Below are 60,948 nucleotides of genomic sequence, written 5' to 3'. Positions count from 1 at the left end.
TATTTATAAAGGTAACCCCAGCTGAACTGACCTATCTCAACTACTGTCCAAAAGACAGCGTATGATGCCATCTAGTGATCATTGAACAAATAACACAGCCACTGAGGGGCGGAAAGCAGGATTACAGGAGTGGGAAACAGAGCACAAAGTGTTGGAGAAGTTGGAAGTTTTGAGGAAGAATTTATACCTGAAACATCAGCTCATGGCTCTTCAGTGGATACTGCCAGAATGTTCTGCTTCTGTCAATAAAAACCGGGAGCATTTGTTTTTACAATTAGAATTGATTTATTATTTGTCACATATTAATATATAGGGAAAAGTATTGTTTCTTGCATGCTATACAGAAAAGCATACACTTCATAGAGAAGAAAAAAGAGAGTGCAGAATGTAGTGTTACAGTCATAGGGTATAGAGAAAGATCAACTTAATGTAGGGTCAGTCCATTCAAAAGTCTGATGGCAGCAGGGAAGAAGATGTTCTTCAATCAGTTGGCATGTGACCTCAGATTTTTGAATCTTTTTCCTGATGGAAGAAGGCGAAAGAGAAAACGGCCGGGGTGCGTGGGGTACTTAATTATGCTGGCTGCTTTACTGAGGCAGTGGGAAGTGTGGACAAAGTCAATGGATGGGAGGTTGGTTTGCGTGGTGGATTGGGCTTCATTCATGACCTTTTGTAATGTCTTGCAGTCTTAGACAGAGCAGGAGACATATCAAGCTGTGATACAACCAGCTTGATTTCTATGATTCATCTGTAAAAGTTGGTGAAAGTTGTAGCTGACAAGCCAAATTTTCTTAGTCTTCTGAGAAAATAGAGGTGTTGGTGGGCTTTCTTAACCACAATACTCCTGAATCAAAGAATCAGCTACTCGCCAATAGAAGTCAACTACACTGAATCGAAATCAGGTCCCTGACAATGTGAGGCAGCAGTGCTAACTACTGCTCCACTATCAAACTTTCATCATGGCATCATGCACTTAATGGCTAGTCTCTTCAGGGATCTCACAAAAGCATTAGCAAGGGACACGTATAAACACTCATTCTCTCACAGAAACTTTCACATCACCATCATTCCATCTTCTGGCCCTTTTGGGGGCAGCTCACCACACACTGGGGACAAGTAGCTGACGCAACCTCTGCTCCATCACATTTCATCACATGCCTTCCTTTCAGCTTCATCTAGGCCAAGCTAGCATTCAACAGGCATGAAATATCACAGACTGTTGTGAGATGGCTGATATTATTGCCTTCACTAAGTTCGAGGAGGCTGCAACTGCACTTACTGGGGAGCAAAGGGGAAGGGGACTGGCCTCTCCCAGCCGCATAATCCAGATAACAGCTCTCCAAATCCTGACAATCACACTGAATGCCATGTAGTCTTACAGCTCATGCTCATCAACTGAAAATTGATTCTCTATTTTTTGGGCATGAGCAGATTGAGGCCTACAAGGCAGCCAACCAACAGTCTGAGCCCCCAGACCATGTCTGAAGCAAAACTCTAGAAAAACCTCACAGGGTTCGCCCACACCTTCTACCAGCACAGAGACACACACAACTTCACCATAGAATCCCTATAGTGCAGGAAATGGTTGTTCACGTCTGCAGTGACTTTCCAATAGAGCATCCTACCTTGGCCCACCCCCTGCCCTATCTCTGTAACCCCACTAATCCTACACATTTTTGGACACCAAAGATCAATTTAGCATGGCCAATCCAGCTAACCTGCACATCTTTGGACTGTGGGAGGAAACTGGGGCACCCGGAGGAAACCCACGCAGACATGGGGAGAATGTGCAAACTCCATACAGACAGTGACCTGAGACCGGAACTGAACCCAGGTCCCTGGCACTGTGAGACAGCAGTGTTAATCATTGTGCCACCTTGGTGGGACATAGCTCGAGATTAGACTCAGGGTCACTTTCTGGAGAGCACCTCACTGACCCGCCCCCACAGCAGTTGGAGGCAGTGACAGCCCAGGTTTCAGGCACTCGGTGGGCAGGTGGATGACAGCCATCCACTCAGTCCCAATCAGATGATGAACCTTTGCTAGCGTCTGCCAGCCGAAAGATGGTCTGAAGTGACAGACGGCAGAATATCAGGGATAGATTCAACAGTCACTCAGCAGCCTCGGGCGCTGACGGGGAAATCCATCCATGTTGACGTATCTCCAACATGATGGTAGCTCAAGGTCACAATGGAAAGGTTAGCAACCACCACAGAGACCTTGCTCCAACACATTTGGCCAGATTTATGATCGGCCCTGCGCCCCAAGGACACACATCCTGATGGTCACCATCAAAATATAGGCAGCGTAGGGTCGAAGCACCATGAGATCCTTCCAAGTGAACCGTCTCTGCAGGAGGTAGGGCAGTGCCCTTAGTCACGAGGAGGATGAGCATCAGCTGGACACACCGAGGAGCTCCTATCAGGACATTCCAAGGGTGTGCAGCCATTCACAGTCCCATCTGCTAGTAACCCCATGCACACCGATTGCTCAGGCTACTGAGGGTGCTTCTGTCCTTCACCATGAGACCCTTATTAGGGCATTACCTGCCAGAGGACCTCTGCCAAGGTCAACACAGGCTTCAGGACATAACAGTCTGTAAGCTGCCTTCTTCTCGCAATGGATGTTTGGGGCTGCAGCCAGGCGTAGCAGTAGGGTTAGGAAAGTTAAGAAATTTTGATGTCATTTTTGGGTCATGAGTGTGTTATCACTGCAAAGAAACCGTATTTTTGTGAATACATTTGCTGGCTATGTGAATGCTTAGGTCAATTGATGGTGTGGTGAATTTGTACATTGGAATCCCCTTATGTTGCGAATTAGCCACCCTCCTGCTCAGTAATAGTATCTCACTGTGAGATTAACATTCAGTGAAGTCAATTTCCAATGAACTCGTCTCCATTTCCTTTTTATAATGTCAGGGAAATGTATTTAAATCTTTATTTAAGTGTGAGATGTAAGCATTTCTAACCCTTCATCCTCAAGGAAACCTGTTGAGTTAGTGCAATTCATTAACACTGATATACTCATGGTATTTGTGAATCCTGAGTGGGAATGGCAGAACACAAGACACTCATGGGAGAATCAGATCCTTCAGCATTATCTGATCTCAGTCACAGCCGTGTTTGCATCTTTAGACGGTCACGAGAGCTTCAAATCTTCTCCTGCGTCACTCTCCTTCCTCAATGGATTCTCAATTCCCAGAATGAGAACTGGAGAAATTGAGTTCTGCCATCACCTTCAGTGCCACTGTCCGGGGGCGTGTGCCTCCAACCCCAAATGGTATCAGGTCTTCATGGAGAATGTGGTATTTATAATGTACTAGATCCTGGGACAAGCGCAGATGTGCCCAGTGCTGCCACTCACTCATTTGTAAATAGGAAACTTTTCTACATTCGTAGGGCACTGTGCACTGAAACAGAGATCATGGCCTGGCCATTCATGAGACAAGAGCACACAAGCACGAGGGCAGGACTTATTCTCATTGTGAATGAATGGGCATTCCCTGAGATGAAAGGGAATTGCATTGAGAGTTTGGAGAGATGTGACAATATGCCCTCATTTAATTTTACCATTCCTAGAGCAATCAGCAATTTAAGTATCACAGGGTTTTCAATGTCTCCCCTCCTCAATGGCATCATCGTGTTAATACTGACCTCAGCAACCTCCTGAGTTTCCTGGACCTCTGGATCTTCCTCTTCCATTGAGCTCTCATTCTCCTCCAATGCCTTCTAGCAAGGACTCACTTCTTTGCGCTGCCAGGTTGCAAAGGGCACAGCGCACACTGAAGTTGGAATCCTTGTCGGGACTGCGTTGCAGAAAGCCACCTGAGTGGTCCAAGCATCTAAAGCACGTTTTCAGAAGCCCGATGGTCTGCTTTATTAGGGAGTGTGCAGAACTGTGAGCAGCCTCGTTCTTCTCTAGGAATGACTCTGAGGGTGATGTACCATTGAAAGACAGGAATGATTAAAGCATCAAGAGAGTGAAACTTTAAATATAAAAGCTAAGGGTTCACAGATTTCCCTGCCCTACACGCATGGAGGCTGATGCAGCCTTGTCCCTGAGAGGCTAGCACACACATTGAGGTGACCAAAATGGTATCTGGAGCCATGTGTCAGACAATAATGAAGTACATGACCCGAACTAGTTCTGTTCTCCAAATCTCTGATGTACATCCTAATGACTGGTCAGTTGCTTGTGAACAATGAGTGGGTGCTCTTTGTCCTGACATGAATGCCAATTCTGGTAAACATGTGACTGGACCTCATTGATGGAATGTCACATATGTTGCAGTGGTGCCTCCTTCACTATCGCTTATACTCACAATGTCCCACTTATGTCACCCTATACCAGTGGGAAACCCACGGGCAGGAGTGCACTGCTGGCAGAACTGGAGAATCCCACAAACCTGAACGGCCAGGGAATTCTAGCCATTATTCTTGAAACACAGCAATTTTGATGTGAAGGCCAATGAGTTCTAAATATCTCCTTAACACACTAATGAAGGCATTGGCTTTCAGTAGCTTTCTTCCCAAGGTGGCCTCCCTTTTCATTCCTGCAGCACCAACCAGGCGCCCACAGAAAGAGGACCCTTAGTCCAGTAGTACGCTCCTCCCACACTGCCTTAGAACCCTCTTGATCAGATCTGCTGTTACTTTCGTTTTGAGCCTGCACCATTACTGTGGTCCAGCAAGACAGTTGTTCTTTTACCTCCAAACAGAATTCAATGCTCCCTCTCTCACTGTCCATGTGCCAGAGTTATGCCTTGAACTCACAATGCGAAGATAAACATTCCTTTTGCTGTTCTACAGCCTCCCCCAATAATACTGGATCCCACCATTATTATGGTGGACGTTCCTACCTTCCCATCGAGCCCATTACTTGCTCCATGTGGACCTCTACCCACCCCATCTAGGGGCTTGGTCACCTAGCAATGCTTCATATACACCATCTCCCATTGTTGTATGTTCCCAGGTTGCAGATCTCTCCAACTACCATCACCGTCCCATCTGCAACAAAGTCCAGGGACAATGAGTATGAGACAGACCTGCACACTAAGCTTTGTTCTTTCCTCTGGAGCACATGTCCCTCCCTGCACCTGGAGTACACCATATTCCCAATGATTCCTCCTGCTGCATGTCCTCTGAACCTCTGGTCTGTCTTGTATCTCTGACTTCTGACTATCAGGTCCATAAAGCCTCTAGACTGTGACCCCTTTCCACATTGCCACAGGGGTGTCTGTACTCTGTGACCCCTGACTGCAAACCCCAGAACAAGGCTTTGGACTTTCACAGAATTCCTCATTGCTGTAAAGATTAAGGATTAAAGTGTCTCCTCCCAAACTACCTCACCAATCCCTGAGTCTCTGTGCGACCCATCCAGCATGTAACACTAACCCCTCTCCCTCCTATTCTAGAGTCTGCATCCCTTTCTAGTCAACAATGTGTTATCACCCCCTTGCTCATATACCCATGTCAGGTTCCAGCTTCCCACCCCCAGTCTCCCCTTTGCCTTCCACCGTGCCCCCTTTCCCCCGTCACATCTCCTGCCAGCCTTCCTCCCTCCTTGTGCACCTTGCATTCGCTTTTCCCCAGCTCACTGCCCTTTCATAACCTTCCCTCCCTTTCCCTCCCCCAGCCCCTTGTGTTCAACCTTCCCCCTCTCACAGCTCTTGCAGAATCCTTCTTCCCCCCTCTCCACCCACTCCCTTGTGTTTGTCATCCCCACCTTCTGCTCTCGCCCCATCCTGGTCGCAATGCTTATTTCTGAATGTGGAGGCCAGCATGAGCCCCCCAGCACAGCGCTGTGCTTCTGGACAATAAGAGCACAAACAGACCAACCCTACAACCCGAGCGGTGTGGCATTCATCACAACAAGACTGGCGCAACCCTCTAGTTGGTATGCTATGTGTGTTATATACAACTCACAAGTGAACTGACTTGTGCACATCTCTCTCATTTTCAAACAGATTTGATGCTAACGTAATTTCCTGCTGGCATGATGAAGGAGTGGAAGTTGTGAGGAGATTCTGAGGAGCTACTATTTCAATGAGATATTAATGAATGCCGAGGGGCAGCAGGATAACCGATTGCCATTAACCCACCATCGGGAGAGTTGCTAACTGTTTTTATGCTGGCAGTTTTCCGACCTTTTACCAGCAATGAGATTCTCTCCTCCCACCCACCATGAATCCCACCACAGCAGGGGGATGGGAGATATCCACCCTTAGAGTTCAGTAAATTGAATAGCTATATGTCTGTTGAAGGTTGGTGACCTGGCTGACTACAGCCTGGACTAAGTCTTACTGCTGCTTTCACTGAGTGATCCTGTTGCTTTTGGCTTTGAGGTGCTTGAAAGATGCAGACAGATAATTTATCTGTTTTACTCAACACAGCAGCACTGGGCTTTGTACTTTTGAAAAACTCTCTGTCTGTGACACTTGGAAAGTCAAAATCAGCAGACAGGATTCAAGTTGAATGGGGGAGAGAGAAAGAGAGAGAGGTGGAAGCAATCCACTCAAAGTCCTGTACATTCAGAGTCTCAGTTGTTTGTTCATTCTGCAGTAAAAACAGAAGGGGTTGGTTTGTCACATGACCATCTCTCTCCAGTTGTCAAGTGACCTAAATGCGGTTATGGTTAGTGTACTCCAGTTACCTTGATTAGATCATGGCTGGGAATTCCCACCTCAGCCAGGGTAGCCATTGTCCAAGTCATAATTTCTAATGGTTGGCTCCATACGTTTGAGGACCCAGGTTCTTGTCTGAACATTTTGTTAATGAGACAGAAGATGGCCCCCCTTCATCTCTTTCAAGACATTGTCCCTGGTGCGGAAGGATATGGTGCATCAGCAGTGGGCAAGCTTCTATAATTAATTTTTCTGGATAGAATCAATAATCACTTGGAAAATATGGATTGATTAGGAAAAGCCACCACGAATTTCTAAAGGGAAAATTTTGTTCAAATAGCTTGAGGAGGTAAAAGAAAGGGTCAGTGAGGGTAATGCTACTGATGTGGTGTACATGGACCATCAAAAGGTACTCAATACAATGTCACTCAAGAGACTAGTAAGACAAGCTATATCTCATGGATTAAAAGGGACTGTCATACTATAGAAATAAAATTGGTAGAATAATCGGAAGCAGAGAGTAACAGCTGAAGGATATTTTTCAGGTTACTTTCCTTAATATATATTAATGATATAAATCTTGGCGTGCAGGGGACAGTTTCAAAGTTTGTGGATGTTACATAACAGTATTGCAAACTGTGAAGAGGGCAGTGCAGAACTTCAAAAAGATGTAGACAATTTGATGGAGTAGGTAGATGGGTGACAGATGAAGGTCAGTGCGGAGAAGTGTAAGATGATGCATTTTGGTAAGAAGAACATGGAGTGAGAATACAGAATAAGGGGTAAAATACTTAAGGAGGTGCAGGAGCAGAAGGATCTGGGTGTATTTGTGTACAGATTATTGAAGGTGGCAGGACAGCAAACATGGAGCTAGTTCTCAGATTGGACTATACCCTGCACATATGAATAAAGTTATGTGTGATCAATAAACAACTAATGTTCAACACATCAACCTTAAAACAATATTCCACAAAATGCAAACATTTCGTGACTAATACCCTGATGTCGAGTTTTAATAAATAATCTGCCGGATTCTACTATCAGCAATCCAGGAGAGAAATCAAAGAGACATCATTGTTTTTGAAGTCATGCTTTATTTAGTAAGAAAACATATTGAAATTAGATGAATCGGCTGTTTCTCTGTATGAGCTGGTCTGTTTGGAAGAGGGTTCTCAATGCATTTATGCTTTGTAAATAAAGTGGAAATTGTGGAAATGCTGAGGGGCTTTTGTTAAAAAAGAAACAAACAAATCCCATTTTCCATTTGGAAGCCGCCTGGGAGGCGGAACCTTTCTGCGGCGCCTCACTCAGCGGTCGACGAAGAGCGGGTGCACCTCCCATTCCGGAAGGCCCTAGACGTCACATCCGACGGGCTGTCCAATCGGAGAGCGGGTCCGTCTGTCTGGGAGAGTCTGGGTGTTGCGGCCGTCATGGAGACCATCCTGGAGCAGCAGCGCCGATACCATGAGGAGAAGGAGCGGCTGATGGACGTGATGGTGAAGGAGATGATGGTGAAGAAGTCCACGGTGAGGAGCGCGGGGCGCCGGCAGCAGCGGGAAGGCCGCGACCGACCGGCCCCAGGGGAGCGATACACCCCCAGTATGGGCACTCACTTCACCCCCGCCCCAGACACTCACTCCCTATCCAAACAGTAACCCCCCCCCCCCCCACCCTGGACGCTCACTTCACCCCCTTCCCTCTCCACAAATCCCTACAGCACTTGGGGAAATAAATAGTGATGTCTTGAGGAGTGTACATATTACAGAGAAGGAGGTACTGGAAATCTTAAAGCACATCAAGGTAGATAAATCCTGGGACCTGGTGAAGTGCATCCCAGGACGTTGTGGGAGGAAATTGCGGGTCCCCTAGCCGATATATCTGAACCATCGATAGTCACGGGTGAGGTGCCTGAAGATTGGAGGGCGGCAAACGTTGTGCCTTTGTTTAAAAAGGACCGCAGGGAAAAGCCTGGAAACTACAGGCCAGAGAGCCTCACATCTGTGGTGGGTAAATTGTTGGAAGGTATTTTGAGAGACAGAATCTGTAGCATTTAGAAATGCTAGGACTGATTAGGGACAGTTGGCATAGCTTTGTGAGTGGAAAACCATGTCTCACAAATTTAATTGAATTTTTTGAAAGGGTAACAAAGAAGGTTGATGAGGGCAGTGCAGTTGATGTTGTTTACATGTACTTTAGAAAGACGTTTGACAAGGTACCGCATGGTAAGTTGTTGAGTAAGGTTGAATCTCACGGGATCCAGGGTGAGGTAGCTAAATGGATACAAAATTGGCTTGATGACAGAAGCCAGAGAGTGGTTATAGAGGGTTTTTCAAACTGGAGGTTTGTGACCAGCAGTGTGCCTCAGGGATCAGTGCTGGGTCCATTGTTGTTTGTCATTTATATTAATGATTTGGATTCAATTTAGGAGGCATGGTTAGTAAGTTTGCAGATGACACCAAGATTGGTGGCATAGTGGACAGTGAAGAAGGTTATTTTGAATTGTAACAGGATCTGCCTTTTATCAGTGGGCTGATAAATAGCAGATGGAGTTTAATTTAGATAAATGTGAGGTGATGCAGTTTGGTAGATTGAACCAGTGCTGGGCTTACTCAGTTAATAGTAGGGTGTTGAGGAGAGTTACAGAACTAGGGGTAAAGGTTCATAACTGCTTGAAAGTGAAGTCACAGGTGGACAGTGGTGAAGAAGGCATTTAGCATGCTTGGTTTCATTGGTCAAAACATTCAGTATAGGAGTTGGGACATCTTGTTGAAGTTGTACGAGACAATGGTAAGGCCACACTTGGAATGCTGTGTACAATTCTCGTCACCCTATTATAGAAAGGATATTATTAAACTAGAAAGAGTGCAAAAAAGATTTACTAGGATGCTACCGGGACTTGATGATTTGAGTTATAAGGATAGACTGGGACTTTTTTCCCTGGAGCGTAGGAGACTTAGGGATGATCTTATAGAGTATAAAGTAATGAGGGGCATATATTGACTATATAGCTGATCTATTTTCCCAAAGGAAGGGGAGTCTAAAATTAGAGGGCATAGGTTTAAGCACAAAAGGAGGCCATTCAGCCAATCTAGCTTGTGCCAGCTCCTGCCCAGATTTATTCCGTGACCCCATGTATTTACCTTGTTAATCCCCCTAACCTAAACATCTTTGGACACTAAGGCATAGCCACCCTGAAATCAGGGTGTGTGAGGCTTGGAGAATGGCATTCCCTGTTGGTCTCTGGCATGATCATATGAGCCTCCGGCTGGCATGCTGGTAAAAGTAGAGCCAAAGGATCATAGATGTTTATATCATGGAAACAGGCCCTTTGACCCAACTTGCCCATGCCACCCAGTTTTGAGCATTAATGCCCGCATTTTGTCCATATCCCTCTATACCCATCTTACCCATGTAATGATCTTAATTTTTTTTAAAAGACAAAATTGTACCTGCCTCTACTATTACCTCTGGCAACTTGTTCCAGACCCTCACCACCCTCTGTGTGAAGAAATTGCCCCTCTGGACTCTTTTATATCTCCCCCTCTCACCTTAGATCTATGCCCTCTAGCATTAGACCCCTTTACCTTAGGAAAAACATATTGACGATCTCGCTGGTCTGTGTCCCTCATTATTTTATAGACGCCTATAAGATCACCCATAAATCTCCTTACGAGCAAGTGTTGCATCTTCTACCTTCCGTTTCAGGTGCTAAATACCCTTTCAGGTGAAGCAATGCTTCACATGCATTTCCTTCAATCTGATCTATTGCATTCATTGCTCCCAATGCAGTCTACTCTACATCGGAGAGACCAAATGCAGACTGTGTGACTGCTTTGCTGAACACCTCCGGTCCGTCCGCAAGCAGGGCCCATACCTTTCTAAAACTTGCCACTTCAACCCACCACCCGACTGTCCTGTCCACATGCCTGTCCTTGGCCTTTTTCAATGCCTAGCAAACCCCAATGCAATCTGGAGGAACAGCACTTCATCTTCCGATTGGGCACTTTACAGCCTTCTGGACTGAACATTGAGTTCAACCATTTCAGAGTATGAACTCTCCCCTTCGTCCATTTCCATTTATTTTATTTCATTGTATTTCATCCTATTCTTTCATTTTATCATCCTTCTTCCTCACGTCCATTTTTCCACTTTCCATTCCAGCTTTCCTCCTTGCTGCCACCCCCCCCCCCCCCCCCCACCCTTGCTCCCACCTAACTCACTTCACTGAGCATTGCAGTAGTTTTTAAGAAGATGTTTTCAAAGCTTTCCAGTAGAAATGATGCCTCTGAACTAGAGTTTTTAGCTTGCATAGCATAGATTGATTGTACTTTGTTCATCATTGAGGTCTTCAAATTAATTGGAGCCATCTACATTAGAGGTTGAATTAGCTTGGTTATGGAGTCGGAAATTGCTTCCACTTGCATTTTCAGAATGTAATTCAGTCTGGAGTCTGGTGAACTGTGATCATTTGATTAGTGGTAACAATAGCACTGTCTTATTACATTGCTGAAAGGAAATCAGTGCTTTGGAGTAAGATTTATGCCCACATCTATTGTAAGTATTTTACCTGGATGTCCCAACGTGAATTTTTAGTAATTGCTCTGCTTGATTTAGAAGCAATTAAAATGTAGACAGGGCTCCCGTTCATACATGGCTGTGAATTAGAACCATAGAAGTGTTACAGCACAGAGGGGGGCCTTTAGCCCATCATGTTCATGCCAACCCAAAGATACCAGGTGCCCTTTTTAATCCCATCTTCTTGCACATGGCCCATAGCCTTGCAACGTACAGCACTTAAGGTGCAGATCCAGATACTTTTTTGAAAAGTTTTGGATCTCTCCTTCCACCATCAACTCAGACAGCAAAGTCCAGACACCAATCACCCTCCGTATAAAAAAAGTTTTCCTCATGTCCCTTCTAATCCTTCTGCCACTTAACTTGAATCAATGAACCCCGGTTTTGAACTCTCTGCCGAGGGAAATGGGTTCCCCTCACTATTTTGTTTACCTCAATCATGTCACACCTCAGCCTTCTCTGTTTCAAGAAAAACAACCACAATCTCTCTTCATAGCTACAATTCTCCAACGCTGGCAACATTGTAGTAAATCTCTGCACTCTCACCAGAGCAATTACATCCTTCCTGTAATTTGGTACACAAAACTCCAATTGTGGTCTCACCAGTGTCTTACACAGTTTCATTATTGTATCCCTACTTGTGTATTCTATATCTCTGCCAATGAAGGAGAGCATTCCATATGCTTTCTTTAAAAGCTTACCTACCTGTACTGCCACTGTTTGGGCCCGTGCACTTGCATGCCAAGATCTCTGACTTCATCTATCCCTTGTAGTATATTCCCATTTATTGTGTATTTCCTTTTACTGTTTGACCTCCCAAAATACATTACCTCACCTTATCAAAGCTGAACTCCGTCTGACCCTTTTCTGCCCACTCCACCCACCCATCTGTATCATTTTGAAGATTACAATCATCCTCTACACCACATGGCCAATTTTTGTGTCATCTGCAAATTTCCCAATTGTGCCCCCCATGTTCAACTCCAAATTGTTAATATATAAAACAAACAGGGGTGCCAGCACTGAGCTCTGCAGAACACCACCTCAAATGATAATGCTGCTTCTGCTCAATGTTATTATCGGATCAGATGGTGAGTCTTTCTACCAGTTTTTTTCCCGTTATCTTGTGAAGGGAGAAGTGTTTGCTGCTATGTCAAGATTTGTTAATAGTTTTGAATAAGTGGTGAAGCTCTGCTGATGCAAAGCAATTTTGACTGGTGAGGCTAGAATTTGAATTTCAATCTTGTTGATTGTTTTAAAAATCATTAAATTTTAAATATTTCTTTTCCAGCTTAGAGACCAGATCAACTCTGATCATCGGGCTAGAGCAGTGCTTGATGTAAGTAAGATTACTGTGACCAGGCCTTTGTATCTATCTGTCATTTAAGACTTGCTCTTAATTTTGCTGGCTTGCCATAAAATCAGTAGTATAGATCAGGTATGTGTAAATTTGTTATGGTTCTGAATTGTGCACTAGTTTCATTTGTTCCCTGTTAAACACACACAACTTCATTCTAAGTAATCAGCAGTTTTGTCATTCAAGCCACCATTTTATTAGGCCATATACTTGATGGTAATCGGTTAGCTTCCTTAGTAGGTGTGATTTCATGGGTGTTGACAATGGTGCTGTATGCACATATAGAATCATAGGATCAAAGAATTCCGCCAGTTTAGGAGGCGGCCATTTGGCCCATCAAGTCTGAACTGACATCAATCCCATCCAGGCCCAATCCCCAGAACCCCACGTATTTACCCTGCTAGTCCCCCTGACACTAAAGGGCAATTTTAGCATGGCCAATCAACCTAATCTACACATCTTAGTACTGTGGGAGGAAACTGGAGCACCCAGAGGAAACTCACACAGACACAGAGAACACAACTCCACACAGACAGTCACCCAAGGCTGGAATTGGACCCAGAAACCTGACTCTGTGAGGAAGCAGTGCTAACCATTGTGCCATCCTGTGGGATGACTGTTCAATCATGATTGAACTTGTTTCCACATGTTTACCAAGCAGGTTTATTATATGATCATCTTGTTTTGAGACACCTCCCCAATCTCCCTCACCCAACTGTCTTTGTCAGTTTCCACAAGAAACATATCCTTGATAGTATGACCCCTGACCTTTCTGTTACACGGATAATACATTTGCTATTTAAATCTGTAGCTGCATGTAAGATTTTCTGTGGACATTTCATCCTGTGTTCAAATTCTTCTTTGAAATGAAGCTGTCCAATGAGCTCCCTTTCCTTGACATGCTAGATGAGAAATCTGCCGGTGGGTTCTCTACTACTATCTACCACAAGCCTACCATCACTGGTCAGTATAGGCGTGGGACTTCTTGCCATTCCATGCACTATATGATTGGTCTTATCACAACTTCGTGATTTGCTTACCATGCAAACTTGGTATTGAAATAGCATCAAAGCAGTCATGCGGAATAATGGCTATTCTGATCAGATTGTTGCTCCCTGCATCTCTCTCAAACTCCTGAATGAGTCTAAGGTCACCACTTTCAGTCTTGAAAGGTGCCTGGTCTACCTCAGCTGACTTGGAAAGGTAGTGTTTCAAAATTTAAGCAACAGATGAAGCTAATCATTTTGTGCTACTACTGTGTAGTATCTACATAAGTGGTATTCTGAACCAGCAGGATGCTTCCATCAGGCCAAAAGGGTGTTCTGCCTACAATGGAAATGAGTAATGTGGCACATGAATTTCAGTATTCGTGATGCCCGGTATGTTGGCCATGCATTCCAATGCCCATGGGATCATATCAAACAGCACAACTGTTCAGCTGTTGGCAATAGGCAAAGTACTGACTATACTCAATCAGCCTACACATAGTGTACAAGGCATGAAGGTTATGCTGAACATACGCAAGACACTAGTTAGACCTCAGCTGAAATGTTGTATAGAGCTCTGGGTACCACACCATAGGAAGGATGCGAACTCGTTGAGAGTATGCAGAAGAGATTTACAAGAATGGTTACAGGAATAAGAAACTTCAGTTATGAAGATATATTGGAGAGTTTGAGACTGATCTCTTTGGAGAGAAGAAGGTTAAGAGGAGTTTTGATACAGGTATTCAAAATCATGAGGGGGCTTGACAAGAGTAGATAGGGAGAAACTGTTCCTGCTCATAAAAGGATTGAAAATGAGGGGGCATGGATATAAAGTGATTTGCAAAAGAAGCAAATGTGATGTGATAAGAAACGTCTTCACACAGCCAGTGGTTCGAGTCTGGTACAGACGTGTGGGCCAAAGGTGGCCTTCTGTACCATAACAATTCTGTGAAACTGAAAGTATAGGGGGCTGTTCCCCCAAAAGAATTCTAAGTGTTAAATTTGCAAAAGAACCTCCCACACTCTGTGCACGGCAGAGTGCACTAGTGTGAATATTATTAAAAGTCAGTGAGCGAAGCCTGTTCCCACTAGAGAGACCAGCAGCATAGCGCTGAATGGGCCATTGCGCATGCGCCCATCTGTCAGCGCCAGGATCAGCGCATGCACAGTCTGCCGGTTTCCCAATCACTAGCCAACCCCACAACACCAGCCCCCTTAGCCCCAAGTGGCACAACGTGCCCGGGACAGCCTTAATCTCCCTTCTCTCCCCCCCCCCCCCCCCCCCCCCCCCCCCAAAATTGGCATTCTTGACCCCACCCTAATGGCCAGCCCCAGTCACTGGCTGCCGCATCGATCCCGACTGCAGTGTGGCAGCAGGAACCTCCACCCCCACCGATTGTTCTCATTAGACCCCCACCCCTTGACACTGCCGCATGCCTGGTGGGCTGTTCTAGAGTGCCCCCTGGGCATTGAAACTTGTCCCCTTTGGATAGTGGCATCAAGCTAGGCTAGCACTGCCAAGGTGGCAATGCCCGGGGTCAATCTCCCCAGCACCCTGTCCCCCGGGGGGGCCAGGATTCCCCCTCTTCACTGCCAGGACTCCGCAAGTGGGAAGCTACCCTACACCCCGCTGGAGGGAAACATTCCTGGTGGTGGTGGGGAGAGGCTAGCGGGTGAAATTTAAGTTTTATGGAAATGGCCTCTTCCATATTTAATGTAGCGTGAGAAGCTGAAGGCACCAGAAATGGAGCACTGGGAAACACATTCAAGGCCGGGTGTCCAGCGTGAATTGCCCAAATTGGCCAACGCTTGAATCTTCCAGCCCCCTGCACTAAAAAAAAGAGGATGGGAGAAATGCCCTAATAGTGTCCAACATTGGCGGTAGTTCTTGCAATAGTTCACCAGTTACTGAGTAAACCCAATTGTGCTAAGAATTGCACTAACAACCAATTTATGATTATCAGCTAGGCTGGGCATGTGTATTAGACACTACATATAATCAGGAATGGAACCCTGGCCTTTGCAAACAACTTGTCCATGAATTGCACTTTTTTCAACAGAACAAAAGCTTGGAGGACGAATAATGCTTTGACCAGTCAGAATCCACTTGTCACACAGTCAGCACCCTCTTGTGTAGTATGAACTTTTCTTTGAGATTTGATATTCTTTCAATTCTGTCTGATGAGTGCAAGATAAGAAGCTTCATCAGCATGCCTTTTTTCAGCAGTGTATAATACTTTCTATTTAAAAGGGAATTTTCTGGCAGGGATGAATTATTCTGTTTCATTATGAACATCCAATCTCCAATTCCAATACAGACTGCTTTGATTAAGGGTGCTAGAATCATTTTTTTATAATGATTGCTACAAGTTGGGCTGGAGTTGAGAGTAAGTTTTAGATGTTATTTATCTGCTCAAGTAAAATGAAAGTAAGCAATATTTTACATTTTAAAGCTTGGAAATAGTTTAGTTGTAAATACTCATTACAGTTTCCGGTTCCTGTTGCAATTATAATTGGATTAACTTTTGAGATATCTTCATTTATTTTTCAGAGATACATGGAGGTGGCTGGAAATCTAAGAGACTTGTATGAAGATAAAGACAGGTGTGTATTATTACTGGTGTTATAACATCAGATATAATGTCATACTTGGTGACAAATGCCGTACAACGTCACAATTTTGGAACTATTTAATTTATAATGAAATGTGAAAAGTCATATTACACCTGAACTACATAAATGGAACAAACAGGTATAGTGCTTCTCTCTGGTAGGGGTTGCGCTGCATTGTCAAGTAACTCACCTTCTGCCTTGTTTGGTTGTTCTTGGTGTTGCACTGATATTGGCTGTGAGCTTTCATGCTTTGGCAGTGAGTCAGGTTGCCACTCTGCTTTACTACCGGGAAATGAAGCCACTCCTATCCCACTTGGCCTTCTGACTCAGATCAGGTGAGAATGGTGTTGTGCAGCATGTTCCTGAGTCCCTGTAACAAGGAAAACGTTGGATGCAAGGAAGCCACACCTTTTTGCAGTGTTACCTGTGGGTGTAATTCACTAGGCTTGGGGGAGGGTTCCTCGGGTGGGTAGCAGGGGGTGGGGGCGGGGTGGTGGTGGTGGTCGGCATAGGTAGCCTAATACTATTATTACTTGGAAATTAGAAGTGCTTTTAATTCTTCTAACTTTGCCTGGGTAGCTCTTGCTGTAAGACAGTCAGAGCCATCTGAAGTTTGAGATTTAGATCAAAGTTTGGGATGGGTTTTTTTTTGCAGTGCATTTGCCCAGTGAAAGTTTGAATTTGCTGGGCAGCTGTCATTTAGTTCTTGTGTGGGGACTTCCAGGGGGGTTTCCCAGCATTTCAGGGTACTTCCCCAGGCACGTTATGGACTGTTAACATTTTATCCTTCTCTTGGAATGTTCTCCTGTATTTTAACCAGCATAGATGCCTCTGCCTCCACTGAAGCAGGTTTCTAAATTCTGTTAAAAAAAAATCAAAGATATTTTCTTTGTTTTTTTTATCAGTTTTTGTCAGATATTCTGTAGCTGTCTTTTGACTGCAAGTACATCCTATTTGAGGTCTATAGAGAACATATTCAGTGCCCTGAAGGTTAATTTATTAATGTTATCTGTTTTATCTGTTACATTGTGCATAATGCAGTTTCTCACATTGCTATGGGGTTTTTGTTTTGTTGACAGTATGAGGAAGGATGAGTTAAATGCCATTTCAGGACCAAATGAATTTGGAGAATTCTATAACCGGCTGAAGATGATCAAAGAATTCCACAGAAAGCACCCAAATGAGGTTGGTTCTCTCACAGACCTGGGGCTCAATTCAGGATAACATTTTTATAAAATGCCTGTCCTTGATTAGTGTCATTATGGAATATAATTTTTTTCCACCAAACTATGTAATCCACAGATACTTGCATTTAGATAATAGACACACAGATTATGGGTGGAATCTTCTGGCCTTTCACGCCAACGGGATTCTCTGGTCCCACTGCTTTGAATGGAGATTTGGCTAAGTGCCAAATTCTTCATCCTCGGGGCATGAACAGTTGGAAGCTTCTGTCCACCGAGTCTGTGTATGAGAATGCATAAGATTATGTAACAAATTGCTGAGTTTTTCATAAACTGGACTTCTTTTACCACAAGTTGAATTAACTGGGTGTCAAGAGATCCCAGTGATTAGGTTCTGCAACGAGTGGGGATATTTGTCATAATTTGTTAGATTTCATTGAGAAAGATTTCCTAACTAGTTTGGATTCATGGAACCAAAGCCTGTGTTTCAGTGCAGAATAATGTGCGTTGACACTCGGCTCCTGAACTGGCTCGATCCTGTTGCACTGGTTCGATCTTGTTACATTAAGGACAGTTAAACTTCCCTTTGCAAGTCATTCCAGATCATTGCTCAAGACGTTTAGATCTGATATAAACAAGGTGCTTTTCACATTTGGGATAGTGGGGTAGTGAATATATCCTTTATCATTTTGTAGCCTGCATTTCCCACACTTCACAGTTTCCTATCATTTATTAATCAACTTGTAACTTGTATATTTGGTATGATGTGAAATAAATAGAATAGAAATTTTTCTATTAAGGTGAATATTGTTCATCTTGAAAGTAAATAAAAATCCAAATGAAACTATTTTGAGATTGTTCATTTTTCTTTGTCCTTTATCTTTTTCAAGATAAGTATCCCAATGTCAGTGGAGTTTGAGGAGTTGATGAAGACCAGGGATAATCCAAGCGAGGAGGCACAGAGTAAGTCCGCACAACTTTGGGTAACCTCATTTCAACACTGGATCTTGTATGGAACTTAATTCATGTCAGTTTATAACAGCATTTTTAATGGTTCAATTGCACTAAACATACATTTAACATCAATGACCATGAAACAAAATGCTATTAAAACCAAGTGTTACAATATCCCATTTGTCTAAGTACAGAAATTTTCTTCCAACCTTCATAACCTTCTTATTGTTCTGGTAAACTATGGCAACTATATTTAACATTTATTACTGTAATAGCAGTTGTGAGGTACACTTCTGTACTGCATCCATGCATATTTGATGCTTTTAAGATGTTTAGTTTCCAAGTGGAAGATATTTCTGTGTGATATATCTAGCCCATTTAATGAGCAAAATATTTATTATGTTCAAGTATAATAGTTATTTACATCCCGCATAATTGTTACATGGATCACTTCTAAGTTGTGTGAAAGCCTCAAACAGCTGGTATCAATAGCATTATCAATGGTTTTAGCATTGAGATATTGTATTCTCTTCACAAACAATATTTCTTTAACTTAATGTTCCTCTCTGCGACATCTGCTTCACCAGTTGTCAATATTCAATTTCTTTTAGGAATCTTCCTAATATCATTGTTAGTCCAGGTTTCTCGCTATAAATGTACCTAGCTTGTGATTGGAATACATGTAAATAAAAATTAAATATATTTGCTTCTTGCAGACCTAGTGGAGTTCACGGATGAGGAAGGATATGGACGATATCTCGATCTTCACGACTGTTATCTGAAATATATCAACCTGAAAGGTTCAGAGGTAAGTTACAATGCAAAGTAAAAAGGTTGGATTTCAAGAGTTTGGAGCTTTTGCCTGTTTTCTATTGGAGTGCCAGCCTGCAGTTCTCCATTAAGTTAATCACTCGTCTTGGTATAATAGTGGAAAATGCCAGTGGAAAACGCCAGTTGAAAACAACGAATTTCCACAACAGTAGAAAAAAGTCAGGTGGATGTTCAGCTTGGCCAGTTCACACGCAGCTAGTTACTTTTTCGTTATAAAATGGAAGGTGAGGGCCTATTATAGGGATAATGGAAAAATATTAAAAGTAAATTAGTAGTTGAAGTGTTAGCACACAATTATATCTATTATTGTATGGAAGCATTAATTTTCTTCTTGATGTTTTAATTGCCGAATCATGAACAGGGACTATGGGATGGGACTTGGCCATTCGACCAACCTCAGGTTGACTGGTTGTGTAAGTTTGTTTAAATTTACTCTGAGGATCTACCATTATGCAGGAGTACCATTTATCCTGCACATGGTTGCAATGGTTTAGTATTGTTAATTTGGTGCATGTGATTATTTATTTTTAAAAATTCAATCTTCAAGAAATTAGTTAGCTGTAACTGTTAGAAACTTTAGCAGTAGTAGAATTGTTTTATACTTCAGAATGCCATTATCATTGGCTACATATTAATTCCGAAATATATGAATGTAAATAAGAGCATTTGCTGAGATGTATGTAGTACAGCAACATTAACATAACGGTTGAGGTCTGTCTGTCTCCCAGTTTGGGTAATATTCCCTCTGGTGGCAGATAGCAGAATGTCTACCTGGATTTTTCTGTTTAGCAATGAAGCATTATTGATTCTGACTAATGAGCTTGTCAGAAGTATTGCGATGAATTCATACTAATGCTAATGTCGCTAGGCACTCTTTGCAGATGCTAAGATGGTGATAGCTCACATGTCCTTTTACGTTTGTGAAGATGAGTTTCTGTGGAATTAGAGTATTTGGATTGTCTAAAGCAGGAAATATTTTCACTATTGTATTGTTATGCACATTTCAGTAAAAGATAATGTCAAGCATATGAGATATTCCTGTAAGCGGGCTGTAGGTATCTTTCACTTGGATTTCGATTGAGCATGTGTGGTATGCTGTGAGAGAAATGTGTCATGGGACAGCACTGGCACTTCATTTTTAACCAATATTGGTCTGGAAATCAGTATTTGCGCCATGAAAATAAGCACGAAACAGTTTTAGAGTTATATCTTGTCTGAACGTTATGGATTGTAAAATACCAGAGGATTTCATAAGTAATGTTATCTTTTTCCAGAAATCTGATTATATTACCTACTTGATTACATTTGATCAACTTTTTGATATTCCGAAGGAGAGAAAAAATGCAGAATATAAGCGGTAAGCAAAATTAGTTTGTGTATGTTGACTCTTCGCTGTTAACACTGCAAATACTTTTGTAGTGAGCTGCTGCTGTTCTGTGCTGTTGTAAGGCAAAAGTGGTTTTTCAGCAATCAATTTGTTAAATAATCAGGATTTCAATGGTTAACTTGGGTGGTGAAGAGTTTTAAGTACTTGCCTGTTAGAATTATCAAATTTTCTTCTCCTTTCTGTTTGATTTGTTCAATTGCTCATGATTCCATTGTGACCTCTTAGACTGATGCAGTTAATAGCACGGCTATTGTTTGCCACTCAAGTTGGTACAAGTAGAAATGTCATATAACTGAAATTATGTTAAACAAGTTACTTGATGGCAAGATGGCTATTGTTTATCATACACAAGTACTTATTCCTACCTATTCATGCATTAAGATGCCCTTTCAAGAGTTCTACTATTTTAAATTTCAACTGTTCGAACCTATGGGCTAATCGTGTAGAGTCCACTTTTTTTATTTGTCTCACCTGTTGAAAACTAACAAAAGTTCCATTAATTTGTAGCCACTTCTAACTATCCCATTACAGTCTAAAATACAGGTTGCACAATTACCAAAACATAAATAGATCAGTAGTCCTTTAATTATGAGAATATGAGAAGGCAAATAAAATATCTTCAAAGAAAAATGATTTAAAAAAAAAACCACCAGTCCATTACTATTTTCAATCAAATCAAGAAACTAGGAACTAATTTACTGTGATCTGTGCCCAACCCCACTACAGTTTATGATATCATGCTGATCCTGATCCAAAAATCAAAAAAGACAAGAAATTAACATGGGACTGCATACTCTCAATGCTTATATCTAAATCTTTGTCTCAGTGATTTGTGGGTTCACTCCTCACTTCAAAAGAAGGATAGTGCTGAGGAAGTGTTACATTGTCAGAGATCCCATTCTCTTCAGATGAGACATTCAACCAAAGCCCCTTTTCCTGTTCAGGTAGGGCAAAGATCTTGTACAACATGAATAGGAGCATGGAATTCTGCTGTCTCGGTCCCCAGAAACAGATGTAACTCGTTATGCATCTCATTAGCTGATTTTACTCTATGCGAATTGCTGTCAACTTTGCCTGCAAAATAAGTGACAGCTATTACGATCCTGTCAGCGACAGTTAATGTTTAAAAAGAAATTCAAATACCTTGTTTTAACTAATAGAAGTATGCCACAAAATTTCCCTTGTTTTTGCAATGAAACCAACATTAAAGATTTAAACGAAACTAGCACTATTAATATGATTTATAAATATATGTTATACACTCAGGTTTACTTCCTACCTCCCCCAAGAATTCTCTTATAAGAGACATCAACTTTAAAATTATGCACCTTTATAGTCTTCTGGATAATTTTCCTCCAATCCAGCTATTCTCAAAGATAAAACTTTGATTTACCCTCTCTTGACTGTGCCTCTATCCCATTTCCTGCTTACTTTCTACATACTTCCAAAATAATCAACTGGTTACCTCCCTTTTCAATAAGACACTATTGTAGATTACCTCATTAGTTTCAAATTAGATAATCTTTTAAACTTTTGTTCACTCAAATTCAAGCTGAGACTAAACCTGACCCATCTTTCACATGATTCGATGAATTTAATGTTTTACTCTGCTTACGGTGCAGATTTGTCTAACAGTCATTTATTTTGGCTAACTTCTTTCAGTGAGCTGTAAACCACATGAGTCCAAATTGCAACTAAAAAGCTCTCCCAGCAAACACCAGATAAATTGAAACTAACGAGCCTTCATAATCTCACCCATGTCCATGACAATGTAACCAACTCTGGGCTACCCTCAAACTGACCGTTAAACTAATCCTTGATTTATAATATGTCTAGTTAAATAAATCAACCTGCTTTTTTTATAGCTCCATCTCTTCTATTTTGACTCTTAAAACATGGGAAATCTTCTGAACTGCCATTAATTAGATGTTCTGGCAAACACTAAAGCCTGTCCTGATGTCATAAAGGTGATAACAAAATTAATGCGCGCAATTTTTACATTTATATTAGGAAAGAAAAGGGTGGTCAGGAGCAATGTATGTGACCCTTTAGAATTGTGTTATTATTGATTTTAAAAAAAAGGAAAGGGTGGATACGTTGAATGAAACTGTGATGAGTGGTGTACTGCAGCAGTCAGTGCTGGACCTCAACGATTTATAGTCTTCATTAATTTGGATGTTTTATAGCCATATTTACAGATGATGCAAAAGATAGGTGGAAAAACAAGGTGTGGGGAAGATGCAGCCTACAAAGGGATATGGATGGGATAAGTGATTCAGCAAAAAAATGGCAGATGGTGTAGAATGTGGGAAAATGTGAAAACATCCACTTGGATAGAATAACATGTTATTTAAGCAGAGAGAATACAGAGGGATCTCGGTGTTCTTGTACATGAGAGAAAAAAATAGCATGTACATGTAGGTACAGCAAATAATTCCAAAGGCAAATGGATTATTGCCCTTTATGGGGCGGCGGGGAGGAGGGGACGATTGGGGTATGAAAGTAGAGAAGTCTTGTGAAAAGTGTACAGGCATTTGGTGAGACCACATCAGGAGTGTTGCTACACTTTTGATTTCCTTTATTTGAAGAGAAATATACTTTGCAGGAAGTTTTGAGAAGTTTCATTAGGTTAGTTGCTGAGGTGAAGAGGTTGTCTTATGAAGAAAGTTTGAGCAGATTAGGACTATATATATTGGTGTTTAGAATAATTGAATCATATTAGGTTCTGAGAGGGCTTGAGAGGGTAGCTGTTGAGAAATGTTTGCCTTACTATGGGTGTCTAGAACTAGGGAGCGAAGTTTGTGAATAAGGGGGTCACTCATTTAAAACTGTCATGAGAGGCTTTTCTCTCAAAATTCTTTTCTCCAGAGAGCTGTGGTAGCTAAGATGCTGAATATATTTGATCTACAGGAGAAACAGAGGTTATGAAGACCAGGCAGAAAAGGGATCTTAAGTTTATTCATTAATGTCACAAGTAGGCTTATATTCACACTGCAATGAAATTACTATGAAAATCCCTTAGTCACCACAATCCCATGCCTGTTTGGGTACACAGGGGGAATTTAGCATGGTCAATGCACCTAACCAGCACACCTTTTGGACTGTGGGAGAAAACTGGAGCACCTGTAGGAAACCCACGCAGATATGGGGAGAATGTGCAAACTCCACACACAATGAACCAAGCCGGGAATCAAACTCAGGTCCCTGGCGCTGTGAGGCAGAAGAGTTTACCACTGTGCTCCCCAAGAAGCCAAGAACAGATCAGCCATAATCTCCTTAAATGGTTGATTAATCTGGAAGGACTATATGGCCTACTGCCCCTATGTCTTCTGTTCTTTTAGTGCAGCTTTCCTCAAAATATTTTGAAGAGTGAAATGTAGATCATTTACTTGGTGATAGTGCTGAATTTTAGAATGGTTCTGATTTCAGTGGGCAGTAATTCATCTAATTTTACAGTGACATTTTATCTATTTTGATTACAAACTAATAGCAACTTGCATCTTTATATAAATGCATATTTTCTGCATATATTACAACTTCACATGCATCAAATTGTGCTGTAGAAAATTGGAGGGGTTGATGGATTGTGTACGTTTATGAAATGTGCAAATTAGGAGTATTTCTGAAAAGTTTTCAAATCGGTATGGCTGGGTTAAATAAAAAACATTGTATATTAAGGTGAAACTGACTTCAAAAATGAAACCGAAGAGCCACAAGTTCTCCCCCTTCAATTCAATTGAGTCGAGTGAGCAATTTTTTTTTGTCAACTACATACTTTTGTTTTGCTTTAAGTGGGTCAAATGTAAATCACTCTCCTCTTCCATATTTAACATGGCATTATTGTTCTTTGTGACATAACCAACAAGCTAAAATCCATTTTAATTGCATTAAAGTCAGCTTTTAATTCCTCCTAGGTATTTGGAAATGTTGTTGGATTATCTCCAAGATTATACAGATCGAGTGAAGCCTTTACTGGATCAGAATGAACTCTTTGGCAAAATACAAATTGACTTTGAAAAGAAATGGGAGAACGGCACCTTTCCTGGCTGGCCAGTATGTAATATTTTAACTATTCTAGTGTAATAAAAATATGTTGGATAAATGTGTGTCACAGACAAAATTTATGTTTTCTTACTGTCTGTTACTAGTGTGTGTTGAGTTGTATGTATTTTCTTACTATCAGAGCGATTGTCCCAATTTAAATAATCCCAGCAACAAGCCTTTTTTATGTGTTCAAAAATAAAAAAGGTTATCTGTTACCCCACGCTTGTCCCAGAGCTTTAAAAACAGCAATGTCTCATTCACTCTCCTCATACACGTTAGCGCGCACATGAAGATTAGATACTGATTGGGGGAAAAGGCACGATTGTGAAGTACAGTTGTCTCAGTTTCTCTTTCACGCCAGGCCTGCAGTTTGCTGGATGCTTTTACTTGAAGTGAATGCCTTGTAAGAAAAGGTTTTTCATTTAAGCTACAAGGCTTTGTACAGTTGAATTTCCAGAAGGTCAGTTCTCAGTTAAACATGAAATTTGTGCGAATTGTTGAGAGTGCTCCCACTTTCAGGATATTGCTGGTTGTTACATTGGCTGCTTGCTTGATTGCAGTTGGTTTAGGCTTCTTGATGGTGTCTTTACCTCAGAACTAATTCTTGCTGCTTTAAAAGCCTGCAGCATACATGGCTGACTCGCTCAGTTGAGCTGTTACAAGTCCAAAGTCTTTTTATAAATAAGGTGGATGGTCAGGTCGGTAAATAGCCTGTTTATCCTTTGATGTTGGTTCAGATGATACATTGGGTGGTCAAAGGGGGACCCCTTCACATTCGCCTAACTCGCATTGCATTTCCATGTATCTTTTGTGAACTAGAAAGGTGAATTGGTTGGAGTGCTCTTGTCCTTTTGTTGACTTGCCACCCTTAAAAAAATGGAATGTTTGAATTTCCTGATGGCTACAGGTGTCCATATGTAACTGATATTTACTTACGTCTCAGGACTACTTGGAATTGACATTGTCAAAGGTAGCATGATTGATGATGGCTATTTTAACAATCTGTGTTGTTTGAAAGTTCAGAATATACTGGAACATGATGTGCCGGCCGTGTTTATTAAATAAAAAAAAACTAACTTTGTGAGCTTCTTGGCAACCATTGCGCTGAACTGTTTATATTCAGTGCCATTTTCACTTAGTTTGGGCTCACTTCTACTGCCCAATGTTACGGAGGTGATTTAAATATATCTAAACAACTTTAGGGCAAACTATATTGATCTTTTAGATTGCGTGTCAAAACTCAACTGAAAGCAACACATTAACCTGCTGAAGTAGCTCATTAAACATTGAAAAAGCTAGTAAAAAAAAATTACACCACTCACCATTTGCAATATCAGTGTGTTTAATCAAGGTGGCAATGTACAAGAAAGCCCACTTGCTCCTACATTCTGTAATACATGTTGTAAATTTTGTGCCTCTCTGGGCGGATTCAGTCAGATGTCCAGACCAAACTGTTCCATTTTTTGGTGAATTGCAGCACAAGGTGAGCCGGTGGCTGAGTGGTATTGACACTGGACTAGTAACCCAGAGACCCAGGTTAATGCTCTGGGAACCCAGGTTCAAATTCCACCGCAACAGGTGGTGAAATGTGAATTCAATAAAAATCAGGAATTAAAAGTCTAAGGATGACTATGTAAAGACACACCCAATTCACTAATGTCCTTTAGGGAAGGAAATCTGCCATCCTTATCTGTTCTGGCTATCTGTGATCCAGACCCATTGCATGTGGTTGTCTCCTAAATGCCCATTGAAATCAGTTCAGGGGCAATTAGGCATAGGTAATAAATGCTGGCACATACATGGGGTGATGCCCTCACCCCATGTATGAATATAAAAAGATAAGAAAATGGGAATTTAAGTAAAATAATGAAAAGAGAATAGTTCTCAGAATATTATAGAATTGCTGTAGAAGTAATGCCAAGTTTTACTCCCTCACTGTGCAGCCAAACACTCTGCACTGACTTCTGGATCTTCAAATGACACCTATTTTGTTAACAGTGATCAGAAGGCGTCTCCAGCCCCTGTAGTCCAGTAGACCAAATGTTGGAAAACATGTCAGATGGCTTATTCAGATGTAACAGATAATTTCAGTAGGTCCATTCTCTGGTCAGCAAGCAGGAAACTGGGTAGCGACATCAATGAGGTTGCTCTGTCTTTTATTTTATCTTGCCAAGCCACAAGAAACTGACAGAGGGAATGTGAAAGAGCCAGGCTTCGTGTCATGACTGTGTTCCCCCATGTCATCATTCTGTGGATAAAAATACTTCCCACTCTGCAAGCTAACAATGATTTTCTCTGACTCGAAGTGTTGTCTCAAATTTGTTACTTAATTGCAGAAAGCCCAAATTTGATGATTGAACCAAGTCATCAAGAATTGTAACATTATGTAAAAGGTTTAGGATAATTATTATGTATTATTCACCTTGACTGAGTGAATATAATTGCAGTTTCTCTTGACAGAAAGAGACGAGCAGTGCACTCACTCATGCTGGAGCTCATTTAGATCTGTCGGCTTTCTCTTCTTGGGAAGTAAGTTCACTTTTTAATTATTTTTTTTAATTCTGATTGGTTTGTTTTGAAGCTTATGGTGATCATTATTCAAAATATTATTGGCCTGGAGTGCTTAGAAAGGCCTATGTACTGTGCCTTCAGATGTGTTTTTATGCCAATCTATCATGCTCACGAGAAAATGTTCCACAATTTTATTTTTTAAAATATGGTTGTGTGTAATGTGCGTAAATGTTGGTTTGATGGTCTCAAACTTTCTTTCATAACACTGATAGGGAAATAAGGGGACATAAAGAATATAGATGGTATACTTTCCAAGCTTTCCTGATGTCTCGATTGTTTATAGTGAGTCTAAGTTGGTTAGGATTATACTCATTGAAGTTTTGAAGAATGAGAAGGGATCTCGTAGAAACTTATAAAATTCTAACTCTAAAATATGGGTTAGACAAGATAGATTCAGAAAGAATGTCCCAGGTGATTCGAGAGTCCCGAACTTAGTGGTCATAATTTGAGGATAAGGGGTTCTGTGGAATTCACTACCACAGAAAATAGTTGAAGTCAAAACGCTTGAATTCAAGAAGGAATTAGATATAGCTCTGGGCTAAAGAGACCAAGAGATATGGGGAAAAGACAGGATCAGGATATTGAATTTGATGATCATCCATGATCAAAATGAATGGCGGAGCAGTCTCGAACGGCCAAATGGCCTACTCCTGTTTCTATTTCCTATGCTTCTGTTTTGATTTGCTTTATACAAGTTTTTAAACGCTTTTGGTTCAAATTACCATTAGTAAATTCAGTGTAAAAATTGGAGTAAGTTTCCATGGGATTTGAATGAAGGAAGTTCTAGCCCATTCAGGCACTCTGGGGATGAAACTTAATAAATGCTATGCTATTCATTTTGTTAACACATTAAAGTCACCATTGTCATCCTATGCAACTTTGATTGTGGGAAACATCCCTTTTTGTCCTTCTCAGCTTATGTGCCATCCTTGACAAAACATCCAAATTATAATGGCAGCAGTTTAATAATATTTGGGTGGAGAGGAAGCAAGGATGAAGAAAATGAGAGCACATTTTCATTTGTGTTACTCTCCAACTTTTCTCATTTTGCTTGTCCTTTACTGGTGGTAAAAATGATAATTCATAGTGACACCTGCAGATCTCTGATACATTGTTCCAGTGGCTAATTTTCATAAGGCTGTGCAGGGAATATAAATTGGCTTCTCTCCTCCAAGCCTAGTTATCATCTCACCTAGTGTTCACATGCGCACATGTTCAGCAAACATGACTAGATTACAATTGGGTAGGAACGCAGACTGTATGGGCTATATTTCTTTTTGAGAGGCTGATGGGGATCTTGTCCACCAGTTTGAGAACCAGCAGGCATAGTTCCGTGGATGGGATGACTGACCGAATGAAGTGCCCTTTAGATACTTGAGTGCCCATCCTTGGATGCCCTGGTGCCAGACGTCCTGCTTGCTGAGTATTGGGCATTGCCGGAGCTAGTTGGAGCAGTGGTTGCTGATGGCTTTTCATTCCCGCAGAGGCCCAGGAAAGCCATGGGACCCCAGACCAAAGATGAGTCAGAGCAGGGTGGGAGTCGCTGGATGATAGAGGGATAGGTCAGAGGCAAAGGCAAGGATATAGCTTTCAGTAGTCCCTTACCTTCCTGATGTCAGGTTCCTCATTTGGGCACAGACTACCTGATACTGAGGGGCACAAACCTCCCCACACTCATCCCTGAGAGGCCTGTGGCAGACCTGGAGCAGCTTTCTGGATGGACATCCATGGGCTTAGGAAAGCCATGCATCTCATGTTAAATCTCTGAAACAACATTAAATTGATGTAGACTCAGGTAATAGGCATCAGCTGGCTCATTTGTAAGTCCAATTGACATCTCGTTGCATGCAGCCAGGAGGATTGTATCAGTGTCTGCTGTCCCCCTTAACTGGAAGGGGTTCTCCCCTAACACTGGCATTGATGTGGGCCCTTTTGTGATTATCAGGTTGGTCACCATGTTTCCAGCTGCGGCTGGCTGCATTAAATTCAGCCCCAAGCGTTTCAAAGCAGTCGCTGCGTTAGCTGTGATTGCGCTGACTCACCATATGATTGGGAGCCTTTTGTTTTGATATGATTGCGGATGCAGTTTATGATGGTCTTATTTGGGATTGTGACTGTTGGACAATCTCTGCTTGGTTATGACTGAATGAGGCATTTAAAAATTTAGAAATAGTATGGTAGACTCTCTTCATAATCTGGTTATTTTCGAATCAACAGGAATTGGCTTCCTTGGGATTGGACAGACTGAAATCTGCTTTGATGGCTTTGGGTTTGAAATGTGGTGGGTAAGTGCTCAACCTAAGTAATTCGTTTACAGGAAGAAACACTGGGGAATATAAATTCATCTCGAGTGTGGGACTAACAAAGTGCTGTTAGTACAACTGCCTGCTGTGCACAGTGCCTGATTTTCTGTTCCATTGTAGAAAATGTTCTGCACCAGTGCCCAAGACAAATATCTTTACTGTAACTAAACTTAAAAAAGCTTAATTTAGAGAGGCTTTGTCTGGATTTATTAAAAGGGACTTATTTTAAAATAAAGGCATAGAAGAAATATAACTTTTTTTGTAAATTTGCTCTTTAATTATGTACGTTTTGAAATCAGTATGGAATGTTTTCATTTTCTGACTATTAAAGTGTAGGATAATGTGTCAAGTTCTGTGTATGAGTGTAGATTTGATGTACTGCAATTAAGTGCCTGTAGAGTTGTAATACTCATGCCCTAGAATTACTAGGCTGCTGTCCTTAAGTACAATTTAAGGGATATCCATTGTTAATATGCTTTCAATTAGCAGTCCAAAACATACTAAAAGTGTTTTGTCCATTTTTCAGAACTTTGGAAGAGAGAGCCCAGAGATTATTCAGTACCAAGGGGAAATCTTTGGAGGCACTGGACCCTTCACTATTCGCAAAATCTAAATCCAAAGGCACTAAAAAGTGAGTAGATTACAAAAACATATGTTTGTGTGTACATTAAGTCCAGTGTTTACAGGAGAATACATTGCCAACATTGTTCTTGTATTCCTGGCTACATGCAGCAGAACTCTCTTCACAAAATTCTTAAAACTCTTCCTCTCATGCACTATCTCTATATCTATCTGTAAACTCATTTCACCTTTTCTTCACCTTCATGTGCCAGAGTAGATTTCCATTGGCATTGTGCTGTCTGGTATTTTGTCTACATGCCCACCCTGAATGTATGAGCTGAAAAACTGAATGTTGGCAGGTTATTTGATCAAAGCTTCCTTTGCCCTGAAACACATTCTCAGCTGGGATGCTCGCATGAGAATGAAAACAGAAAATGCTTGAAATATTCAACTGTATAAAATAGAAAATTTTGTGGAGCAGAGATTCTGCCGTCAGTTTATATGAATGTTCTATAGCACAAAAGCTTAAGAGATTATGCTTTCCTGTATTGAATTGATTTATTGTGAACTGCTTTCAACATAGCTAATAATTTTTCTTTCCCATTACAACTGCAGGGATTCTGAACGCAATAAAGAAATTGCTTTTCTTGAAGCCCAAGTGTATGAATATATAGAAATTCTTGGGGTAAGTTTGTTTCTTGTCTGATTGGAAGGATTTAATTTTTTGAAGGCCCTTGTTTGAAAACTGAAGTTGACCACATGTTTTATTTTGCCTGGACGCATTATGGCATTTTCTTAGCACACCAGTATAATAACATTTCAATGTAGCTTGCATAAAAGATTCATTTCTGTCTAACAACAAGAAAAACAGATCCTATATATCAGAGTGGAAGAAACCTGCGATTGTCATAGTGGTTATATAGAAAAGTTGTATTCGGTATTGCAAGAACCTACCTTCCATACTTTGTCATTCCACAATTGTACCTTTAGCGGGCTAAATTTCATCCTCATAGAAAGGACAACAAATGTGAACTCTTAACGATCCTTAAACAAACAAATTAAACCAATTATTCTGCTCAAAATGCTTTAGCAAGAAGCTTTCACCTATTGCCACCTGTGCACATTTTTCTTTCAAGCAAACTCAAATATTTAGACCTAAATTTGTGCTTAACATTTTTAAAAAAAAGATATTTTAAATGATTAAATTTGCCAATAAAACTTTAATTGAGTGGCCTCAAAATTGCTGTTCTGAGGCTGGTGTCACTCATAAATACTGAGTTTGAAGTTGATGCTTTTCCCAGCAATGTCACTCCATTAAGTAAACAGATTTGCCAGCACTGCCTTTACCTGCAGTTTCCAGCTTGTTGCAAGGAAGAGTATCTGCATGCTTATTGTTGTGTCCTCAATGCAACTTTGAAGAGTTTGCTGGGATTTATGATCTTGCTTTTGCAAATAATTTGAAAAGAAGCAGAGGATGAATTTGAAGCTTGACGTAGAATTTCACCAGAAAACCGTTATCGTGCACTTTTTTTTGTCTTGCAATGCAATGTATGTGGAATTAATTGGAGCATTGCAATTTCAAAAACAAGTTATTGACAAATTTACTTTTTCTCCATGCAATAATCAAGGCTTGCCTTTTGTTATCTTCTGCAGTAGGTGAACTGACTTTTCCCAAAATATTTGAAGACTGCCTCAAATTAATTTAGACAATTTGAGGAGTGGCTTATAACAAAAGTGAAGTCCCTTCCTTCACTCTGGAGGAAGAAGGAACACCGAGGCAGTGACCAAGAGACAGGAGATAATTACAGCTACTGAATTTGGTTTGATTATGCTGAAAATTTGGAAATGATTTTCATAGGTTTTAATCATGCAGCAGTACTATTTGAGTCGCCGTGGGAAAGGAAAATAAATCATTTATTCACTTGAAACCAATCAGAAAATGTTTTCTTCCCTGTTTCTAAGCATTGGCTTTTGAAAGTTTTTTTTCCCCAAACTCTAGTACTGGTGATGGGAACACTGAGGACCTCATCATCTACAATTATTCCTCCAAGCCACACACCATTCTGACTTGGAACTATAATCACTGTTCCTTCATTGTCACTGGGCTAAAAATCCTGGAAACTTCCTCCCTAGCAGTACTATGGGCATACCTACATCATGCGGACTGCAGTGGTTCAAGAAAGCAGCTCATCATCACTTTCTCGAAGGCAATTAGGAATGGGCAATAAATGCTCATCCAACCAGCAATGCCCACAACCCCTGAATGATTAAAAAAAATTAATTTAAAAAATGCACTTCCTCACCTTACCCCTTTGAGAATGTAATATTTGTCTCACTAGGGGGAGATTTGTGAATAAAAATAGTATTTGTCACAAGGCTTACATTAACACCGCAATAAAGTTACTGTGAAATTCCCCAAGTCACCACAGTCCGGAACCTGTTCGGGTCAATGCACCTAACCAGCATGTCTTTCAGAATATGGGAGGAAGCCAGAGCACCCAGAGGAAACTCACACAGACATAGGGAGAACGTGCAAACTCTGCAAAGACAGTGACCCAAGCTGGGAATCGAACCCAGATCCATGACGCTGTGAAGCATCAGTGCTAACCACTGTGCTAGCGTGCTGCCCCCACTTAGTAATAACTTTGAATAACTTAGTAAACACAATTTCTCACACTGATTGATACAAAATAGCCTTAACACATCTTGAAATTATGAACCACATTTCAGTTTGATAAACTTCTGTGCTTGAACTCTCTCGAATGAGCAGTTTGACACTGCCCTCAAAGAGAGAAATCTCCACGTTCCCTCAATTATTGTGGATTATGTAATATCCTTATCCTTCTGAAACGGCATATTATTTATTTGGCAATAGATTATGCTGTGTGAGATCCACTTGTGTATATGTTACAAGTTGGAATCCTTGTTTATGATCCTTTCCCATCAGTGTAATATTCGTCTTGCATTATATTTAAGCATTTGCAACCTATCTACATATTCTATAAAATTTATTGTCTGGATAAATCCGTAGAATTGCATCCACAGGACTGCTGGTACCTACACCATATAGGTTGCAGTGGTTCAAGAAAGTTCACTATCACCTTCTGAAGGGCAATTGGGGATGGGCAATAAATGCTGGCCTGGCTAGCAATGTCCACATCCTATAAATGAATTTAAAAAATAGTTGCAGTTGTTCTGCAATGGAAATCTACACAAGTAGTTAGCTTATTGTTGCTGCTATATTTGAATAAAAGGACACATGGTCATGCATGTGACTTGAGTTGTTTTTGGTTTTTGTACTGTTCTCGAAGCATGTCCTATGGTGTGAAGTTTGCATCTCTGTCAGAAAGAAAAATTGGAGGGCAAATCACCAGAACCTGATTGTATAATTCTTAGCGTCTGGTTCTGTAGAGTTGTCAGTGGCTTAGGGATATGTATTTGTTTATTTGCAGGTAAACAAAGTATGCTGATCATTTTGGAAGTGATTATCAATCATTTTATTTTTCAGTGAAATAACTCCTCAGCGTTTTCCCTCCGTCCCTTTTTGTGGTTCTCTGTGATGTATCATTTGGCAACAAAGTCATTACAGCTCCAAAGGAGGCTATTTATCCACTCTAGCCAACTCTCTGCAGAACCACCCAGTCAGTCCCATTTTCCTGCGCTAGCCTGTAGTTTCTTCAAGCACCTTCTGTTTTCTGGTTGAAATCATTGATCATCTCTGCTTTCGCAATTCTTATTGGCGGAGAGTTCCAGATGATTACCACTTGCTACATAAAATAATCCCTTCTTCACATCTCTTGCCCAAAACCTGAAACCTGTATCCCTTAGTCCTTGTGCTATCCATTATGGGAACAACTTTTCTTTGTGAACCTCACCTAAACATAATGTAATCTTGCACATCTCTATCAAATCTCCCCGCAGCCGCCTTTGCTCCACGGAGAACATTCATCGGTTTTCCAACCTAAGCTTGTAGGTAAAATCCCTTATACGTGGAAACATTTTGTCTGCATTCTGTCAAAGATCCTTTCTAAAGTGCGGTGGCCAGACTAGATGCAATACTTTTAACAGCAACTCAACCAAAGCTTTATATAACTTCTTTGCTTTTGTACTCAATATCTCTATATGTTAAGCCCAAGATCCCACATTCTTCTTAGTTGCCTGCTACCTTCAAGGATCTGTTCACATGAACCCCCAAGTCCCTTTGTCCCAGCAGATTACTTCAAACTGTGCCATCAAGTCTGTATTGCTTTCCCTATCCCTTTTGTAAAAATGAGTCACCTTATACTCTATCATCTTCCCATTCTGCTAGCCTATGTGTGTGCTGTTGCAGTCAATTGGTATCACTGATATCACCTACAATCCTATTTGCTGAAAATTTGATATCATTGGCAAATTTTGGAATTTTAACCCAAATCCAAGCTATAAATCAAAGTATCCATTGTTCCAAGCACTGACCCTTGGGGAACACCAATGTCTACCATTCCTCAATCTGAAAACAACTATTTACAACAGCTTGCTGTTTTCAATAACATAATAAGACGAATAAGCCAGTTTTTTGTTCAAGTATTCAACACACTTTGTACATTTATATACATGCATTCTAAACCTGTCTTTGTATTCCTGGTGGTCCTTCTTGGCCTGCTTCTACTTAATTTGGTACTATTACCCCCTCTAATCCTATCCAGCATTTTCACTCCTTTATGCACCTTATCCCCCTTCTCTACTTTTATATGCTGTTGTCCATCCCCTATCAATTTAAACCCACCAAAACCACACTAGTCAACCTCCCATGAGAATATCGGCCTCAGTCTGTTGAGATGTAATCAGTTCCTTGTCTCCATTCAAGAGATTGATACAACTTGTTCTCTGACCACTGCTTATGTTTCTGTGAAACTAGCTATTGGATGATGTGAAAGAACAACTTGAACAGGAAAATCCTCTTTAAAAAAAATTGTAAGTTAGAGAAACATGATTTTAAATCCCAGCAGTACAGCTATGAAGATGTTATTACTTGGCTGTTAGCCATCTTCACTGTCTCCTGTGTATTCAGCCTTGAGAATATCGTGTTCCCAAAGATGTCCCTTAAGATTTCTTTATTACAGACTGCAGAGATATTTTTGAGATTTTTCGTGAAATGATCGATCCCATTAACCTCTCGGAGAAAATATTCACTGACTAAAAATATAAACAAATTTGCTTGTATCAAAATAGTACATTTTTGTTTGTGAACATTGTCTACTGAAGTGCAAAATTGATGCTGAAATGTTGTTGTGTTGAAAGGCTAAATGTTTTCGTGGAGTGGAGAAAAAGTAGGCTGAGTGCTACTTTCATGTAGTGGTAATTATAGTTAAAATAAACTGAAAATCTATTGATTGTGATCCTGCAATATATCACATGGAGTTAGTTTTCATTGTGTAGAAAAATATTGCATAAAGATTCTACATCTGCCTCCAAATTTTTTGATGTTTAGTAGACTGTAAAAATAACTTCTAATTATATTGTGCCAATTATTAATGTAAAATTGGTACAATCATGAAAGAATTCTCAGAATTCAGAGAGTTATGGCCTAATTGTTTTTGTATTTATGTTGATGCAATAATGAAGCCGTGACTCTTTTTTGAGTGTCCAATTATATATTTTATCCGCCCGGCAGGAACAGAGACAGCTCACCAGAGAAAATGTACAACGCAAACAAGCTCGGACAGGAGAGGAACGAGAGGAAGAGGAGGAAGAGCATGTCAGTGAGAGTGAAAGTGAAGATGAGGAAAATGAGATCATCTACAATCCCAAGAACCTACCTTTGGGCTGGGATGGCAAGGTGAGCTAAAAGGAAAGTGCAAAGATCACCCACATTTATATTCCAAATGCGCTCTTCTAATTTTTTTTGACAGGATAACAGCACTCAATAGAATGCTATAGGATCCAAGTTTTAATTCCAAGTGCTGAGATTCCATGTAATTACTGCTACCCATATCCTGCTGCAGTGTTTTATTTATTCATCCGCTTTCGTGATTAAAATTGAATCATGTTCGTGAAGTTGAAGAAGAAATTGCACTGAGTCAGATTTATACCCCATCAATTTAGGTATTATTTCAAGGAGAAAGCGAGCAAATTCCTGGGTAAACATGAGGAATCATTCTTATTTCATAATAAGACTTAGTAATTAATTAGTGATGAAGCTTACTCGCCGTGGAAAAAAAAACGCAACTAAATTTGTGTTTCTCCAATGAACAGAGGATAAAGGCTGGGTGTTTGTTTCCTCAGTGTTAATTGACTCCCACCCAGGATGCTTGACACTGATCCTGAAAGTCACATACAAATCTCTTTTTTTAGTATTCTGAAAAACTCCAGGTTTGGTCATGGTATTGTGGCGTATCTAATTAAATAAAAAGATCAAAAGCTACTGTCTTAACTCAACTCTGGCCTAGGCCCAAGTGGCGACTGTTTGAATTTAATGGTTATTCATGGCCCAGGCTGTGTTATTTTTATTTGAGTGGTTTTATATATTTAGTATGATTATAGGTGATACTTTGGTGTGCTTTAGCAATTATTTCCCTATTGTGTTGTTCCGTAACCAGCAATGCTGTTGCCCATCAGTAGATGGCAGAGCTAATTACCTTGTAATTTTCAAGGTGACATTTTTGAATTGTAACTTTATTGTTTTGACTTCTTGTGTCTCTACATTTTCCTTTTTAGCCCATCCCATATTGGTTGTACAAGCTGCACGGTTTGAACATCAACTATAACTGTGAAATCTGTGGAAATTATACTTACAGAGGACCGAAAGCATTCCAGCGCCACTTTGCTGTAAGAATAATGACTTAAGCTTTGTGTGTAAATTTTTTCATTTAGAAACAGACTATGGAATTTATTTCTATTAGTTAGCTATTCACCTCTGCAGTGCAATGCACTAACCTCTAGATAAGGGACTGTGTGTCAGGTTTAATTAATTAGTTCTGTTTTATAATTGGTTTCCAAGTGATGTACAGAAGTTACTTGGGAGACTTCCTCTCCCTTCCCTTTGGGAAGCCCCGTAGCTGCTGATCGGTCCTTCTCAAATGGACTTGTGGGGAATTGCAACTGAAATATTAATGATTTTAATCTGAGGGTGACTTTTTACTTGAATTCCAACTTTCCTTGATGTCTCCCTAGACCAGATGCCATTTAAGGCTGGGAGGCTAGGGTTAAAAATTAATTGCTTCTCACCTCCCTGGATGTGCTCTGAAGCTGACTACCTCTGTGAAAGTGCCTGACTTGCTGTAGCAACACAACTTAGAGCTGCAATTGCGGAGGTTACAAGTAATTTAGTCGCTGGCATCTTCTGTTAGAAGATGAGGCAAATATAGTTCTGCAGGAAGGTGCCTGGTCTCGGCTTTGCAGTTACATGGAGTGACAAACCTGAGATCAGGAAAACCTGGCCACAGAGATCACAAGGACGTGGGAATGTTGTACCATCTTGCCCTTTGAGCACAGTCTGATTTCTGATATGAGTGGCATTTCCTGTTCACTGAAAAAGCCTATGGTGGTGATGTTAAGCTGGTTCAGTCTGTTTTGCATACAGTTCATTGGAGGCTGCTCACTCTATTCAGCACTTAAAGAAGAATCTGACATTTGAGTCTGGACCAGAGTTTTCCAGTTTCTACATGGGCCATTAAATCAAACACGCTATTCTAAAAGTATTCTCTTCCAGTGAGGTTGATGCCATCATACTTTGTTCCAGTATTTATAACAGATTAGTAATTGCAAAGTGATTAGTAACTCAAAGATACCTACAAGATTAGGTGGGAAAGATTTAGACAGTGAGGAGATAAAAGTAGAATAATCTGATTAAGCTGTTCAATGGTATATGATTGAATAAGTTGATCTGCACTTGTAAAACAAAATCACTGCTAACAGCTTCTCAGTAAATGACAGTGGTAGAATTGTTTTAAGTTTTCCACAGTTACGTCATGTAAATGTAATTATTTTGTATCCTTTACAGGAATGGCGTCATGCTCATGGCATGAGGTGCCTTGGAATCCCTAACACAGCACATTTTGCAAATGTCACTCAAATCGAGGATGCAGTATCCTGTAAGTACAATACTGTTAAACTTGGCTTAAAACTGAACAAAAGCTCACTAAAATCTCCACTAACTCAGAATCTTTCATGGAACAATCGCTTAATCCTTTTCCACCACTAAGCTTGCCACATTTATCTAAATGTGGAGACGCCAGGAGATCCTCTCCACTTGGAGCCAGCAGCTTGCCGGCTCCATTTAACCCCGACAACCTGTCTCAACAGGAAAATGTTACAGACCCTTATTATCACTGTAGGCTTTGGTCACAAAGTATTCATACTTCCTGTGTATTGAGCGTGTCAGTGATTCTGTTCAGTTCAATACTTTGCAAGTTATAAGTCTGTTGACTTTGGGGCAATGTGTTTACAATTACAGAGAGCCATATACATTTCTACAGTCTATTATAGTTGTGCCATCCATCATGCATAATGGGCAAATCATTTTAGCATGAATGCAGTTGTTATGCACAGAGGGGATTATTTTAAAAATAGAGGGAATGCTGGAAATACACAACAGATCCGTCAGCATCTGAAAAGGGAAGACAGGTTAATGTTTCATTTTACTTAGTCCTTTGGCATAAAAAAAGTACAGTATTGTTGTTTTCTGTGGAAAGTTGATTTTAGAATGTTCTAAACTATCACCATGTATAAAGCAAGTTTCAGAAAGGAATGGAACAGTTGACCCTTTTTATAGTAACTGCAGATTGTTGAAAAGATACTTGTATTTGTTCAAATTAATGGGTAACTGGAAGGTGTTTTTTCACAGCTATCAGAAAAGTGAGACGAATAATGTCTTTTTTTAAAAAAAAGCCTTCCTTTAGAAAATAAAAAGCAATATAGCATTTCAAAAAATGTGCTCTAGATATCTAATGGCAGTTGGAACATTTTTCTTTGTTTTCTTAAATCCTAAACTCGTGAAAGTTGATATTTGAGAATGTGGAGGGATTTGCTTGGGGGAATCGTATATTTCTGAAATTATCAAAGACTGTAGACGTCTCTTAATTCTTGTGGTTTAAGTGTCTTTTTAAGGTGTGTTTTTATGTTTTCTCGCATGCAGCCTCTCATTGTGTCAGATATGCGGTCTCTTCTAATTAGTGCCAAATCTCAGAAATCACCAAATTGCACGAGCAAAAGTCTGAAATGGTTCATGTTAAATTTGTCCCAATTTGCATTTCACTGAAGTGAGCCCTGTTTTGAAGTAGTGCTGCACTGTCATAAGATTTTCCTCTTCACTGAAATTCTTTTTAAACATGCATTGCATTAGGGCCTTGCATTCCCTGACAGGCATGGTGTTGTGTAACGTGGGTGTTGAACTTCTCAAACCAGGGAAAGTTCCAGCTTCAATGCAAACCCGCTTCTGATTTAACTGGCAATTGAGGTATTGTAACTAGCAATGGGGGCCCACACTGAGTGGCAACGTTTTGGATGTGATTCCAGCTCCAAACTGCTGTACATTTGTATTTGTGTACAATGCCATCTCTAGCCTCCTGTTCTATGTTTGCTAAATAAACCAACTTCTCTTTCTATTACGTGAATTTAAAAAAAAAATTGGTTTAAAAGTCATATTCCATGATTCCATTTCATGACCACTGCAAATCACTGGCCTCGCTGATAGTTGATTTAAAAGGCCATTACATTGCTTTTAAAAAAAATCTACATCTCCTTACTCCACATGTCCTAACTTTGAATTCGATACTTCAATCTCCGGATTATAAGTAAACCCAGAATGGCAAACAGGCTTGAGAAAAATGACAATGTTCATCTTTGGTTATGTTCTCAAATGTGCCGTCTATTTTGATCTCTGGCTCTGAGCTGTTGCTTCTCCATTTTTTTTCCTCTTGCTTTCATTCTTTCTGTCATCTAAACAGTGACAGGATGCAGAAGGAATGAGTTCCTCTGTGAAACTACTTAATCGAGACATGTATTTTGAAAGCTAGTCAGAAAAATAGCCATGGAACCACACCATAAATCCTCCTGTTGGTATATGGGACAGAATATGGACTGCGTGGAAGCTTATTGTGTTGCTTACAAGCGATTAATTGGAATCCATTATGTTATCTGTTCCAATTCTGTACATAATTCTATTTTCTTATTGCATAGAGAAATTACATTTTTTTTTGAACAAGCTTTGGCTAGCTGCTATTTTCTGGGACTGGTCTGGCATAAAGAATTCACAGTACTGTTTTATTTGGACAAGAATAATAACTTTGTTTTTCTAATCAGTGTGGGCGAAACTGAAGCATTCAAAGGCAGCAGAGAGATGGCAGCCAGACACAGAGGTAATTACTGTAAATGAGCTGCTTGAACTGTGAATGAAGTGCATTACTCAATGGGTCCTGTTGGTCTGCTGTAGAAATGTTTGGGGCTGGGCCCAGTGTGGGCCACATCACATCGCCCATCAAAGAGAACTCAGCACAGAACATTTTGGAAATGTATGATATAGTTGGTCAGCTTTGAAAAAGACAGATTAGCATTTTGGAGCAGCACTCATATTATCAGAGTGCCTTTGATAGCACAGACCAAAATTAAACTGAGGGGAGAACAAATGGAGGGTATTAGTATAGATTAGCTACTACCACAATGAAATATTTAGTGGGTTTAATACCCAATAAATCAGTTTTAAAGCACAAATGAACTGCCAATCAGGCATCTAAGGGGAATTGAAAAGACAAAAGGTGAGTTAAACAGCTCTGAAAATAAAAAGAAAGAATGTGAGCTAGTTAAATAAATTATTTCAACAACTCAATTGCAATGCTTGAATGTGTTACAAAAAGATTCAGAATCAATTCAATGATATTTGTTGTACCATCAATGTTGTCTGAGATGGATTCTCTGCATTATCTGGGTACCAATATCAGCATCCTTGAAGGTGCCAAGAGCGCCAGCATCGAGGCCATTATTATCCGAAACCAGCTCCACTGGGCTGACCACATGATTAGGATTCCATACTCTCGACTACCAAAGCAAATCTCCTTTGCCCAGCTCAAGGAAGGCACGCAAACGAGAGGAGGACAAAGGAAGCTTTTCAAAGACACCCGAAGGCTTACCTGAAAAAATGCAGCTTTGACATCAATGCCTGGGAGACCCTTGCTGAGAAGAAACCCGCCTAGGAGGCCTCCTAATTGAAGGGTTACAATTTTTTGATAATATCAGATGACAAGAGAGGTCTGGAAAAAAAAGCCTGAGAAAGGAATGTCCGCAATTCCAAGTCCACAGATCAGTTCTATTTCCCGGAAACACCTGCAACACAAGGACTCAGAAAACCCTGACTGGTGTCAGAGTTTCATAAGTGGGCGATACTACTCGTTAGTGATTGCCAAAGGAGGAGTAATATTTGTGCTTCAGTGAAACAGCCGCCCGAAATTTAGTGACTAGTTAGCAATAGGTACACCAGTTACTTTTATTTAGAGTCACAGAGGTTTACAGCATGGAAATAGGCCCTTCTTCCCAACTTGTCCATTTGTTTTGAACCCCTAAGCTAGTCCCAATTGCCCACATTTGGCCCTTATCCGTCTGTACCCTCTCTTCCAAATATAATACAACTTTTATATATAACTCTTTCCCATTCTCAGTATTTCCTCATCGACATTCCAGATAGTTACAATGTCACGCAACATACAATGCCTGTCTCAGTTTGGAGACTTCTTATTGCGAATAGTTGGCTGTGCTCTCTGCAATCAGCGTCAGCCTATTCCAGCCAACTTTACTAATTGGGAATCTGTAGACACTGTTGTCATTTCCTGACAAATGTGGTGACCAGTCTGAGAATTCATCTGCTGACAAGCCCGCTATCCCAAAAGAAATGTGGGGCCCTGTAAGTCTGTTCTGTTATGAATACAGCTGCAGGGAACGAAGCTCTTGGTGCTTGTTTAGTTTGCCATCTTGTTTTTGAATTGGGTTTGCCGGATTTGTTTGTAGCAAATGCTACAAAGGCATTCCTGACTCTGAAGTCACTCGTCATCTATTTGAACACAGTATTTGTGGTTTGGAACTGTCTCCTGTGAAAGCCCTGAGCCATTCAAATCTCTTAGTTTGAACTTCATTTTGTGAGCCAATTGATTTGCATCTTTTTCAGATTTGTTGATTTGGCAATTGGCCTGCTGATTCTTGATAAAACTTGTAGCAAAAGTGCCTTTTTTTGTAGCAGTATTCATTTTGCCCAATTCCAAATAGCGGACTGACTTGTGTCCATTAAGCGTTTACTTGGGCTTTGGGAAATGTGAATCGGTCAGCCTTGGGTGGTAATGGGACAAGCATATTGTCCACTCAAGAATCTGGTGTCTTTGTAACATTTGTGCCATCGTTCAAATCCCTTTTATCAACATGTCATCAATTTGTACATAAAACATTGAAGTAAATGCAGTTTGAAAACTTGATTTAGAATTGTCCCTTTGGATGTCCCAAAGTGATACACAGCAAAGCGGTCACTTTTGAAGTATAGTCACAGTTTTGTAGACAAGCGCAACAGCTAATTTGCAAATGGCTGGAAAAAGTAATGAGATGGATAGATAGTTAACCTGTTTGTGATGTTGTTTGAGGGATAAATGTTTGCCAGGACACTTTGGGAACTTATTCTGCTGTTCTTTGAATAATGCAGTGGGATCTTTTGTGTCAACCTGAACAGGCAGATGGAGTCTTGGTTTAACGTCTTATCCAAACAGTGACCCCTCTAAAGGTCTGGAACTGAGAAAGTGCTAGCATGGAGGAGGGTTTTACCTCCGTTAGTATTACCGAGTCAAACTGATAGTCCGCAAGTGTGATTATCATAGAATCCTACAGTGCAAAAGGTGGTCATTCACCCCACCGAGTCTGCACCAAGCACAATCCTACCCAGGGCCTAGCCCCATAACCCCATGCATTTACTCTGATAATCCCCTGGCACTAAGTGACAATTTAGCATGGTCAATGCACCTAACCCGCACATCTTTGGACTGTGGGAAGAAATCAGATCATCTGGAGGAAACTCACGCAGACATGGGGAGAATGTGCAAACCCCACACAGACAGTGACCCAAGCTGGGAATTGAACCCGGCCCTGGAGCTGTGTGGCAGCGGTGCTAACCACTATGCCACCATGCCTCCCCTATTAATTAGTGACTTTGATTTTTTTTGTTGTGATGTAAAATCTTGCACTGATTAATCAATGTATAGTTGCTTTCATGTATTATATAAGTTAATTTGTTTCTGAAATACATGAAATTTAACTTGAACTCTGAGTAAAAAAAGAAAAAAACAGATGTTTTAACTGGTAACTGGTTATCTTAAATTTCAGGAAGAATATGAAGATTCAAGTGGAAATGTAGTTAACAAGAAGACCTACGAAGATTTAAAGCGGCAGGGATTGCTGTAAAATGTAGTTCCTTCCAGACCATTGTTTCACATTTACAATTACAGTTATTGTTCAGGATACTTCGTTAGTTTAGATTTGATTCTTCCTTTTATTAGTTCGAGGACCATGTTCTATACTACCTAAATCTTTATCTAACTCATGGAAGCCTGGCAATTTGCATAGTTTTGTAAATGAAATATTTAGCTATGCAAAACTGGCATATTTCATAACGTTTTATAGGTTTTGCGTTGTATCCTTAAAAACAATGAGTATGGAAGCTAACTTCCTCTCTTTCTTGGTCACGGAAATAACTCGATGTAAGTATGGGTCTCATGAGTGGATGTGAGACATTTAAGATTAGGCTTGAATTTTTCAAAGAAGAATATAATTTGTCATAAACAATATTCTTTGTTTAAAACAAGTACTGTGATCCTGTCATGTTTTTGTTGTATCTTCCCCCAATTTATGTACTGCTGGTATTCTTTCACAATAAAGCAAAATTGTGATTTTTATTGCCTTTGTCTGTTTTAAAAAATTTTTTTCTATTTGTAACATCTTAGTCTTTTGTGCGGCTTCCTGTCATTCAAACCGTTCTATTTCCATCACAACTGCCATAATGCCTCTGAGTTTGCCCAGCTCCATCTCCAGGACAGGTGGTGTTATTCTCTGTAGGGTCACCTATCTCAGGCCTGTTGTCTGGTTCCCCACCCGCTGCTTTTCCTTGTTAACCTGAGGTGAACTTTCCTCATCCATTAACTGCAAAGTATGTCCCAAGCTGAATGCCAACCCGTTTCTTTCCCCTCATGCTGTACAATGGGGTGGCACAGTGGTTAGTTGCCCTTGGAAGGCAGTTTCAACCACTTTGGTGTGGCTCTGGAGTCACATGTAGGCCAGACCAGTTGAAGACAGCAGATTTCCTTCCCTAAAGGACATTAGTGAACCAAATGGGTTTTTCTGACAATTGACAATGGTTTTATGATCATCAGTCAATTCTTCATTCAGACTTTTTTATTGAATTTAAATTCCATCATCTACCCTGATCGGATTCGAACCCAGATCCCAAGAAGGTTAGCTGAGTTTCTGGATTAATAGTTTAGCGATAATACCGCTAGGCCAATGCCAGAGTAAAACTTCCAACTTAAACTCATGAAAGGAAAAGTTGGAAATCTGAAAACCAAATGAGACATACCCAGGCTGGAGTTAGCCCCTAAGTATCCACTACTTCCACCCCCAACTGCTCCAGTGGTGGATTGGAACCTGGCAAGAGTGGAGTGACAAGTTGGAGAGCCTATTACCTTCACAACACCACCCGATTTACAGCAGACAAGGAAAGCTGAGTTCAACATTCCCATCCTTAGGCCACTTGAGTGCTTTATCCATCTCCCTCTGGTATTCTAACCAGTGGTGGGGGGCAAGTCACCAGGTTAAGAAGGCCTGGAAATCCCAACAGCAGACAAGTAAGTGTCTGATGGGGATTTAATCCCAGAGGGGCTTCTGTAAATGCCTGCAGCAAAGCATGTCGAATTGGTGGATGGGGCTACTGTCGTGCCTGCTAAATTCAGCTTCAGTGTCTAAAAAGGAAAAGGTTAAAGGTTTGAGTGCAGCTAACCCTTCACCATGGAATGAGATCTAACTGCTGTATACTTCAAAAAAAAAACACAGCATTAATATTTTGGTAGATCATTCAAGGGAATAGGTGGGAAACATTTCCAACTTAAGATGCAAAGTGTTCTTTTCTATTGCACTCAACTTCTAATTGCACTGTTTAAGCCTGGTATGTTTTCTATTGCTGCCCATGCTCAAAGGTTTAATCCTAATTATAAACATTGGCCTACAACGTGCACAGTTGTCAATTTCCCTAATAATAAACATTGGCCATATTCAGTCCCGAAGTGCCCCTGAGGAAAGTATTGCAACACCAGATCAATTACTTTATGATTGCGGTGGGGGAGGTTTATCATTAGCACACATCTGGCAATAACTTCATGCGAGTGCAATCTTTTTCGTTCTTTTCAAATGCGAGCTCGGGTGATTTATTATGCTGGGACTTATTTTTCCAATTGGCTGTAGTGAGTTAAGGATACAATTGAGGCACCGTTGACCAGAACTACTGGATTCTTGAGTCTGCACTGTTAGGATTTACAAGAGTTGTGTGTGAGCCCAAAGTAAGCATGTTATTGCCTCTGGGAGCCATGTACAATTATATAACAAACGTTCTTCACGCTTGCTAACCAAAAAAGGAGAGAAGGCAGCTACAGGCTGACGATCCATTGATTCTGTGCTGTGCTTTTTAGTGGAAGCAGCTGTGGAGGGCCAATCAATTACTGCTGTAACATCTCCCATAAGAATTAACACTGGAAACATTGACACATCTGGTGATGCTAAGGAAGCAATGATTGCTGTGTCCTTTTCCCCCCCTTCAGCAAAGAATCTTTCACAATCGCACGGCGTCCAAAGTACTTTACAACCAATGAAGTATTTCTGAAATGTAGACACTGTTGTAGGAAATGCTCAAGCTCCCACTAACTGCAGTGGGAGAATGACCAGATCATTTGTCTGATATTGATTCAGGGATAAATATCGACCTTGACAGTAGGAATAACTATCTTGCTCTTCAAAATAGAGCCTTGAAATCTTCAATCTCCATCTGCGAGGACTGATAGGACTTCAATTTAACGTCTTATCTGAAAGGCGGCATCTCTGTGCAGCACTCCCTCATCACTGGCACGTTAGCTTTGACATTTATACCTTCCAATTCCTTTGAGAACTGAAACCAACTTGTGCACTAAAGTGAACATGTATTCACATGCATTTTGCTTAATATTCTTTTGGCAGGGTGTCCAGTGTTCCTTCGTGGAGCATTTTTCAAGCGTGGTTCATGTGGATGACAGTTGACATACAGGGTCTAATTCTGACACAAACCTTGGGTAACCAACCATTGAATCCCTGCAGTGCAGAAAGAGACCATTCAGCCCATGAGTCTGCACTGACTTCCTGAAAAAAAAAAGCCTGGCCCTCCTCTCCGCCTGTTCCCATATGCATTTTACCGTGGTTCATCCACCCTAACCTACACATCTTTGGACTATGGGAGGAAACTGGAGCACCCAGAGGAAACCCATGCAGATACGCGAGTGAACATGCAAACTCCATATGTACACAAAAGCAGGAATTGAATGCAGGTTCCTGGTGCTGTGAGGCAGAAGTGCTAACTGTGTGTCACTGTGCTACCCGTAATGGCCATTGTTTGGGAGTGGGTTTATATATCCTTTCATGGGATATGGGCATCACTGGCAAGTCCTGCATGCATTGCCCTTCCCCAATTGCCCTTGGGAAGGTGGTGATGAGTTGCAGTTGTTCACCTTGAACATCTGCAGTCCCATAGTGCCATTAAGGAGAGTTCCAAGATTTTTATCTAGTGCCATAGTGTGGGGAGGGGTGCGATATAGTCAGGATGCTGGGTGGCTTAGATTGTAATGAGCAAGTAGTAGTTTTCTCTTGACCTTCTAAGTAGTGATAGTTTGGAAGGTGCTTTTGAATGAGACTTGGTGAGTTGCTGCAGCCTCTTAGATATTAGCTACACTGCTGCCACAGTGTGCTGGTGGAAGTGGGAGTGAATGGGATGGACTGCTTTGCCTTAGATAGCTTCTTGAGTGCTGTTGGAGCTGTGCTAATCCAGGCAAGTGGAGAGTATTCCATCACATGCTTGCTTTGTTGATGGTGGACAGGCTTTGGGGAGTTAGACAGTGTTCAGAACCCCTGATATGTTCTTATACGGCTGTTAGTTTCTGGTCATTGGTAACCACCGGGATATTGATAGTGGGGAATTCAATTATCACAATCCCATTGAATGTCCAGGGGAGGTGGTTAGATTCACTCTTGTTAGAGATGGCTGGCACTTGTGCATCGCAAACACTATTTGTCACTTATCTGCCCAAGCCTGAATGTTGTCCATGTCTTGCTGCACATGGACATGGACTATTTCAGTAACTGAGGAATTGTTAATACTGAACATTGTGAAAACATCAGCAAACATCCCTACTTCTGGCTTTGTGATGATGGGAAGAACATTAATGAAACAGCTGAAGATGGTTGGGCCTAGGAGACTATCCATACAAACTCCTGGAGCAATGTCCTGAAACTGAGAACTTCAATAACCACAGCAATCTTCCTTTGAGCTAGGTATGACGATGGCAGTCACTCACCTCTTTAATTCATGTTTGGATCAAGGCTATCGTGAGGTTTGGAGCAGGATGACCCTGGAGGAATCCAAACTGAGCATCAGGGAGCAGGCTATTGGTGAGTAATCGAGAGCATTTTAAGGGGAGACTGAGATAAATCTTTTGATTCTGGAAAATGCTTCAGTCTTGTCTTTTGTTGTCATGCTAGATTCGGCCATTGCCAGGAATGTTCACAGAATTCCTCCTTCCAGTTTGTTAATGAGTTATCCACTCACAACTGGTGTGAGAGGAATTTGATCTGAACTATTGGCAGTTCATGTTTAGGTATGTCTGGTGCTGCTCTTGACATTCTCTTCTACATTTCTTTATCGAATTAGGGTTGGTCACTGATAATAGTAGTGAGGAATGTGGTGGGTCACAGAGTTACAGATTGTGTTTGAATACAATTGAATACTATTGCCACTGAAGCCCAATTGTAGTTCGCTAGACCTGGTCTGAATCTATTCCATTTAGCACGGTGATTGTGTTACCAACCAAAATGAGCATTGTCCACAGTGTGCAAATAGGTCTTAGTCTGCGTGGGATCTGTAGGGTGTTCGCTTTTTCCAGAACTGTCATGGATAGATGCCTTTGTAACAGGTGAGCATGAGATCAAGTTGTCTTTTTCCTCATTTTGGTTCTTGTGTTACAAGCTCAACCTGGTACCTCTGTTCTTCAGAATTCAGTCAGTAGTTACTGGACCACTTTTGGTGTTGACGTGGAAACTCCCCACCTGGCGTACATTCATTGCTTCTTCCGATTGGCATTTCAACATGGAGATATTTTGCTGAGTGAGGGAGTGAGTGATGATTGACAGGAAGTTTCCAAACCCATCTTTGATCTGATCCACGACATTCAGCACTAATGGAACTTTAGAACGCATTCGTTAATTGTGAAGCATTCTGGAAGATCCTGAGGTGCATAGACATACACTCTCCCTTCCTCAAGGAAAACAAAAAATTGCATTCTTCAATTATTATATCCCGACAGTGGAGAGGTAGGTGATTTGGTCCATCGAGTCGGCACCAACAATAATTCCACCCAGGCCCTATCGCTGTAACACTACATATTTACCCTGCTATTTCCCTGATGGGCAATTTAGCATAGCTAATCAACCTGCACATCTTTGGAGTGTTGGAGGAAACCGGAGCACCCAGAGGAAAGGGGAGAAAGTGCAAACTCACATAGACAGTCACCTGAGGTTGGAATTGAACCCAGGACTCCAGCGCTGTAAGGCAGCAGTGCTAGCCACAGTGCCACCCCAAAGTATAACCATTGCTTACACTCCTGAAATGATTTAATAAAAATTGGTTTTCTTTTGTATATTTGTATACCACAGAAGCATCATTTCAAGTATGATCCTTACATTTTATTTAATTTGTTTAACAAAAAAAATCATCCCTGGAAACCATTCTGAAGTTCAGCGATGTGAGGATGTTGCCCTCTATTAAAAGATGCCCATGGTCATAGAGAACTGAAGGAAGATGGCAACAACCACAAGACAGGATATGTAGAAACTAACTGGAAATATACCCTTTAGCACCCTTCTATATTCATTATTGAAGATAGTGTTGGCTAAATTATTTTGTGCCATTATTATCAATTCTGAAGTACAAGACTTCATAAGGCTCAAATTAAATTGAAGGAGTTGACAGCTGATTAGAAGGTAAGGGACTGAGAGTGGCAGTAAAGGAATATACTCTGTCTAATAGATGTGATATTTCAGTTGGTTATTCTCAGAGATTGGTACTGGAGTCTCGGCTTTTCACTGTATAAACCAACGTCTTGAATGAAGGGATATCCAGTTGTGTATCCAAGTATTCAGTTGACACTAAAGCAGGCAGGACAGTAAGTTGTGTAGGTGGGAGCATGACCAATGCACCTAACTGGCACGTCTTTTGGATGTGAAATGCAATGTGAAATGCAATTTAGGGAAGTCTGAAGCCATTCACTTCACTTTGGATCCAAGAGGGACTAATTTTCTTAATTGCTAGTGAATCAGAATTGTGGAAGAGCAGAGAGAGATCTGAAGAAGTCACATAGAGTTGAAAACATTAACACTGCTTCTCTTTGCACAGAGATACTGCCAGAGGTGCTGAGTTTTTACAGCATTTTCTGTTTTTATTTCAGATTTCCAGCATCATCAGTATTCTATTTAGATTTGATAAAATAATCATTTCTGCTATTCTGATGCTGTTTGGAGTGACATTCAGGGAGACCTGGGATCAGATTGGGAAAGTAGAGACAATTTATTCACAAGTGAAATAGCTTGTGAGTGATGTCTCAGGTCAGATTGGGAAAGTATAGATAAATTATTCATAAATAATACAACCCGTGAGTGATGCCTCAGGATCTGTGGAAAGAGAAGCAGTGTTTCGAGTCCATATGACAATATTATTTTGTGGTGACCTTTAACACATTCTCACTCCTGTCGATGATTAGTCATGTTTCTTAGTGTTAAACTAGCATGCAATTCCACAGGAAATTGAGTGCCTTTGGCATGGGCAGCTTGGTGGCACAGTGGTTAACACTGCTATCTCACAGTGCCAGGGACCTGGGTTCGATTCCTGGCCTGGGTCACTGTGCGGAGTCTGCATGTTCTTCCTGTGTCTGTGAGGGTTTCCTCTGGAGGCTCCTGTTTCCTCCCACAGTCCGAAAGATGTGCCAGTTAGGTGCATTGGTCGTGCTAAATTCTCCAAACAGGCACAGGAGTGTGGTGACTAGGGGATTTTCACAATAACTTCATTACAGTGTTAATGTAAGCCTACTTGTGAAACTAAACAATTAATCCTAGTTTAACTTCAATTTCTGTAATTTTAATAAAGTCTTTCTTTTGAATAAATTTTTATCCAGTCTTGCCATTTCAACCCTTGTTGAAAAAGTAGTTCCATCAGTCTATCTCATCACTCCAATGGAATGATATTGCTAGTGAGTTGGTCATATTCCTATGAGGTTGCTGCTTTATTTCTAAATCAAACCTTGTGATAGACCAATAACTTAAAAAAGACGCAGCATGAGTCATGTCACAAAGGTCCTCACGTGGCTGGTTGCTTTGATACGAGTGAACGAGTCACGTGTAATCATGTTTTTGATTGGGCTTAATCCAAGTTTGTTTAGTGGCAGTAAGTCCAACTTTAACAACGTGGGTATTAGTGGCTGGAGGAGATATACCTCCCGTTAGTTCAGCGTCTGGGCATATTTATTACATTAAATAGTTTCTGTTAATAGCTGTGGAATGTTTGCAGGAAATTATTTTCAGGATGACATTAATATTCAATATTACATAAAAAGAGAAATATTTGAAATACACATAGGGATTGTGCCTGAAAGATCGGAAGGAGGAAATGCCAAATCCATTTTATCGTCTGCTTCAGATCCTAAATTTCTAATTTCAGTATTACAGTGGTGATGTCCTGGATTAGTAATGGACTTGCATGATTGTATATGGAGTGCTATATTTTGGGAATTTCAGGCTGTAAGTTTTTTGCTAGCACTTAATCGTCTTCCAATAAAAAGCCCAGGAGTATAACAATCTATCGGCAGAATCTCATTTCACTTGAGTACAGATTAGCAGTAGAATATTCCCGAAAGGAATTAATAAGAAGGAATTTACTTTCTGCATATTTGAAAAGCACAGAAAGATAACTCCAAATGCAATTCTTACATTTTTTAGGAAGGTTACACATTAAGAGGACAGCCAAAAAAAGAGCAGGGTATAAAATTCAGCACAGAAATCTTCAGAATCAATGATAAGGCAATGTTACAAGAGTTACAATGTTGCAATTTGTCCTTAGTAAAATTCAATTTAAAAAATAGAATTGGATAAAACAATTAATTGCCTGTCCTCTTCTTAAAGGTACATGTTCCTGCTTTGGTTTAAAGGTAATAAATTATTTACAACAGAAAAAAAAACTAAACCTATGCAAACTATTTTCTATTTGAGACCTTAAGATGTCAAACCCTCGCAATGAACAGAACAGTCGATCAACCGAATGCTGACACTCGTTGCGGGCTGTGAGCATGGGGGAGGGTGAAACTGAAGAGTTGTTGTCTCTAATTGTATTCCTATGATTAACTGACACGTCTCATTTGCAACAACAACAGTGGAGATTTATTTATTGCAGCAGATGACAGCTCACTCAGTGCATGGATTGTCAGCCTTATCTGTGGAAGCACTTCAAAAGTGGAAGAAATTGTTTAAATGTAGACATATTTTATACACTGCCGTTGTCCGCAGTCACTAAGATTTGTTTACTGAACAGTTTTAGAATTGTACAAGACTAGCATCTTGATTGTCATACAATCCCTACAGTGCGGAAGGAGGCCATTTGGCCCAGAGAGTCTGCGCTGACAACATTCCCACCCAGGCTCTATCCCAGTAACCCCATGCATTTACCCTACCTAGTCCCCCTGACGCTAAAGGGCAACTTAGCACGGCCAATCCACCTAACTTGCATATCTTTGGACTGTGGGAAGAAACTGGAGCACCCAGAGGAAACGCATGCAGACAAGGGGAGAATGTGCAAACTCCGCACAGACAGCGACCCAAGCTGGGAATCGAACCCAGGTCCCTGACGCTGTGAAGCAGCAGTGCTAACCACTGTGCCGCCCTTTGACAATAAATGAAAGTTTTAGAAGTGATTTCTTTGGATAAAATTTAAAGTTGTAAAGTTTGGCCAAAGAATCCAAAACAAAAATATTACTGCAGCATTTATTATCTGTTTTCCAGTAGCAGTATTCTGTTTCCAGCAATATTGCACATCCTGATTATTTTTTCACCAAGGGTTTTTTTGTTTGATTTTTTTCCAACTTTCTTCCCTCATCACCGAAAGGCTTTGACACTCATTGAGGTCTCTTGCATGTATTAACTCTCTGGGACTAGGGCCAGTTGGCCATCTTTTGTGAATGAATCTGAGAGGCAAATGTTGATGGTTGTTCTACTATGGTGGGTGTTTCAGCAAAGGCTAGTCCTAATTTTACCCCATGTAGGCGCACAAGCATTGTAATTCAGGTCACGTAATGATGAGCAGAAAACAAATTTTAGAACATCTGGGTGAAAGGGCAGGTGGACAGTGGTGTTTGGCTAAAATATTGCTCTTGGGATAGTTTTGCCCAGAGGAGGGTGGGAAGGTTTTCTGTGTGAAACTTTAAAAAAAATGTAAATCGCCCTAGTTATTGGCACATAATTGAATTTTCTAATATTCTTTTCATTGCCTCACCGAGATGCTTTGAGGAAATGTTTCCGAAAGAGCATGGTGTCCAGAGGTAATTGTGGAGGTAACTAACCCATCCCTATTCCAGCATTCAAGAGCAACATTTCCAATCCTGATCTCAAACCCTTCAGTGGTTTCCTTCGTATGTAGAAATCAAAAAACAAGGCTAAAAGTCTGGAATCCCAGAATCATTGTCTATCTACCAAAAGAAAGATTTCAGTGGAGAAGCTTTCTTTTCCCAGTGAACTGTGTAACAACCAGTAAATTCCAGAATGATGTCTGCATTGTTCGCAATGGACACCATTACATTGTCTCCTCTGGAGAACTATAAATTTAATTCAGTCGATTATTACCTACAGTGAGAGAGCAAGTAATTAAGACTTTTCTGAACTATTGAAAAGAGAAATGAGAACAGTTGGAATTAATTCCGTCAACTTTACCCTCTTCTTTCTCTTTCATATGCTAATTTTGTCCCCTCCCCGCCTGCCGCCCCAAATACATCTGTGTTATTAGCCTCAACTATCCTCTGTGGTAGTGAGTATCAGATTCTCAACACTCTCTGGGTAAAGGAAGTTTCTTCTAAATTCACTATTTGATTTCTGAGTATCTACCTGATACTGATGACCTCCATAGAATTCCTAGTGCAGAAGGAGGCCATTTGGCCCATCGGGTCTGCACCAACTCTCTGAAAGAGTATCTTACCCACGACCCCCCCCCACCCCCAACCAACCCCCATTCCTGTAACCCTGTGTATTTTTACCATGGCCAATCCATCTAACCTATACATCTTAGGACAGTAAGGGGAAATTTAGCATGGTCAATCCACCTAATCTACTTGAACATAGAACCATAGAAACTTTACTGCACAGAAGGAGGTGATTTGGCCCATCTTTTCCATACTAGTCCATGGACACCTAGGTGTCCCTTCGAATCCCATCTTCCTGCAGCTCTTAAAGTGCAGATCCAGGTACTTTCTAAATGCGTTTAGCGTAACTGCCTCCACAACCAATGTGGCTCCCCGCAGAGCAATCCAGTCAGTCCCCTTTCTCCGCCTCCCACTCCTCCCTCAATCCCAGTCATCCTGCAAGCTTACATCCTGCAAAGCCCATTCAAATCCCTTTTGGAAATAATTGATTGTTTCCGCTTCTGCCATCCTTGTGCACAGTGGGTTCTGGGTCATTAGCACATGCTATATGATAAACACTCTGCCTCCTACATCCCTTACCATAAAATCTTAATGACGTGGAGATGCCGGCGTTGGACTGGGGTGGGCACAGTAAGAAGTCTCACAACACCAGGTTAAAGTCCAACAGGTTTATTTGGAATCACAAGCTTTCAGAGCACTTCGAAAGGTCATGATTCCAAATAAACCTTTTGGACATAAAATCTTAAATTTGTGTTTCTCGGTCCTTATTCCATCAGCTAATGAGAAGAGTTTTTTTTTACCTTAACCCAGCCTGTCATAAACTAATAAAATTTAGAGGGAATAAAACCCCTTGTCTGGATAGATTACACCCACACATATTAAAGTAAGTTATGGAGAAGATGACAGAGGCACTATTACAGAAAAATAAATATATAAATTGATTAAAGAGGAATATAGTGCCAGAAGAAGAAATGATGTTAAATTATTTACAGCCTTGGTTAAGCCACACTTGGTGAACTCTGGTATAGTCTCCATATGGGAACACATAGAAGCACTGGAGGAGGTGCAGAAATATTTATTAGAAAGATACCACAGCTAAGAAACTATCCATATTCAGAACAATTAAGCAGGTTGGGTCTCTTTTCTATAGAAAAGGGAACATTGAGAGGCAGCCTGAAAGGAGTCTTTAAGATCAGGAAAGAGTTTAATCAGGCAAAAGCAGAGAGGATGTTTCCACTTGCCAGTAAGAACAGAATTAGGGGTCATACGATAGTCACAAGTAAGTCCAGTAAGGAATTCAGGAGAAACCTCTATACACAGACCATGGTGAGAAAGTGGAATTCACAATCAGAACTGAGTAGTTGAGGCCAGTAATGGAGTAAAGAGAAACCTAGATAAACCTATGAGGGAGGACGGATTAGAAAGATATGTTGATGGGGTTAGATGAAGATCGGTAGAAGGAGGCTCAGGTGAAATATAGTCATTGGCACAGATCAGTTGGGTCGAATGGCTTATTGCTGTTCTGTAAATACAGTGTAATCACATAAGTCACCATAAAGCAATGTGCCATTCAGGATGACATGGTGGCACAGTGGTCACCATTGCTGCCTCACAGCACCAGGGGCCCAGGTTTGATTCCGGCTTGGATCACTGTCTGTGTGGAGTTTCCTCTGGGTGCTTCGGTTTCCTCCCACATTCTGAAAGACGTGTTGCTTAAGTGCGTTGACCTGATTAGGCGCTGAACTGTGGCAACGAGGGGAATTACACAGTAACTTCATTGCAATGTTAGTGCAAGCCTTACTTGTGACAATAATTCTTTCATATGTGAGTCTGGGTAGTGAGCATCAGCGCATTATTTAGCTGTAAGGAAACCAAAATCAGTTCTGTCTCCATTCAACGTTCACTAAAGGTGCTGCTGGAAGATCTGATGAAGAGTCACATTAGACTCAAAACGCTGGTGGGGTTCTCTGACCTTGCCCATGGCTGGGATTCTCTGGTCCCGCTGCTGCGAATGGAGATTTGCAAGAGCACCAAATTCTCCTTTCTCATTGGCTGTGGTGGCAAGGCACACAACATTAGAGAATCCTGGGCATTAACTGTTTCTCTCTGCGCAGATGCTGCTGTTGAGTTTGTCCAGCATTTTCTGTTTTTACCTCAGATTTCCAATATCTGCAGCATTTTACGTTTGTTGTTTTACTAGAAGATCATTGATATCCATACAATCTGGCTTCACGATATCAATGTCTTTGGGGAAATACTGCTCATAGAATGAATATTCCTCTTAACCGAGGACATTCCAAAAGGCAATCAAGAGCAGATATTTGCTGCACTTAATATAGAATAGTTTGTGAGAAGCTGGAGTCTGTGATTTGGTCAGTGGCCTTCTGGAGACTGCAGCTCAGTCATATGCACAACCTCTGGTGTACTGTGTGCGCCTCAGGAACTAAAATGTTTTATTTTTATGGTACAGACTTTTGGGATTAAAACTAATCACACGTAGCTGATGTTAACATACCTAAGCTCCTGGGATTGAAGGAGAGAACATCCACAATAGTTACAATTAAGTAAAACAGTAGCGTTCTCAGTTAAGTAAACAGCCTGGCTAAATCAAAATGTTATTTACTCATTGTGAAAACTCTCTCTGGAATCCAGTAGAATCCAACTGGTACACTTCTGCATTTAGACTGAAAGTTGGGAGATGAGTTACACATGGTTTGCGGCATCACAGTTTCTCTGTTCTTCTGGGGCTAAGCTTTTTGTCACAAGTTGTTTATTTCCTTTACATCTGGAAGCAATGTTAAAACTGGTGGGGTTTATCGCTCAAGAACATGCAATGTCCCCTGAAATTGCACTCTGTGGGGTAATGACTGCATTGTCAACATAGTTTGTCTTTGGTCCAAAGGGCTTAACTTGTGCTGGGAGCACCACTGAGATTTTAACCCATCATACAAATTCAACATTTTCAAATCACAATTTACAACAAACTCACGAGTAAATACAAATATTCTAGACTGATATATATGTCAGAGCTTTGCACTGCAAGGCTTCAGTATGTGAGAGTTTGTAAGGTCTCACTGTGGATGGCACGGTCTTGAAATTTTCCCCCTCAGAGTTATTGAGCCGGTGTGCAATTTAGAGACAGTATGACACATAGGGAAGAGGGGGAATGGGAGGAAGGAGAGGGAGCATGTAGTACCTGGACAGTTTGCGTCAGGTTTTGGTCACACCTTATAGAAAGGCGCAGGTTCAGAAGAGGGTCAGCATGACCATTAGCATACACAGTAAGGGAAATGCCAATTGTCAAATCATAGAATCACTACAGTGCAGAAGGAAGCCATTTGGCCCATTGAGTCTGCACCTACTTTCCGACAGAACAGCCCACACAGGCCTTATCCCCTTAGCCCCACGTATTCTCCCTGCTAATCTCCATAATCTACACATCTTGGGACAGTAAGAGAGAATTTAGCATGACCAATCCACCTAACCCGCACATCTTTGGACTATGGGAGGAAATTGGAGCACCTGGAGGAAACCCACACAGACATGAGGAGAATGTGCAAACTTCACACAGACAGTGACCCAAGGCTGGAATCGAACCTGGAGCCCTGGCAGTATGAGACTGCAGTGCTAACCACTGTGCCATCGTGCTGCCTACCAATACCAAATGAGGATCTGCAGGAACTGATCCTAGCCAACAATGTACTTTTTACCTCTGACATCAAGGATGAAGAATGTCAAGAAGACATCTGGAATGCAGACCATGCCACCTTGGAGAGGGGGACAGTCCAAATGTGGGACCTGGAGGAGATGTAATTTGATTGAATATGGAACAAGTTCTTGGGGCTAAATGGCTCAAAGGGCTGAATGGTCTACTTCCAATACTAAATCCAATGTTCTGATGGTCCATTCTGTTCTTGTAGTTCAATGTTCCTGACAATAGAGCTGATCGTACAAGAATCTTGACTTCCATTTCCCATCACCTGCACACCGTTATCCAGGATTGAACCATTCCATTCTACTCTAGTGTTCCACAAGAAACACTTTTGTCAATGCTTGAAACCTCACAGAGATGAAAGAAAGTATTCTAAATCCCGCTCCTGTTTAAAAGAATTTCGCTGCACATCTAGTTTCAGTTCAGACAGCTCAAGGAAATCAGTCACCTCGATTTGTCTCGATTTCCTACTTCCACGAACAGTAGGCACATTGTATCTCCACAAGGAAGTGGCTTTTGTAGAGTAGGGAGGGTTACTGAAAGCTGGCAAGAAAATTACCTCTTAAAATCAATTGAAGACTTAACTTTGATTCAGAAGGAGGAATTATAACCAAAGCTTGGATTTGGATTAATTACTCAAAGATTTTAACAAGCAATTTGATTTGGAAAAATAGTAGCTTCATGTAATGTTGGCAAATCTGATTTAACAATATGACAGCCAATGGTATTTTTTGTATTTTGTAGCTCCACAGTTCTGATGGAATTGTAAATCTACCCTGAATTCCAAAATATCACACACATTATTGAATAATACTTGATGTGTCTAAGTTATCACTTTTCATTTTCTCACCCATTCAATGAAAGCCCAATACTTAATGAAATGATTGATCCCAGACAGGAAATAAGCCACAGTGATTTCTCAAACCTCTTTGATTTTCATCCACTCTCATTCTTGGGAAGCTTTACCCAGAGAAGATCAAAGTGCTGCCCAACCCCCTATTAAAGTAGTTTATTGCCTACCAACCGCAGTGAGAACCTATCTCAACACCTTCAAGAATACTAGCATAGATCAACTTAATATGAGGTAGAAGCGTACAATCCTACAGTGCAGAAGGTGGCCATTCAGCCCATCGAGTCAGCACCGACCACAATTCCACTCAGGCCCTATTCCTGTAACACCAGTTATTTACCCTGCCGATCCCCCTGAAACTAGGATCAATTTAACATGGCCAATCAACCTAATCTGCACATCTTTGGTGTGTGGGAGGATACTGGATCACATGGGGTCACTGGATAATGCTGAGGAATTGCAATCTAAATTTCTCCCCCATGTAAGTTTGAAGTTTATTTATCGGTGTTACAAGGAGGCTTACATTAATACTGCAATGAAGTTTACTCTGAAAATCCCCTAGTCGCCACACTCTGGCACCTGTTCGGGTACAATGAGAGAGAATTTAGCATGGCCAGTATGTCTTTCAGACTGTGGGAGGAAACCCACGTAGAAACAGAGAGATCATCCATAATCCATCCTTATCCTGCAGTCTCTGACATTCTTTCTCACTCCCTAATCTGGTATCTGTAATCTTCAATATCAGATGTGACAAGTGAAAGACACGGTGTTACTGCTAGGTGAGTTAATTGGGACTTATAAACAGCAGCTTATAAGTTGTGCACAGGCCAACTAATTCATCACAGGTGTGGGATGGGATTGGTTCAATGTCACACCACATTGTATCTTACCTCAATTGATTTCACATCTGTGGTCCCCAAAATTTGACTATATCAGAGCACAAGTCATGTGGAAGTGAATTAGACATCAGGTCAACAGAAAGAAAAATTGGACAGCTATGTCACTCTGATTTGACTCACTTTCCCACATTTTGCATTCTCTTTGTTAGAGGAGCATCTTTTCTATCTTGTCTAGAGACATTTTGGGTATAACAAGACCACTGATATAAATATATTTATAATCCCATTTGGTCTGTGGGAGTTTGTGCATTCTCCTTGTGGTTGTGTGGGTTTCCTTCGGGTGCTTCGGTTTCCTCCCACACCCCAAAGATGTGCTCTTAGGCTGATTGGCGTGACAAATTGTCCCTAAATTATTCTCCCCTTAATCTGGTTTCCAGTGGGGGTACCATAAACATTGACATAGGTCAAGGGTGGAGGAAGAAAAACACATTGTTAAGATGGCGGTGCGGGCTCGTTGGGCCGAAGGGCCTGTTTCCCATGCTGTGTTGTTCTTTGTTCTTTGACCAGAAATGTTTATTCAAGGTAAATCTGGAGTAGGTTTAATGTCTCCAATGCATGTATACATATATGCAAACTCCAGTAGCACCTGGTTGTACCACAGTGTGATATGGCTCCTGCTCTGCCCCAAACCACAAGGAACTACAAAAGGTAGTGAATGTAGCCCAATCTATCACGCAAACCAACCTCCCATCCATTAATTCTGTCTACACTTCCTGCTTTGTCGGCAAAGCAGCCAGCATAATCAAGGACCTCACGCACTCCGGACATTCTCTCTTCCACCTTCTTCCTTCGGGAAAAAGATACAAAAGTCTGAGGTCACGAACCAACCAACTCAAGAACAGCTTCTTCCCTGCTGCTGTCAGACTTTTGAATGGACTTACCTTGCATTAAGTTGATCTTTCTCTACACACTAGCTATGACTGTAATACTACATTCTGCACTCTCTCATCTCTTTCTCTATAAATGGTATGTTTTGTCTGTATAGCGCGCAAGAAACAATACTTTTCACTGTATGTTAATACACGTGACAATAATAAATCCAATCAAATCCTCCCACATTCCAAAAGAGGTGCTGGTTAGGTGTGTTAGCATGCCAAATTCTCCCTCAACCTGAACAGGTAATGGGAAGTAGTAACTTTTCATAGTAACTTCATTGCAATGTTAATGTAAGTGTACTTGTGATGCTAATAAATAAATTATAAACCTTAACATTTATTGAACTTCAGGTCAATTTTGCAAGGAACTATCTGTACTTGAACTCCACATCCAACACAACGTTGCAATACTTAGTCCATAAGACCCTGTGTCGCGTGGAAACCATATGCCTTTTTATAACGTAAATGCAGTGAAGCAAATCTTATCAAGCGCTTAAACACAAACAAGTTGTTGCTTTTTCTCCCCCTGAGCTTTATTGCAATGACTGCAGTATAAACAAGGCAGATGGTACAGTAGCAGAATAAATTATTTCTCCAGTCACTCTGGGTGATCCTACCTCAGTGAGGCACATGTTCCTCCTCTGTGAAGGAATTTTAAGTGTATAGATATTCCAGTGCTTCAACTTTGCTTAAGATTTAAAACAGTGGCATCAACTTCCATTAATAACTGTACATGTTTATTGATTGATTATGATTTTATACCCCTTGACATCTAAACATGAGCAAGTGACCTTCCATTATAATATCTTAACTCTCTGACTGATAAAAGTGAATGTAACATAATCAGGAGTAGACTATTCACCCATTGAACATGATCCACCATTTTGCAAAGTCATGACAGGCACTTCACTCATCTTTTAGCCTCTTCATCAAATCCTTCTTTTAGCACCTTTACTTTGAGGGTAAGTAATTACCTAATTTTTGAACATCTTAATTGATTCTGGACAATAACATTATGGACTGTGAGTTGATACTGTCAGGAACTTTTGCACGAAAGATAATTTTTCTAGATTCTTTCTGAACTGACTTTCCTCTGATTTTATACAATGCCTATTTGCTCCATTCTCTTCCTACCCGGTCCCTTTCCTTCATTAATTCAAAT

General features: G+C 40.9%; 1 protein-coding gene across 1 annotated transcript; it reads left to right on the top strand.

The window, feature by feature from the left end:
- Window positions 1-7,988: 7,988 nt before the first annotated feature.
- sf3a3 (splicing factor 3a, subunit 3) lies at window positions 7,989-43,886 on the top strand. Its single transcript, XM_080211298.1, has 17 exons — window positions 7,989-8,148; window positions 12,489-12,536; window positions 16,092-16,144; window positions 17,233-17,338; window positions 18,228-18,300; window positions 19,008-19,099; window positions 20,397-20,479; window positions 24,424-24,562; window positions 27,014-27,082; window positions 29,342-29,409; window positions 29,954-30,058; window positions 30,604-30,673; window positions 35,642-35,806; window positions 36,685-36,795; window positions 37,970-38,060; window positions 40,270-40,325; window positions 43,318-43,886. The coding sequence occupies exons 1-17, from the start codon at window positions 8,053-8,055 to the stop codon at window positions 43,393-43,395; spliced, it is 1,503 nt and encodes a 500-aa protein (XP_080067424.1). The 5' UTR covers window positions 7,989-8,052; the 3' UTR covers window positions 43,396-43,886.
- The last annotated feature ends 17,062 nt before the right edge of the window (window positions 43,887-60,948 follow it).

Source organism: Carcharhinus amblyrhynchos, chromosome 24 (assembly GCF_965287045.1).
Source record: "Carcharhinus amblyrhynchos chromosome 24, sCarAmb.v2.hapA, whole genome shotgun sequence".
Classification (NCBI taxonomy): Eukaryota; Metazoa; Chordata; class Chondrichthyes; order Carcharhiniformes; family Carcharhinidae; genus Carcharhinus; species Carcharhinus amblyrhynchos.
Note: the sequence above shows the minus strand (reverse complement) of the source record. Positions and strands in the feature narration are given on the sequence as shown.

What these genes read in the sequence shown, in the direction of transcription:
- sf3a3 (XM_080211298.1), top strand. Translation starts at nt 8,053, where the DNA reads ATGGAGACCATCCTGGAGCAGCAGCGCCGATACCATGAGGAGAAGGAG. An exon ending in TCCAAGCGAGGAGGCACAGA is followed by an intron (nt 18,301 to 19,007) that starts GTAAGTCCGCAC and finishes TGCTTCTTGCAG; the next exon opens with ACCTAGTGGAGTTCACGGAT. An exon ending in AATATATAGAAATTCTTGGG is followed by an intron (nt 30,674 to 35,641) that starts GTAAGTTTGTTT and finishes TCCGCCCGGCAG; the next exon opens with GAACAGAGACAGCTCACCAG.